At 38.2% G+C, this 70,988-nt stretch overlaps 4 protein-coding genes and 1 non-coding gene across 11 annotated transcripts; 4 read left to right on the forward strand and 1 right to left on the reverse strand.

The window, feature by feature from the left end:
- The first annotated feature begins 1,723 nt into the window (after nt 1-1,723).
- Nucleotides 1,724-6,445, forward strand: LOC137956367 (uncharacterized). Of its 4 annotated transcripts, none has more exons than XM_068803840.1 (8): nt 1,724-1,787; nt 3,121-3,400; nt 3,747-3,802; nt 3,912-3,990; nt 4,084-4,264; nt 4,365-4,478; nt 5,637-5,728; nt 5,998-6,115. In XM_068803840.1, exons 2-8 carry the CDS (start codon nt 3,171-3,173, stop codon nt 6,023-6,025), a joined length of 780 nt encoding a protein of 259 aa, XP_068659941.1. In that variant the 5' UTR covers nt 1,724-1,787; nt 3,121-3,170; the 3' UTR covers nt 6,026-6,115. The 4 variants fall into 4 exon arrangements, with proteins under 4 accessions (XP_068659941.1, XP_068659942.1, XP_068659939.1 ...); XM_068803841.1 differs by having other exon boundaries at nt 5,673-5,728; XM_068803838.1 differs by lacking the exon at nt 5,637-5,728 and having other exon boundaries at nt 1,726-1,787; nt 5,998-6,445.
- A 15,821-nt stretch (nt 6,446-22,266) lies between these two features.
- Nucleotides 22,267-22,338, forward strand: TRNAM-CAU (transfer RNA methionine (anticodon CAU)). The gene has a single exon. It is a non-coding gene; the product is annotated as a tRNA-Met (tRNA).
- A 6,030-nt stretch (nt 22,339-28,368) lies between these two features.
- Nucleotides 28,369-50,824, forward strand: LOC137956818 (phytochromobilin:ferredoxin oxidoreductase, chloroplastic). Its single transcript, XM_068804453.1, has 8 exons — nt 28,369-28,489; nt 29,340-29,459; nt 43,172-43,266; nt 47,454-47,547; nt 47,611-47,742; nt 48,688-48,792; nt 50,333-50,383; nt 50,494-50,824. Exons 1-8 carry the CDS (start codon nt 28,397-28,399, stop codon nt 50,677-50,679), a joined length of 876 nt encoding a protein of 291 aa, XP_068660554.1. The 5' UTR covers nt 28,369-28,396; the 3' UTR covers nt 50,680-50,824.
- A 2,664-nt stretch (nt 50,825-53,488) lies between these two features.
- Nucleotides 53,489-56,784, reverse strand: LOC137956823 (triacylglycerol lipase SDP1-like). 2 transcript variants are annotated; one of them, XM_068804459.1, is made up of 4 exons: nt 55,358-56,784; nt 54,625-54,768; nt 53,992-54,512; nt 53,489-53,940 (listed from the first exon to the last, which is right to left on the reverse strand). In XM_068804459.1, the coding sequence occupies exons 1-4, from the start codon at nt 56,774-56,776 to the stop codon at nt 53,502-53,504; spliced, it is 2,523 nt and encodes an 840-aa protein (XP_068660560.1). In that variant the 5' UTR covers nt 56,777-56,784; the 3' UTR covers nt 53,489-53,501. The 2 variants fall into 2 exon arrangements, with proteins under 2 accessions (XP_068660560.1, XP_068660561.1); XM_068804460.1 differs by having other exon boundaries at nt 53,489-53,829; nt 53,971-54,512.
- A 3,161-nt stretch (nt 56,785-59,945) lies between these two features.
- LOC137956969 (uncharacterized) lies at nt 59,946-69,984 on the forward strand. Of its 3 annotated transcripts, none has more exons than XM_068804652.1 (7): nt 59,946-60,716; nt 61,745-62,079; nt 62,312-62,464; nt 65,914-66,006; nt 67,841-67,899; nt 69,448-69,541; nt 69,650-69,979. In XM_068804652.1, exons 1-7 carry the CDS (start codon nt 60,248-60,250, stop codon nt 69,869-69,871), a joined length of 1,425 nt encoding a protein of 474 aa, XP_068660753.1. In that variant the 5' UTR covers nt 59,946-60,247; the 3' UTR covers nt 69,872-69,979. The 3 variants fall into 3 exon arrangements, with proteins under 3 accessions (XP_068660753.1, XP_068660754.1, XP_068660755.1); XM_068804653.1 differs by having other exon boundaries at nt 59,946-60,712; nt 61,753-62,079; XM_068804654.1 differs by having other exon boundaries at nt 60,626-60,712; nt 69,650-69,984.
- The last annotated feature ends 1,004 nt before the right edge of the window (nt 69,985-70,988 follow it).

A 70,988-nucleotide genomic window follows, 5' to 3' on the forward strand; every position in this document is an offset into this window, starting at 1 on the left:
ACATGCACAAATTAGAAATACAAAAATAAAGCTACAAGGAAACAAAAGGACAAGTTACACAACTTTTACAACACCCCCTCAATCTAATGCATATTAGTTTTAAACTTTTATTTTAGAACAACCATCAAAGAGAATTGCCTTTGTAAAAATGTGAGCAACTATGTTCGTTGAACTTATTTCAAGCTAAAGACGCCAATTTGCAAGTTCTCTTGAAATAAGTGGCAATCAATTTCAATACGTTTGGTACACTCTTAAAAGACTGGACTATTATTAATATGAATGGTTATTTGATTATCATAATGCAGTTGCATGAAGCTTAACATATGAAACTTGATCTCAGACAATATTGATTTAATGAAAGCATCTCACTTACTATATAAGTCATAGTGCGATATTCAACTTTAACATTTGAACTTGATTAATGGTTGGGAAAAATACGTTTCTAAAGACTATTAATGGTTTTTTCAATAAATATTGAAAAGACATTTTTAGTAGAAATATAGGGACTATTAGTGCATCGTTTTTTTGGAAACATTTTTCTAATTAGCAATTTTTATTAAAAAATCATATAATTTTCTAAATAAGATTTTATTGCCAAGATGGGCTAGAAAACCGTATAGAAAAATTTTGAATAAGTATTTGACAGTTGATGCTATAATACTTTTAATATGAGGCAATTTTCATAACAGTTTTGTATTTGACATTTTATTTGATTAAAAATTTATCGATAAGTATAGTAATATATTAGATTGATTATTAATTTTTATTTATTTCCCTAGAAGAGGTAATAAGATGTCCATTTAACTTTCCGAAGAAAATTTTAAAATATTTTTTGTAATTTTCTAGTAAGCCTCTAGTAGTAATAGGATTTTATTTAAAGTTGTTTTTGGAAATATGTATCCTAGGAAAAACATTTTTAGTTTTTCCTAGAATATAAATTTTCAATCAGGGGCAGTAAAGAGGCCATAGTAAATTTATCGTCAGATTAAAAAATTTCAAAATAAGCTAGACAATATTTGGGCAAAAAAAGATTAATATTGGTGGGTTCTAATCCGTTATTGAGATTCAATCCGAACCTCCCCAATCATTCTTTTTTTAAAAATGTATGCATAATTTTATAGATAATTTATTTGTCATATATTTTATGTAGAGTATTAAATGTAGGTTAACCTTGAACTCAGCTAGAGCTCGAGCTCGAACTCGATTAAAATTATTAGACTTGAGCTTGATTACAATTTTAGGCTTGAGGCTAGGTCGGCTTGAGCTCGAGTTCAAAATTTTTAAATCAAGCTCGGCTCAAACATAGAAAGGTTCACACTCAGCTAGATTCAGTGGTACCTTATGCTCAATTTTTAGTAAAATGTATGCCCAATATTATGTAAAATATATGTATAATTTTATATATAATTTATTTGATATATATTTTTTAAAAAGTTTAAATATATATTGGAGTTCGAATTTGAGACTTATAATTTTTGAAAAGTTTTAAATGAAAGTTAAAACTTGAGCTAGATTAAATCTCAGTTAAAATTATTGAACTCAGTTAATTCTTCCGGCGCGAATCCTGACTGCGGACCACTCTTTTTGGAATCTGGATGGTGCCGCGACTCGAACGACGAATATGCCGAACGCGTCAGCTCGAAGATTCCCGGGTATCCGCATCTTTCCTCCCGGCATTCCCCCCCGGTATTTAGAAATTTTGGATCAGGTGCTTGCTCTGTGCTTGCTCTCTTTTTTCAATGGGAGCAGCACAGCGTCCGTGGCCATCCTCGAGCACACTCTAGCAGGTAACTGTCCTCATCCTCTCCTTCCCCAACAGTTCCTTTTATCATTTCCTTGCGTCCTTTTTTTTTTTTTTTTGTGTGTGTGTATGTGTGTGTAGATGACATTGAGATCGGGCATAACTAAACTCACCTGTTAATCTGGCGAAACATTTCTCCATCTGTTTTTGGCTGAATTGCCGAGTTTTTAATTATTTAATGTTGTAGCTACCTGATTAGAGACTAGAATTTTGTTGCATTTTTTTTAGGCGATTAAAGCAGAATTGATTCCGAAACTTACGTTGTTCTCCTCTTAATACGCAAGTTGAAGTATAAATTCCTTTAAATATGATTTCAGATATTAAATGCTTACGTACATTAACTATATGCTTTCACGGTGAAATGTCTTGTGCACCAGTTTTTTTTCTTTTTTGTTCTTTTAGTTCATCGTCAAGCTAACAAACAGTTAGCCGAAGCCCTCTTGCCTCTGCGACTCACAGTTAAACGCCGTAAAGATGTCTCTGATACGAATTAAACTACTCTGAGTGAGACATTATAGTTCCTTGATCATGGTGAAAATGAAATAAATGGTTTTCTCTCTGTCTCTGTCTCTGTCTCTCTTTATCTATCTATCGGAATGTTGAATACACGCACACTATATGCCTTTCCCCATCAAGATTTTAACACAATACACCGCCCCATGTGGCCACCGAGCCAAGGTTTCAATCCACTAAATGATCGTTTCTTTATCTAAAGAAAATTTTACTTATCTAGTTGTATACAGGTATAATCAGAGATAAGACTTAGACTTTGTTATTTTTTTCATGATTGTTAACAATACGTATTAGTAGTCATGCATCCAAATCATTGATTCTATATCTTTCCAACAGTAAAAGGTTATTAAGGATTAAATTTCTGTTTTGCAAGATGCATGGGTTGGCTTCTGTATGATGTAGCCGAAAGTTGTTGCCGTGAGGACTTTTTTCCTTAGAACGTAATTGTTTGATACTTCTAATTTTCTGGTGATTTCCTGCAAGAATGTGAGAGAGATATTAACAAGAAGGGATTATAACTTCTTTTCTTTTTGAACTTATGGGAATTTGGCATTTGCCAGTGAAAGAATTCAGTTCACTCATTCTCTCGTTACAACCTTGAAACAGACTTGGTAGGTTTTCTTTCTTTCCACATCCACATCTTGAACCCCACAACCTTGTGTCTCGATGTTCAAAATCACCATCCTTGCCCTACTGGATTTGCAGAATGTTAAGATTTTTCCTGTGATAATTTTCCAGTTTCTGCAAATTTTTTATACATGCCTAATTGTTCATATGTGTCCTTTCTTATTTCATGTTGGTTGTAGTTGTAGTCCAGTAGATTTGGTTGCAAGGTGCTGAATACTTCATCAACTTGATGCCCAAGTGCTCCTCTGCAATCAATCTACTCCAAACAATTGCCAGAGACTTTGACATGGCTGCACAGACTACAGCAAGCTCTCGGACAGTCCTTGAGGGTATCTGTGGAGTCCAATTGATTCCTCATTTGCCATTCTCAGTAAAAGAGGTTCCTCTGCATGGGGATTGCCATCCTTCAAAGCCTGAAGGGGCAGAAGCTAATGGAGCAAACCAGACCTTGATAGTGCGGTATGTCAAAACATTAGTTCAGATCATGGCCTACCTTGAGTTTTGAACTTGAAGTTACTGCACCATATGGATGTCAAGCCTTTAACAAACTATTGTCCCTATTTTCAATATAAAGCCTCAAATTGTTCATGCATATATGTTTGTAAGTTATGCCTTGAAGGATATTGAGTAGCCAATGGATCTACTTGTGAGAACTTAAAATTTGTGTTTGACTCCATGATGGGGCATCGATATAATAAAGAAACTACCTTTTGGAAATCAGGATGGAGAAAATGATAAAATAAAATATGTGTTTTACTTTTTCCTTTGTCAGTATCAACTTTCAGTGATTGTCTGCTTCTTTCAGGAGAATATGGCAACAGAGACCACCATGTTTGAGAACCGTCCATTGTAACATTCAAGGTCTTTGGGAACTGCTTTATTTATGTTTTGATTATTTATAACTTCTTTATGACTTCAATATTGTAATCTAATTGGTCCTTGTTCTAATGTTCTTATCTGTTCACTTTAGGGGATCACAGCTTTGCAGAGACAATTGCTAATGTGCTAACATCACTACCTTTTATTGCACTTGGCATCCAAGCCCCAAGGTATACTTGTTTTTTAGCTGTCTCAAAATGGATCAAAGCTCATCCGCCCCTACCATGATTTCATCCTACAATTTGTATATATTGTGGCTGCAGGAAGACTTTGAATTCTGGAATATATGCTAATTCTTTGATAGGGGTTGGAGTTGCCTCAAGTTTATACCATATCTCCAGGGGAGAAGTAAGGAAGTATCTTCGATGGGCTGATTACACGATGATAGCCACAACTACTGTTGTAAGAGATTTTTTAAGAATTCCAGTGTTCCAGAATTCTGGGGTTATTATTTTCCTGTTCTTCAAATCTCTGTTTCTGGATAACCTTATTAGTTTTCTTTTGTTTGATTGCTTTGGTGTGCATACAAATGGTATTCCTGCAGTGTCTCTCAAGAGCTCTGAGGAATGAGAATCCAAAGTTGCTGATGGCTGCCTCTGCACTGTTTCTACCGTTCCAACCTTTAATGGTTTCAGTTGTTCACACAGGCTTAATGGAGGTAAAATTAATCTCAATCTTTACTCTCTTTTTGTATGCTTTTTTTTAGATAGTTTTTTTTTTAGGTACATAGGGTTATTTGGTGTTTTTTATTCTTTTCTGAAAACTATGTTCAGTCCTTTCATGTTGCTGCTTTATTACTTGTCTCTGATTTTGTATCCTATAAGTGATAGCCTTTTCTATTGTCTGCTCTGTCTACCAAATGTTCCAAGGAATGACCATTTACCTTGATAATGCTAACTCATAGTCATGCTCTGTGGTGGGTTTGGGGGGGAGGGCGGTGCAGGCTGGATAGTTTTAGGTGTGTAGGCCCTCTTTTGTGGCTCTATAAGTAGATAGTTTTTAGGTGTAGGCTCACATATGAGTACCTACTCTGATACCATGATAAATTGGGTCCAAGGCCCTATCCCAAAATGACTAGTCAACTTAGGAAACCTCTTTCCCAACTAATAAACTCAAGATCTTTGTACTCACTAATCAATGTGGGACTATTCCTTAACAGATCCGAAAGGATTGGAGAACTGTTTCTTCCTTCAGAAGTCTCCACCCTCTAGTGGCAGCTCCTTGGGTAACCCTAGGCCTTGTAGAGTGGGCGGAGTTTTGAGAGACTCTGGGCTCGATTGTACTGACATTTGCAGGACCAGTTGGTCATTAAGATTCTAATGAAGCAGAAATGAAAGCTCTAAATCAAGGGGTGAAAGGGAAAGTTAAGCCTCTATGAAGGTTTAGGTGTACCTTTGAGAAAAGACTTTATGTAGTTCTTTTGATATTTCATGGCGGCATGTGCTCAGAGAGGCCAACTCTTTGGCAGAATCTCTTGCCAAAGATGGGTCTCCTGAGCTTCTCCTGTGACAGTGGTCTGCTTCCTGATTGCATGAGGGGCTTCTCTTAGTGTATTCATTATAGCTGATTAATGAGATTTCACCATTTCAAAAAAATAAATAAATTAAAGCTTACTAGCTTCAGACTTTCTAAGAAAAGATTAACCATTATTAAAGGTAAAAGAAGACTTGCTAAAAGACACCACCGAAAAACATCTCTCTTAACAGGAGTCTATTGGTAAACTAAGCAACTACTAAAAGGTCTTCTTCTTTACTATCTTCTTATTTCATATATTTTGAATTGTTTTAGATACCTTTTTCTTGCCTCTTATTTTCAGAGGTTTCTCCCACATCTGAGCCATTTACTACTTCAGGCAGTGAATCATACAACAAAGACCTTTCAAGCAGCTATGTCAAGATGTTCAATCCAGTTATGGGACATTTCTATACACAGATCTGAGACCTGCTTTAGTACAATGAACTGAACAAAATTGCCTGATTCCACAATTCGTTTGAGTTGGATGGCCCTTGCTTATTTGGATAAGTGCTTAGTGACTTTTGGGGGTTTTTAACATGCTCGAGTTTCTTGAACTCATAAATCGTGTGAATTTACATAAGCCTGTTATCAGTGGACTGGCTATTTTGTTCAAGCTTCCTGCTTAGATATTCCTGAGAGTATTTATGGATTGGAATTTTCAGGTGGCGTTTGCAAAGAGAGCATTGGTGAAACCAGAGCTGAGGACGGCCCACAACATGCATAAGATGTCTTCTCTTCTGGGAGGTGCACTTTTTATCGCTGATGATGTCTTCCCTGAGACTCCATACATTCATGCTGCCTGGCATCTTGCCGCTGCAATCGGTATTGGGACTTGTAACAAACTTCTCGAATAACATGAGTTTAATGATCCATGGACTCGACAACTGCGCATGTATAGCCCAATTCTTTGTGATAGAGATTGGGATCAGGATCAAAATATGAGTATCAAATAGGCTCAAACTCAAATTCTGAAGAGTTGTAAATCATATCTACAGCCGCCCGTCGTAGCCGTTGTGTCTTGTATCCCATCGTCGTCTCTGATCTGATTACTCTCCTGTTGGGCCTGTTGATTCTGATCGAATAAATCCCTCGACCTCGTTGTCGCCTGTTGCCACCATCATCGTTGATGTTGTTGTCAGTCTTCGCCCATAGTTTCGTCTCGTGCCATCACCGTCGTTCCGTCTCGATGGTCCCAATGCATAACCTTTGTTCTTCCTTCACTGTTCTCGTTGTCGATTTCCCACAGAAATCCCCGAGCAATCACTGCATAGCCAGTCCCGTCGCCCGACGCCGCACACCTGTGACTTTTCTCTATCTATCTTCGCCAACGTCGCAATCGAGCCGCACCGTCTCCGTCGGCCTTCACCACTCCCGCCTGCCGTCGGCGTTTGCTCTGTCAGCAACCTGGCCGACGCCGCACCAACCACCAACCCCCCCCCCCCCCCCTCATGCTTTTGTCGTCACTGTCGCCTGACGTCGGGGCGCCGGTGCCACACCAAACACCCAAAGAGCGAGACGTAAGTCCAGGGGGAAACTTATTTCCCCCTGGACACGTTGTCCCGCACACGTGTAAAAAACAAAAAACCTTCCCTACAAATCCTCTTCTCACTCACTACTCTGCCTGTCGCTTCACGGGACGATGTGAATCCGTTCGTTCCAGGCATTGCTTTTCCACGGGATGATGCCATTCCATCCGCCTAGTTGCCTATCGTGCTGTTGCTTTTCCACTGGATGATGCAATTCTGCCCTCCCCAACCACTACTAGTGTAGTTGTTCTTCACCGGACGATGCAATTCTATCCGCCCCAGCCGCTAACAGTGTCATTGCTCTTCCTCTAGCGATACAATTTCGTCTGCCCTAGCCGCCTCCAGTCTCACTATTCTTCCACCTCTCTTCATCGGACGATACAATTCTGTCCACTCCAACTGCTACTAGTGCCACTGATCTTTCACCGAGTGATGCGATTCTGTCTGCCCCAACCGTTGCTCTCACTAAACCACTTTTGAGAATATGCTTCATCTTTTTGAAGATCATGATTGGATTTTCCTTTCGAAGCTCCATTTTGCATGAGCATGATAGAGATAAGGATAAAGATCATAATACAAGTACCAAATAGACTCAAACTCAAACTCTAAAAAGTTGTAATCATCTACAATCTCTGTTGTAATTCTATAAATAGTGTAAATCTGATCAATGATAATCACGACAAATATTATTCTACATACCTAAATTTAATATTTTGTTGGATTCAATCCCTAAGGGTCTCTTTGGAACCTTTAGAAAAGAAAAGAAAAGAAAAAAAAATGAGAAATTGACCATTATTATTCCCAAAAATAGTTAGTGAAAATGAGATAATGATCAAATTTTCTTTTTTACTAACTATTTTTTGGAATAATAATGGTCAAAATTTTATTTTATTTTCTTATCTTTTTTCATGGGGTTCCAAACAGACCCTAAATTAGTCGTAAAAACATTAGTTGACCTCACATGTCCATGCTAAAGCAATTATCTATATGGCCAGGGAAAATTCAGTTGCAAGAAATAACTCTTAGAGGAAAAATTCCTGTGCAAAATACGACGTCCTTCCCACCGGCCTACGTTTCTGTTCTCATCTCCTTGTCATTCTCTATCTTCAGTCTCTCTCTCTCTTTCTTGGTTTGAGTCAAAGGGGGTGCCAATTTTAATCTTAGTACATGCAAAGTCAAACTCAATTTGGTATACTGTAAGTATGCAATTGATTCAAAGCAACTGCACTAAATCAATAGTAAAATATTAAGTGTGCTTAGCTATGTTTTGAAAAAATGAAAAATTGGGTTCTTTTTGACCCAAACCTACACCTAAAGATGATCTCAAAAGTCTTGGGTTGCTTTGGATAACTTCGCTGTCACAATGACATGCTATTTCTCTTAATTGCAGGTGGAAAATCAACTTGTAAAACCAATATTTAACATTGGATTTTGAATAGAATACAAATGAGTTGAGTCTAGTAACATTTCGTGCCTAGCAACTGATACCAATTGATTCTGATTATGAACCCACTCTGACGCGTGACACCTATCAATTTTACCAACCATACTCGTTATGAATCTAATTTGGTTAATGACACCTAATCAATTTTACCAATCAGACCATTTAACTTTGTAAGCATGTTTTATTCAACCATTTATATTTCGTGCTAACTTATGTTTCCATTCATTCTATTTGAGGGTTGTGGAATGATTATGAGAAAAAAAAAATGAAACATGGGAGTAACATTTGGCTACTAAAATTTCCCAATATAGCCATTTCTCAATTTTTCAAGTCGATAAGTCAAATATTAGTTTACAAAACTTTCGATCTAATTTAATTTGACACACTTAATATCATCCAACCCTAGCAAAAAAAAAAAAACACCATAAGAATCCAAAATAATTTTTTGTAGCGTTTCTGTCAATATTTTACTACTTAAGACCAATTAAATACTCAAGGTAAAGAGTTTTATCACTTTTAACTCAAAGACTACTGTAGAATGCTTGTAGAGAGTCCAAATTCCTTCTCGAAGCATTGACTTCGATTTCTAATGAAAAATGTAATGTTTGAGTTCTAATAATGAATTAGTATATGCATAAAAAATTGAAAAAATTCAGCTTGGTTGAAGCACAACATGATTTATAATTAATCCTTGGCCTATATTTATAAATAAAAAATTTATCATATAACCCAAAACCTATGTACTTTATGAAGCTATTTTTTTTTCATTTTTGTAAACTTTATCCCTTCAAGATCTTCACTTCTACAAGAAGGGTGCATACTAACTTCTAATGTTGTATAGGAAGGCATCTACAAATCACACAAAACAAATTCAAATATCTCTTTTGTTGATTTCTAGGGCCTACATATAAACCCAATAGATATTAAAGGAAGGAGAGAAGAGAGGAACTCTAGCTCTTGGGAGAGAGGAAGGAAGAAACAAAGGGAGAGAAAGACGAGGAAAAGAGAGAGAGGTGTATGAACGATTTTGAGCCAAGAGGTAGAGGCTTCGATGCTTTACCCTATGCCTTGAGGTTATATTTATAGTTATGCGAAAGTATTTACAATGTCCTTAAGACTACATGCTTCAAAAGGAAAAAAGACATTAGAGGACATACACCGGCTTGTATAATCACAACTCTATGTCATTTCTATGGAAGTTCTCCTTATTTACTAACCATACTACCCCTACACACGTGGGTGTCTCTTAGCATCTTTAAAATACCATAGCCCACGAGCAAGTTGATTACTTATGCCTAGGTCTTGACAAAAAAATGAGAACCATTTTAACATATGGCTCATGCATAAAATCAAACCAAACAATGAATGCTAACACTAGACTTGATGATTTATAGTTATAAGAATAGCATCCCAAGATTTTGAAAGAGATTCAAAACACAATGACCTTGATTCAAAGTATAGGCTACCTAAATATGAATATATGTGATACATTTAACTAAGTTTTAGTTAGGGGTGGCATCGAGCTGAGTAGAGCCCGAACCTGCCTATGTTCGAGTCGAGCTTGATTTAAATATTTCGAGCTCGAGCTCGAGCCGAGCCTAGCCTCAAGACTAAAATTTTTTATCGAGCTCGGGCCCAATAATTTTAACTGAGTTCGAGCCGAGCTCGAGCTTCAACATTCATTTAAAACTTTTAAAAAATTACATGTCTAGAGTTCGAGTTCCAACATATATTTAAAACTTTCCAAAAAATACAAGTCAAATAAATTATAAATAAAATTATATATACATTTTACATAAAATTGGGCATGGCCTCTACTTAAAATTGGGCATAAGGATGACATCGAATCTAGTTGAGTCTGAACCTTCCTATGTTCGAGCCGAGCTTGATTTAAAGATTTCGAACTCAATTTGAGCCGACCTAGCCTCAAGCCTAAAATTGTAATCGAGCTCGAGCCTAATAATTTTAACCGAGTTCGAGCTCTAGCTCTAGCTCTAGCTGAGTTCGAGGTTAACCTACATTTAATACTCTACATAAAATATATGTCAAATAAATTATCTATAAAATTATGCATACATTTTTAAAAAAAGAATGATAGGGGAGGTTCGGGATTGAATCAAGATAATGGATTAGAACCCACCAATATTTATCTTTTTTACCCCAAATGTTGTGTAGGTTATTTTGTAATTTTTGAATCTGGCCATAAATTTACTATGGCCTCCTTACTGCCCTTGATTAAAAATTTATATTCTAGGAAAAACTAGAAATGTTTTTCCTAGGATATATATTTCCAAAAAAAACTTTAAATAAAATCCTATTACTATTAGAGACTTACTAGAAAATTACTAGAAATATTTTAAAATTTTCTTAGGAAAGTTAAATGGACCTCTTATTGCCTCTTTTAGGAAAATAAATAAAAATTAATAATCAATCTAATATACTACTATACTTATTGATAAATTTTTAATCAAATAAAATGTCAAACACAAAATTGCTATGAAAATTGCCTCATGCTAAAAGTATTATATCATCAACTGTCAAATACTTATTCAAAATTTTCTATACGGGTTTCTAGCCCATCTTGGCAAGAAAATCTTACTTAAAAAATTATATAATTTTTTAATAAGAATTTCTAATTAGAAAAATTGCTTCCAAAAAACATGAGGCACTAATAGTCCTTATATTTCTACTAAAAAAGTCTTTTCAATATTTATTGAAAAAACCACTAATAGTCTCTAGAAAAGTATTTATACTAAAATGCCTTTTCAATTTCTTCAAGAGCAATGAGGGAGGGACAAATAGTTTTATTTTTTTTACTTGTTTATGATTTCGCACATGTAACTTTCACACATGTGACGCTCAAGCCGCCCGCGAGCTGGCTCGGTTTGAAGCCACCTAAAACTATGATTATTTATTTATTTATTTATTCCAAGTCCTTATGAATTGTACTTATCTTGATTAAGTGACAAACATCGAACCTCCAGAATTGTTTTTATAAAAAATTGTGGCTACCAATGTCCCTCTCTCGGTCTCTCTCATCTTCTCTGTCAAAATCAGCCATGTCACAGGGGAGGGGTGGAGAGATTTTTCTACTAAATTTGACTCATTTTTAGTTTGTGTCTTAATCTTATGTGTGTTCGCAATCTTAATTACAATTCAATGTGCAAATCAATTTTACAACCAAAGGTGCTTTAATAAGCATTAAAATCCACAAAGAAGACAAACTTTATTGTGGTTCCCAATCCTATCTTTGATTGCTCCACTCCCAAGGTGCCTTGTACCTTGAAGTTCATCTATATTTAGGTTGCTAAGTGACGCTTACAATGAAATGCCTCTAAGATCAATTATAATGTTGCCATTACAAGCACTTATGCCACTCAATTGACCGCAATAACTGACTTATATAAGTTCAACCTCACATAGATTGATAGCAATAAACTAGGTTATCCAATATAGATCCAAAAAAGGAATTTTCAGCAACTAACTATTCTACATAAGCCTACATAGGGAATTTTAGCACTGCTTGCCCACACAAGGATTTATGGCTCACAACAACAACAAACAAGGATTATCAATCTTTTTCCAAGCTTTTCCGTCAGGGAATACAATAGTCAACTAAGGAATAGCTTAGATCCATGACATAATTTTGCAATAATAATCCTCAACCACACATGCTCCTTTTAATCAAATTGAGATGAAGGTGACTTGCCTTTGCCATACTTGGCCTGGATTGCAAGGGCTACTTGCTTACGGTTAAGCTCAATACAAATGCCTTTCAATAGGTAAATTTTACAATTCTAGCACATATAGATACGAACGCCAATCCTAAGTACTTCATTAATGTAATAGTAGCTCAACAAGTCTTTGATTGACTAGATTTTAAAATTAAAGGTCAAGATAACTTTTGGATTGGTTTTAAAATAAGGGACAACACTTAAAGTAACTCGAATTAGTTTTTTTCACAATATAGGTTCACAAGCAGTCATCTGAACAAATTATCTTTGATGTCAAAGATTAAAAACTTAAGTTCATATTTTCTTGATCAAAATATTTCTAAGTATAAGCTCGATACTGCTTGGATTTTGAAGAATTGGCCCAAATAATCAATACTTTGTAAAAAAACTCTTTACTTTCGAAAGCTAAAATGAATAATGTGATTTTAAAGTATAACAATTCTAGTAAAAAAGATGCTAAGTGAGGATTTCAAAGTACAAGCTCTAAGTACTTAACTCTTAGGCAACTAAGTTTTTTAAAAACTCATCCAATCACCAAATTTAGTTTCAAAGTACGAGTGCACTTTGGAGTGGTTGTAGAAGCCTTATGAGTCGACAGAGACAATTCTTGTGGTAAAATCAACTTAAATAAACCACGTATCAATGTTGAAAAATTAAACCATTGAGTTGGAAAAAGGGATGTTTTATCCCTTAGAAAATTTTGACGAAATCTCAACTAAATATCAGGAGTATATACTTAAAATTTTTGTAATAAGCCACTAGTCATTTAGATAAGGCGCCTATAGATTTTAGAGACCTATCCTAGCTGAATCAAAATTTTCAATCTTATTTGATAATTTTTTTGTACCACATTAGTCAGACAATTGTGGACTATTTGGACCGTCTTCATTAGATGCCTTTTTTTTTTTGGATGTTTGACTTTATTTTAACTGGTCATCAGGTCGTTCAAGTGTATGATTCCAAAAAAAACATGTTCTATCTCTTGTCGGTCACATGATGGTAGTTTAGTCAATTGACCTTCACAAATTGCTTCTTCTCTCTTCTTTAGTGCAGTTGGTCAGATGATTGAACGTATGCTGACAATAGTTGAGAATAATTAATTATAACACAAGCCCAACAGTTGGGACTTATAGTCAACAACAATTACGTACAAGCACTTAGACCCACGAAGCTAGGAATTTTCAACAGCTACACATCAACATATCCAAACATTTGATTGGTTTACAAATTATAAGGACAACTTTCTTTGTAATTTAAACACAAAAGCTTCTTAAATAGGCATATACTAAAAAACTTAAAGTATAAAAGCATTAATCTAATCTTAAGTGATTCAGCCACAACAATAGTAGCTCAATTTAATCTCAAATGAATGATTTTAAAGTATATGCATATATGGGATTTGAAAATTCAGTCCATCAAACTTTTGAAAAGTTGTTGAAAGGTTCCAAATACGAGTATAGTATGATAAACATATAGCCAAAACTAAACTCAACTCAATTGATTTCAAAATATGTTTACATAATTTTAGCACGAAATAGAAAAATACAATCAAACAAATTTCAAAATAACAGCATGAGCACTTAGCACTTTTCAAAAGACCTCCTTGTTTTGGCTTTATTTCTTTAACTAGAAAATCTCATATTATCTAGAAGGCTAGGGAAGATCGAATTTTGTTTTGGTTCATTATAACAATGTTGGTTGTGATTTTATTTGAATAAGACTCAATTGACTCGACTACCATAATATTCAATTTCTTGATTCTATGTTCCCCAAAGTCATCCCTCATTGGTAGGAGTGTCAATATTACCCATTTACCCAATATTTTATTCACTATTTATTAAGTAGAGTGAAATAAGAATAAAAATTCTTGCCTATTTAAGCCTTTAGGTATTTTATTTGATTACCCATGTACCATTTATTAGATTGAACATAAATGAGAATGACCCATTTTATACTCAATTTACTATTTATTGGATTATATATAAGAGTAATTGTGTAAATTTTTATTTGTGAGAATATATGTTTGAGATAATACATAATGCATATCTTTTTTTAAGGATTATGTAATTTTTTAAATATTTTTTTATACACTATGTTTTTTATACACTTTTTATACTATTATGGTTTTATAAAATTTAAGTTTATTTACTTGATTACCTATTTTATTGTTTGATAAATAACTAAGTAAATGGCATTTGGAGCAACTTCTTTGATACACCTATAGTACCACGTACCAATATATCATATCTAAATGGAACGGTACATTGAATAGCTAATTTCTTTCCATTTATATAAACACAAACTCCATTTTTTATGTTTAAAGTTTTTAAAAAATAATTTTCTTAATATTCAATTATTTTTTGTGAAGCTTATGGGGGTTAGTCCACAATGAATTGGAATGAATTCCCCCCACACTACCTAGTTCATAAAAAAACTGGCGTTAGTGTAAAAAGATTTGAATTGAAGTGAGATTACACCATTTCATCTGCTTAGGCAATAACAGAAGAAAGTTGATTCCTACTTTTTTTCCGATTCATCAACTTTCCACGCGCGATCTCGTTGCCCCTCCCCCCACTCCGAAAGGAAAAATTTCTCCTCAATTGCTATTCTTCTCTCCCTCTACGTCGGCCTTCGTCTCCCGAAGATTTTTTTGGCCCCATCTTCTTCCTCTCGTCTTCGCTCTCTCTGCTTCGTCTGCTTTCTCTCATCAACTCTGATTTTCGCTCCCAGTTTTTTCTCGTCATCGTTTGATTTTGTTCGCCCCATCTTCTTCTTCTCTTCTACGCGTCTCCTCCCCGTTTCTCTCTCCGCCTTATTCTTCCTTCTCCCTCTCTCGTCTCCCTCTCTCTTGTCCCTCTTGGCCTCCCTCTCTTCTCACTATCGCTCTCCCTCTCCCTTCTCGTTCTCGCTCTTCTCTTTCCTCCTCCCCCGATTTCCTTCGATTTAACCTATTCCGGTTTCGATATCTTTCAAATTTGTTCGATCTTCTTCGATTTTCAACAGTTAGGCGTCGATTTCTTCGATTGGGCTTAGATTTCCCCATTCGGCGGTGGTTTTCCCAAAATTTTAGAAGGTAAGCTGAAACCCTAATTTTTTTTCAACTAATTTAGTGTTGTATTTGATTTAATTTTAATTTTGTGCGTAATTTATCTTGATTGTGGCATAATTGTGGAATTTAGGGTTAGGGTTTATGGGATTTAGGGTTCAATTTCGTCTTGATAGGGTTTAATTACGGGATTAGAGTTGGGGTTTGGGACTTTTAGGGTTTTAAGGTCTGGGGTTTAGTCGTTAGGTCTGGAATTAGGGTTTATGTTTTTTTTTAAAAAAATAGGGTTCTCGATTTTGGGGGTGATAGTGTTTTAAGTGCTTAGGGTTTAGTGTTTGGGGCTTTTAGGGGTTTTAAGGTCTAGGGTTTAGGGTTTGGGACTTTTAGGGGTTTTAAGGACTAGCGTTTACGGTTTGGGGCTAGGGGATTTAAGGACTAGGGTTTAGGGTTTATTTTAATTTGTTAAGGTTTAGGGTTTAGGGTTTGGGGTTTATTTTAATTTGTTAGGGTTCTTGGTTAGGGTATAGGATTTAGGGGGTTTAGTCTAGTTCAAACGAGGCTGATGATGTACGGTTCGTAGTGCCTGTGAAGTCATATGGGGCTCTACCAAGGGTGTGCGGTGAATTTGGACTTGATGAGTTGATTTTTGCATTGTCTAGTAATCTACAATGAAATTAGTTTGATTAATTTTGAAATGTTTTAGAATGTTGTTGAATATGTTTGAAGTGCTATGAAATGCTTTTTCTATGTGGTGAGGAGATTTTGGAGTTATAAATATCCACCACATGGTCCAATTCAAACAAGGTTGAGTCGCCTACATGGGCGTCCATTAGCCAACGAAACCCGACCCCTATCAATGACGATGTGTGGTTTGTAGTGACTGTGAAGTCATATGGGGCTCTACAAAGGCTGTTCGGTGAATTTGGGCTTGATGAGTTAGTTTTTTTATTGTTCTAGTAATCTACAATGAAATTAGTTCGATTAATTTTTAAAGGTTTTAGAATGTTGTTGAATATGTTTGAAGTGTTACAGAATATTTTTGTCATGTGGTGAGGAGATTTTGGAGTTATAAATATCCAACACATGGTCCAATTCAAACAAGACTGAGTCGCCTACACGGACGTCCATTAGCCAACGAAACTCAACCCCCATCAATGACGATGTACGGTTCGTAGTGACTGCGAAGTCATATGGGGCTCTACCAGGGGTGTTTGATGAATTTGGACTTCATGTGTTTGTTTTTGCATTGTTCTAGTCTTCTCCAATGAAATTAATTCGATTAATTTTGAAATGTTTTAGAATATTGTTGAATATGTTTGAAGTGGTATGGAATGCTCTTGCCATGTGGTGAGGAGATTTTGGTGTTATAAATATCCACCACATGGTATTTTGTTATTTGTTAGTTGTGTTTCTGTGTGTCTCTAGTTACTATGACGGGTAATGGTTGTCTGATAAAAAAAATTTCCATGAGGACCATCTCGGATTTAGATTATAAATGGCTGGAAGAAGACAACAAACTCCTTGATCATATGAGATTTGGACCTTCGATGATAACAACAAAATGCTCGATCTCTTGGTTGAGCAAGTCAATATGGGGAACAGGATGCCCAATGGGGTTTGGAAGCATGAAGTGTATTTGGACTGTGTCAATAGGTTCAATGAAGACGTAGCTATTAAAAAAACTGTTGAACACCTCAAGAATCGAACAAGATCATGGAAGAAAACTTACCAAGCAGTAACGAGCTGTCTCAACACTAGTGGGTTTGGTTGGGATGCAACCACACATCGAGTTACTGCATGTCATTCTGTATGACAAGACTATATCAAGGTCATTAAATTATGATTGATTGTAAAATATTTTGTATGTTTTCCGCATTACTAGAACTCTATTCCAAGTCGTCTAAATGATGTTTTATCCTTGTAGAAGTATAAAAAATCTGAAAAGTATAGACAACAATGCTGCCCTCTTTATGACAAATTGGCTTTGGTAGTGGGAAACTCAATAGCCATGGGGAGAGAAAGTCAAAATGACAAAGACATGTGCAATGATGTCCAGCATGAGGAAAAAAATTCACGCTTGGACATGCTCGAGGATGTCGATTTAGGTAGAGATACTCATTCGCCATTCTTTATAGAAAATGAGTTGGCATCTGATCAGTCTCCATGTACTAACCCGTCAACTTCAAGTTGTTGTAAAAAGAAACCGCAAATGGCCACCGATGATAGTATTATGTTCATTGATACAATGATAAGAATTGTCACCCTATTGCAATCTTTACAGCCTAAAGATGATAAAACCGCCGGAGAGAATTGGTATGAAGCCCTCACAGAAATCCCGGACCTGTCGATAGAGGTGAAGTTTCTCGCTCCTCTATTGTTAGATACACCAATGAAGAAGGACATGTTTAAGAAGCTGCCAGTGGAAGAGCGACTTAATTGTCTTAAATATTGTATTGGTGAAATGTAGTCAATAGTTTTAAGTACACTGTATTTTGGGACGATTATTTTGAAGTTTAATTATGTTTTTTTTAATTTTGACTTTATAAGACATATCATTGATAGATTATGAAGTTATTATGGTTAAGATTTGGGTTTTCATGATTGTTGTGTTCTTATTGTATGGATGAATACTGTGGGTGTGTGATTGGAGATAGTTTTATATAGGTGTGATTGAAAATAGGTTATGATTGAAGATAAGGGTATGTTTTTCTGTTTATGACATTTAAGAAGAAACAAGAATTATTGTTGTAGTCGTCATTGTATTTGCAGGTTTCCATGGAAGACAAAAATAGGAATGCAAGAGCCGTCGTGCATTAGAATCCACTAGAGCTGCACAATTTCTGAGATGCTATAGCAACTAGCATGTGGAGTGATTATTAGTGGTTGTAATTTATTGCATTTGAACATGTATGTTGTCGTTCGTATGTACTAAACTAATAAGTTGATGATGTTAAACGCACGAACTCGTTGTTAAAAATAATTTACGTTAATTATATTTTTTTTTGTTATTTTTTTACTTTTTCTTCACTTGTTTACAATTTATTCTAGTCACATGTAATTAGTATATTAATTTATAATAAAATGTAATAATTAATTGGTTTAATTATCCATATAATTTAACCATTAGTTTTTCATTTTGTGTGAATATATTATTAATTAATAATATTTAAAATATATATTATGTTATTAATAAATTAATATATTTATTTATTTATTATGTATTTTTTTATTTTGTATTAAAATAGTGAGTTTTATTTTTAAACTATATCTTATGTTATTAAAAAATAATTTATTTTTTATTATATTCACTTATGTTATTTTAAATTTTTTATTTATTTTAAATAATTTATTCTAGTCACACGTAATTAATAAATTGTAATCATTAATTGGTTAAATTATCCTATTGCTATAATTAATTAAACCATTAGGTTTATTTATTATATTCTCTTAAGTTATTTTTTAATTTTTTAATTAATTTTGTATAATTTATTCTAAGCACACGTAATTATTGTTTTAATTTATAATAAACTATAATCATTAAGTAATATAATATAATTTTTCAGTAATTAGGATATTAATATATTGTGGACTACACGTTAAATTACTTATAAGTGTAGTAACCAGGTTTATTTTAGTTAATTATATATTTAGGTATATGTTCTGTTTAGGTTATTATAAAAGGTTACTCATTCTCTTATTTATATCATACTTTTCATTAGGAGGCACTAACAATAAAATTTGTTTTTCAGCCATTTGAACTAGTCTAAACTAACACCCAAAGATGAGTTGAATTTGAATCAATTCATTTCACTTTAATTCAAATTTATTGTGGACTAACCCCCCATTAATGACAATATTAAGCTAATTGATACGGTAATCTTGAAGAAATGCTATTGAGGTAGGCTGGAGAGAGATACCCCAGACACCAATATCATCGGACGTCAACAGGGAGTACTCCAAATGATTCTCGTCAGCTACGTGTACCCTAACTCAAACGATGGAAAGAGACAAGACAAATGGTAGTTTCGTCATTTAACCTCGTGCAGCCGATCCCCGTATCTTGCGCTCAGAGATCTCAATTGAGTAATAACCATGGCGATTCCTTATAAGATAAAATAAGCGCTGCAACAAGCAAAACACGTACGATTCCCAATTCCTAATCCTTTTTCTCAATTCTCAGTTTTTTTTTTAATCTCCGGAGACAGCGGCTATAAATACTCATTGCCCAGTTGCCCACCATCTCTATGTTCAAGCCACAGCAGCGAGCAGAAGCAGAAGCAACAAAAAGAAAAAAAGAAAAAAAAATCACACAGTGGAAAGGTCCGGAGTTCGAAGATTCAGACACGGAGAGAGAGAAGAAAAAAATACATAAGAAGGTTCCAGGAATCAAGGGTCTGGTCATGTGACTTGACCCATGGGATTCGGGCATCGAAACTTCTTGCCATTCTTTAGAGTTTGAAAATCAGAGAGCCGTGGAGCATCAGAGATCCATTTGCACGAGCGAAGAAGACTTCTGTTAGATCCCATCTTGCAAGGAAGCGAGGAGAAGGCCTCCTGGTAGTTGGCAAATAGAAGCAAGGTCATTTATTTCCAGTCTGTTCTCCCTTGTCCCCTCCTTTGACGCTCTCTCTTCTGTACTCCTCACAACGCATGTTTGCGAAACTGGGTTGCTCGGTTTTCATCGACATGGACGAGTCCAGTGCCTACTACAGCAGAAGAATAGCGAGGATAGAGGTCACCAAATGTAGAAGTGCAGTTTTATGCTTGTGGGTACTGTTGATTCTAGCTCAGTCTTGTTGTTTGTCTTCCGCTGGAGCAGCTGGGTCTCCTTCTTTGCGGCCTAGATCAGGCTTCCTCAACTTGGCGCCTCTTCCTGTCGTGTTGCCGCCGAGCACGGAATTTGGAGACGACGGTGAAAGAGATCCGGATCTGTTGATAGGAGACGAGAAGAGGAAAGTTCATACTGGCCCAAACCCACTTCACAACAAGTAAGATTAGAGACACATGAAGGAATCCAGCTCGGCAGCCGATTTCACTGTTTGTTACACTTTCAGAACTGGAGCGAGTATTAGGTGTTCAGAATTGAATGAAAAAACCATGTAAGCTGTCTGTTGTTAATTTTTCTTTCTTTCGAAAGGTAGTAAAATGATAACCATTTCGTGTCGAGTTGAAGATGGTAGTTGATGAGTTCTTGTCTCCAATGGAGCAGAGAGAGAGAGAGAGGAATAATCATGATAACGAGGCACAGTTGAAGGCCTGTACATGTGAATGCTCTTGTATATCTTCACCTTCTTCTGATAATATTCATGAATGAGTTGAGTTAATGCTAGTAATGGCTCCCTTGCTGTCTTTATTTTCTTCGTCTCTTCCGTTCACTCATTTCAGTACTGCCAACTTAAGCATCTCTGCTACAATGGAATGGCCAGCTCCATGTAGCTATAGCTTCTGGCAATCGAAGCTATTACAGTTGGATTTTCTCTATTTCATTTCCATCGGAAATTGTTCAAATCTGTAAAAAGTACTGGCTAACACGGTGATGGTGGAAAAGGTACCGGATTTTTAAAGACAGGTGGGTGATGTAATTAGTTTATTCCTAGTTTAGCTGAAAGGGCTGCAGCTCCATCTGTTTGACTTAAATGTCCCATCTCTCTCCATGTCATGGGACCCCAGTACGTTTTCCGCAGTCACAGCTTGACCTGCACCCCTCTTAACCTAAACACACACGTACTGTTGCTTCTTCTTCTCCATTTTCTTCTTCACAGCTGTGTATCTTCGTATTAATGAGACCACTGCTGTGCTGGTCTTCCATACCCTTTTATACGTCTGGGTTCATGGCTTGACAACCCATACCTCTCTCATCATATCTCCCTCCCATTTTTTATCCCGTCTCCACATTTACTTCTCCATTACTAATTAACCCTTTCACCTACAGCTTTCATTTGTCTGCCAATTACAGTGAATTAACATCCTATTTAAAAGAAGCCATAGCCTGTAGAAATCTCAGTTCATGTGTTTATATGAATAGAAAACTGCGGAAATTTAAGGTGTCTGCAACAGCTATGGACAAGAATTTCCCAGAGATTTAATTTCACCTTCTTTAATATAAAATAGAAGCCTTGATGACTAGGACTTTTGACTGAAACTACTGTTCCCCCAAAAAAAAAACAGTGTTCAGGTTCTCAAGGTGACACATAGTCGTAGGTTATAATAGATTATAAACCTACCCTAACATTTCTGTCTTCCAACGTTTGCAAACTTCTAAAGATTCTTGGTAACTTTTAAGGTAAAGTCTCCCGAGTTCAATTCATGTTTTTGCATGTTTTTTTTTTTTTTTTTTTTGGTTCTTTTTTATTGAATTGAATGTTGCTTCCTGGCTTCGTTTTGAAGAAAGAGCATCGGCATTGGTAGGACATGTGATGATTCAATGTTTTTTATTGCTTCCACCCACCCACTGTAAATTTCCGCCATTATTGTTATTCCTCCCTTTTTCGTTTCTCCATTATCATCCCTCTTCATTAAAACAAAGTAATCATTCTTGATATTTTTCTCTTCAGAAACTCGACAGGGATCGGAAACAGAGAAATAGAGAAAAAAGGTCATCTGTTTCCATCCGTTGAAAAAGAAAATAACCAATTTTTGCCTCGGGATGTATGGCCATTCCGGAATGGTGAATGGCAGTAATGGGATTAAAGTAGAGCTCGGTAGAGCTGTGTCTCTTTCTCGACTGAAAAGAATGGGCAATTACCGAGTCGCCGTGACCGGAAAATTTTGTGGGGATTAACTCTTCTAAAAATAAATGCGATAAAGAAGTATAGTTTCTATGGAATTGATGGAATAAACCTGAATTAAAGTCATCTGCGTCTGAAAGTAGACATGCGTTTAGATTTCGCAAGAATCGAAGTTTTAGTTAGCAGAAGAAACGGAAAAAGAAAAGAGGACATACATGCTGCAATGAAACGGGAAAAAGCCATTAATGTACACGGAAAAGCATGTATCTGGAACCGCAGTGTACAACCTTAAATGGATCAAAAACTTTTACTCTCCGTCTTGAAAAACTGTGCGAGGAACAAGGAAACGAAGTGTCCGTCGGTTCGAGACGGTAAGAAGAGAGCCGGCGGAAGCGTCGCCGGGGGGATTTATTATTAGATATATATATATAGGAATAAGTTCAAAATGTATAAATCAGAGTGGCGCAGCGGAAGCGTGGTGGGCCCATAACCCACAGGTCCCAGGATCGAAACCTGGCTCTGATATAAAGTGTTTTTGAATTTTTTTGCTTTAAATTCTGATTTTTTTTTCACTTTTTTTAAATGGATATGCCACACCATGAAAATTAATCACAAATTATTTTTAAATAATTTTGTGTGGATTTTATTGTGGTGTCACAATGTAGCAAGCTAGCCCCGATTAGCCCTACTGCTTTGGGTAAAAATAATAATTAAAGATAAAATAGATAAAATATGACTGCATAAAATATATTATTTACCTTCAGGTACAAATAGTCTATTTCGGCGAGTCAATGTGTCCTTCAGTACACGAGAATCAGCTGCTGATCCCTCGCATCCAGCTAATACATAAGTGAATTGCATGTCGAATGTATATGTTGCCATCACATTTTGTGAGAGATAACCCTTTCTGTTCCAGAACCTTGGTTGTTCTTCAAGCGGGATATTTGCTTTGATATGCGTTCCATCAATAGCCCCAATACAATCCTAATTATATTAGCGGGGCCATTAGTATTGACTAAATTTGTATAGTAACCTAAATAGAGGGCAAGTGATGTTACCTTGAAGTATGGATAAAACATTGAATTGTTTAAAATCCTTGAGTGTGTGCGTTCTGAAGGTTGTTTGATATAATCAGCGTGAAGTTTGAGGATAGCATCCAACTCCTTGTTGAAATATTTACTTATGGACCAGTTCGATCTATCAAACATCTCTGCTGTGACACTATAGGCTTGTTGTTGACCAACAGTTAGGAGGAAATAGGCAAGTTGTTCTTCCACTGAGATGGTCTTTGTCGCTGATAAAAACCCTCTGGTATTAAGTATTGTTGCCAATTTGTGAAATACAATTTGATTCATCCTGTAAACTTTTCGAAATTTAACAGGAGATTTGTCTAAGGCCTTTTGCAAATACAAACGAACCATTCATCCCATAAGAACGTGGTACACCTCTGTTGCCAGGGCATAGATAGTATCTTACTATGACGACAATAATACATGCCAATCCAATCATAATTACATCCATATCTTCTTCTGTCATAATATCCATGAGAATCTGCAAATTTAAACTTCTAAATAGTCATAAACAAAAATAATGGCTAATCTTCAATCATAACCTATTCATCCAAACTCAATAATCATATTCACATCAATACTCATCCACCATATTATCCACATAATATATTAAGACAACAAACGTATAAAATAGAAACCTTAACCATACTGATAAATCTAGCAACGTTATAATTCAAATATCGTCTTTAATACATAACAATCTTCTCAAAAAAGATATTATACTTAAGACGCATTACAATTACTTGTTTGCACAATAATTAAGCCATTGAACCCACTCTGCCACTGTTATTTTTAAAAACAAGGTCTTCTTACTTGGCGTATTTATCCATTCAGGAGCGCCATACTTCAGTGCATTTGACAGGTCCGGAATTTCCATGAGGGCATTGACCCAAGGTTCTTCGACATCGCGTTCCTTATAATTCATAACACATTTCATAGCTTCAGTGATTTGGCCAACTACATCAATTAATTGTCTATTGTCTTCAGTGGGCTATTCGCTTCTCTTTCTACGACGACGTGAAGATGGCCCTTTACTTCCACGAGATTGATCCGCTGTCGAATCATTTCCACTATTGAATTGCGGTGGAGTTCCCATAACTATTTTAACATTGTCGAGCTCCTCCATCGGGATAGGAGCCGACTCATCATGGATAATTTCATCACACAGATCTATAGGAGTTGTACTACTATTTCCTACGGCTATTGTGTTTCCGACTACCATAGCCAATTTGTCGTACAGGGGGCAACCTTGTTGTCTATACTTCTCAGCCTCTTTATGCTCCTACAAGAATAAACCATCATTCTTAGTAATGCGAAACAATACAAACTGTTTTACAATATATCATGATTTACTGACCTTAATGTAGTCTTGCCATATAGAATAACATGCAGTAACTCGTTGTGTGGTTGCATCCCAAACGAACCCACTAGTGTTGAGACAGCTCGTTACCGTTTGGTATGTTTTCTTCCATGATCTTGTTCGATTCTTAAGCTGCACAATAGTTTTTTTATTGACTGCGTCTTCATTGAACTTACTGACACATTCCGTATATACCTCGTGCTTCCAAACACCATTGGGCAACTTGTTCCCTATATATACCTGCTCGACTAAAAGATCGAGCATTTTGTTGTCTTCTTCAAAGCTCCAAAAGTCATATGGTCGACCACATGGTTGTTTTCTTGCAGCCATTTTCAATCTAAATCCGAGATTGTCCTCATGGAAAAAACTTTATCAGACAACCATTACCCGTCACGAAGCAAAAACCACAAATAAGAAAATACCATGTGGTGGATATTCATAACACCCGAATCTTCTCACCACATGGAAAAAACATTCCATCGCACTTCAAAATTTTTAAAGAACATTCTAAAACATTCCAAAATTAATCAACTATTTCCATTGGAGATGCAAAACAATGCAAACACACACACACAACAAGTCCAAATTCACCGAACACCCCTGGTAGAGCCCCATATGACTTCACAGTTACTACGAACTCTACCTCGTAAGTGATGGGGGTCGGGTTTCGTTGGCTAATGGACGCCCGTGTAGGCGACTCAACCTTATTTGAATTGGACTAAACACCGCAAACCGTAATTGAGAACCTTAAAAACCTTAGACCCTAAACCCTAACCCTAGACCCCATACCTCCAAAACCTCCTAAACCCTAACCCTAGACCCTAGACCCATACCTCCAAAACCTCCTAAACCCTAACCCTAGACCCCATACCTCCAATACCTCCTAAACCCTAACCCTAGACCCCATACCTCCAAAACCTCCTAAAACCTAACCCTAGACCCCATAACTCCAAAACCTCCTAAACCCTATACCCCAAACCCTAATTCCAGAAGTTAAACAAAAACCCTAGATCTTAACAACCCTAAAAGCCCCAAACCCTAAACCCTAAACCCTATCACCCATTAAACCTTAGCTGAAAAAAATTGAAAAAAAAACCTAAACCCTAATTCCAGAACCTAAACCCTAACAATACCATAAATCCTTAACCCTAAAAACTTAACCCCTAAATACAAAGCACCAAACCCTAAAAACACTAAACGCTAACCCTAATAAAAATTTTAGACCCTAATCCGTAACACTAAATCCCACAATTATGCACAAATAACCCCAAATTAGACACTAGAACTAAAATTAAATCAAATACAACACTCATTTAATCAGAAAAAAATTAGGGTTTAGTCATACCTTCTGAAATTTGGAGAAAACCGAAGTCGACGGCTGAAATCAAAGCCGAAATGGGAAAATCGATGCTGAATCGAAGTAGAAATTAAGAAATCGAAGTCCAATGTCAAAATCGAAGAAAAACAAAACTGAAATAGGGGAAATCGCAGGAAATCGGAGGGAATTTAGGGGGAAAAGATATGAGCGAGAGGGAAGGGAATGAGATGCCGCAAGGAAGAAAAGATGGAGAAGAGACAGAGAGAAGAGAGGGAGGCCGAGAGGGATAAGAGAGAGGGAGAAACGAGCGGGAGGTTCAGAGGGAGAACAAGTTCGAGATGGAGAAGGACGCCGGAAGGACGTTCGCAGCGAGAGACGGAGGCAGTAGAGAGGGAGACCGGAGAGTGGGAGACCGGAGAGGGACAGCGGAGACGAGAGAGGGAGCAGAGAGCTCGGGCTTCAGGGAGACGACAGAGGGCTGCGGGAACGAGAGTGTCTGTGCGGGAACGAAACGAGCGAAATGAAAAAAAAATGAGCGAGACGGTCGAGACAGAGAGAGCCCGCGCGAGAGTCATGTGGATGATTCTCAAAATCGGGTGGAAAACACTTTCCGCCCGTTACTCTTTAGACATGAACTCTTGAGTCATGTATATTCATGTACAAGACATGAATTTCGGCGCTCCCTAACAACATCAGGACATGAACTGCGTAATGCATATGAAGATCATGTCCTGAGTCATGTGCACTAACGCCCCCCCCCCCCCCTTATTTTTTTTTTCACTTTTTTTAAAATGGATATGCCACACCATGAAAATTAATCAGAAATTATTTTTAAATAATTTTGTGTGGATTTTATTGTGGTGTCACAATGTAGCAAGCTAGCCCCAATTAACCCTACTACTTTGGGTAAAAATGGGATTTTCATGCCAAAACCATTAGCCATGTTTCGTCCCCCCTTCCTATGGTGTGCTTGTGTGGGTTCTATGGAGCAAGTGATTGGGTTTGAACCTATTGCTTTACCAATGAGCTAACTAGTAATGGTTGTTGGTCTCAACTACTACCAAAAAGCTATAATAAGGATTTTTCATGGTGTGTGCATCTTCATGTTGAATGTTATTTTGTCCTTCGACCTTGTGACTCATGTGTGACCTGTGACCCATGCTTCCCGCCACTGAGATGCTTAGTTGACTCCTCAACCTTGATTGAAAGATTGTTTATTCCTAAATTTGAGCAGAAGGTAGGGAACTAATGCAAATAGGTGTATGCTTCACAGCCCAGAAACACCCTATGCTTATCACAATGAGAGAAGAAAGTGTAGGTAATGCCAATTAGAGAAGCCATTAAGCATCCCTAGCAGTACGAAAAAAGAGGTTGTGATGACATCTTCTACATTTGTACCTCTCATTGTTGAGTATATCTTGCATATGTTGAAGAGTAGGTATGGAAGAGTCTTACATGACTCTCACAGTAAGAAGTCTCATAGGGTTAAAATTAATATGGTGCAGTCTAAGAAGAGTCTCATGGGAAGGAGGTCTCATAAAAAAAGTTTAGTTTAAAGATGTTTTAGCTATGTAAGTCTTTTATTCGTGTTCAGTTGTTTAATTGTTCTGGGACTTATCTTTTAGTTCTTTACTTTGGGTGTAACCAGGACAAGGGTAGTTTAATTGTTTTCAAAATTTGCTTGTTTTCTCTATTTATTAGTAGAACCTCATTGTACTCAAATTACAATAAGTTAGTGAAATACTTATCTTTTCTAAAATTTCAACATAGTATCAGAGCGGGTTCTATGAGGTTACTTGGTCAGCCCATAGAGATAATGTGATCCTTTTTCTAATTTATCATCTCTAGTAGTTTAACTTCATATTCTACCTTTTTTTTCCTTTCATGTCCCAATACCTGTTGTTTTCTTTGGCATTTATACCTCCATACTGAACTATTCATATTTTAAATTATATACTTTAGGAGAGATATTTGTCTACTTTTTAACACAAAAATAATATTGTCAATCAGAGTTTTCTACAAAGAGAAATATACATTTTTTTCCTTGTATACTAAAGTTATAAACTTCAGGTTGACGGAGAGTGTTGAAGAGTAGGTATGGAAGCGTCTTACATGACTCTCACAACAATAAGTCTCACAAGGTCAAAATTAATATGGAGTCAAATAAAAGTGTCATGGGAAGGAGGTCTCACAGAAGAGGTTCATTCAATAGTACTTGTAGCTAAATTAGTCTTATCTTCATGTTCAGTTGTTTAATTGTTTTATGACTTATTTTTTAGTATTTGACTTTGGGTATAACTAAGATATGGGTAGTTTAATTATAATCGAATTCTACTTGTTTTCTTTATTATAAATAGAGGACTTATCTTTTACATATTGTCTCGAACGGAACATTAGTAGGCTTTTACACACGCGCACACACACACACATACACACACACACATATATATATATATATATATATATAATTTATGTAAATATTTTCTTATAAATAATTTTCAAAAGAAGATCAAGCCTTAAAGAAGAAGATAGAGAGAATGTGGTAATTTTAGATAGACATTGAGTTCATCAAGGAGAGCTTGTGAGGTTGTTGATATTGTAAACCTTCCTTTCATATCCTACATAAAGAAAGCGAATTAGTGATTATCATCCAAATGATAAAAAATAAATTAGATTAATGAGTTAGCAAGAAGGGAATTTTCAACTTATAAACAAGGATTTCCCTCAAATCATGTATTCCCCTTTGGGTAAATAGTATGTAAACAAAGCGAAATTAAATATTTCGAGGGGTTTATCTTTGGCTCAACTTCGAAGCAACAATCGAAGAGGCCCCCAATGGAAGTCTCCTCCTTTTCGTATCACAAATTCGTTAGCTTAGCTTTGGAAGTGGCACAAAGGCGTACGGAGTTGATCCCTCTGCCTCTGCAGGTTGGTTGGGCTTGTTCTCCTCAAACTTTTCTTCCATTTGAGCCAACTGTACTTTCGTTTGTAGCTTTTTATGGATGAATAAAAAAAAAAAACAGTCTGGACTTTTCTGTAGCTTCCAGATATAGTTTGTATAATTTACCTTCCAGTCGTTTCTGTCTGGATCATTTCAGTGGAAGCTCTGCATAATCTCACCTCGGAAATGACTTTTTGGTGTGTAAAAAACTGTCTCTCATACATCTTGCCGTTACCTCCAACAGTATGTTAGTCTCTGTTCGCTAAACTTCTCTCTTTTGCTTTTGTCTGTCATATAATTTAGGTGTAAAATCCTCTTTTCTTAGCGGCCTTCTGGTGAGAAAAGTTTAAGGTTTGAACTTTTTTTATTAATGCACTTCCAACTCTGGACACCTTTATTATGGTACCTACTTCCGTCTACACATTGTTACTGAACTTTCGTAGCTTTTCTCCCATAAACTGATACATGGTATCTTCAATCTTGTGTGAGTTCCTCTCTCTCTCTCTCTCTCTCTTGTTGAGTTCTACATTTCCTTTGGGTTATGGATTTTAGAAGTTAGTTCAATGAGTATGTGGAAGTTTTCCAGATATGTGAGGCTGTTTGATTCATTTTATTTTTTCCTCAAGATTTACTCATCTGACAAATTAGCCTTCTCCCCAGCAGGCTGCTAGTTTTTATAGGAATGTATTGCAGATCAGTTTTGGTTTCATATTCGACCAAAAAATTTACACCATACTATAGCATATCATTTTGTCTTGAATTTCGAGGTATGTAGATGGACTTTGGTTTCAGGGCTTGGTAAGTATGCATATTTAACCAATTCATATTACTTCATAGGAACAATATAAATGCATCAAAGCTGCGGATGGCAAAACATTGCTTCGAGCTCTTTCGTTTAGGGCTCCCAAAGTTAGACTTCAACGCAGTTTGACCATTGATGGGGGTCAAGCCATGCAGGTTAGTGTTCTGCAGTCTTGTTTCTCTTCTTGTTTGCTCTTTCTATGTCATGATTGTATTATGTCCTCTACTCTATGTCATCTGCACTTTCTATTTCATGATTATACGAATGTATCACCAGCTTGGGCTGGAAAGAAACCAGATTTGGACGGGATATAGCGATACCTGGATCCCATCCATTTACAAAAAATTTATAGAAAAAGTGCTAAATATTCCAAAGCCGAAAGTCAAACAGAATACAATCAAGGGAGGGAGCCCCTTACAACAAGGGAGTGGAGGAAAAAACTCCTCTTTAGCTAACTGATTGGCTATACCATTAGCAGATCTCAAAATGTGAGACCGATTAGAAACATAATTAAGATTAAGATCTTGAATTTCAAGAAATGTCTGCCAGTGCTGCCAAGGAAGGGCTTTTTTCTGTGAGCACCAGCTAATGACTTTTAGAATCCCCTTCAACATGCAGAGAACCCTGATATTTAGGGTGAAAAATGCAAAGGTCATTGAGAATAGCAAGAAACTCAGCAATGATGGAATCTGTGTGGCCAACAGACCAGCAAAGGAGGACAGTTTCACCATTTGCATTTCTGAAAATGCACCAAACTCAGCATGAGCCAAGTTCCCCATGGAAGAGCCATCAACACTTAGCTTTAGTACTCTAGGAAGCAGAGGGGACCACTCTATGACCAACAGTTTTTTTTTTTTTTTTTTCGAATAAACTGGCAACATAACTCCAGTTTGAAAGGATAAAATCCTCACTAATCTCAGCGAATTGGACCAAGGAACAGAGCCAATGAACCAAATGAAATTTGATAGAGCTTCCGATTGATTGCCTTGACGAGGAAGATTGTCGGAAGCAACACTGGTTCCTCTCCCACTAAATGCCCCAAGAGAAGATTGGAGAGCAAGCGGGAGTGGAGGGAATGACCATGTGCGGAACAGAAAGCTGAGTTCGAGAGATAGCGAATGGGGGGGAGGCGAGCAACTGAAGATGTAGCGAAAAGAGTGACGATAGACCGCATACTGAAACATTTGATGGACCTCTGGTGGACAATAGTGCAGCTACTGGACAATAGTGCAGCTACTGTGACTACGGTTAATCCGGCCGCCCTCTTACCTGGCAATCCCTTCGCTCTGACTGATGGCTGGCACATTGTTTAGACTCGACGATCTCACCTGAGGAGCAGGCTTGGAGCAACACATACTTCTTCATTCCAATCTGGGAAGACTACCTTTTCACCTTCACTAGGATGACCAACCAATCTGGTCCAGTAATCCGTGTGACTGCTGCTACTGGAAATAAAAAGTCCTTCATTTCCATTCCACTTAACTTTTGTCCTACCTTCGTCCATCAATTCCTTGCTACCATTGCTGCCTCTGGGGGGATTGGTAGATCCAAGGAACTCTGGTCTGAGAGACTGATTTTTTAGTTTTCAGTATTTTAGTATAAGGGTATCAATGAATGCAAAATCACCCAATACCAAGAAGGAATTATTATGGCTCAAATTTACATTCCTGAGCTCACGAGCAATGGCTTTGGGTGGAACAACTTCATTGAAGAAATCCAAAAGCTCAGCCCACACTACCCTCCTCCCCAACCAACCACTTGTGCCAATCATTTTCCTAAGCTTCTGCAAACCTCTGAACACCCCTCTCCCACAAACAACTCATACTCTGCAAACCACCAAGACACCCTGACAGCAAAAACTCCTCCCACCTTGACTAGAACCCCCAACATTCTTCACTCCCTTTTGCTCCTACTGATAACACCTTGGATCCTCAGCTCCTATATACGGGTACTGAGATGTTCTCCAAATCTTTGGTACTGATGACCCACCTACAGGTCGATGCAACCCCAATCTCCATCTGGTTCGTCTACTCCGTCAAGTGAGATTATCTCTCTGCTTTCTCCTTCTTTGGACACAAGGATTGGCTCTTCCACTTCTAGACTGTTGAGGATAAAGACTCTGCTCGCCGCCTCCCCCCTGGCGCTGATCTCGGTATCAAATTGATCATTAACTAGGAATGCCCCTCTCTCACCAGAAACCTGGGCTAATGGATCTCCTTTTGGGGTATTCCACCTAAGCTCTAGCAAGATCAAGTGTTCACTGAAATCGCCACCAGGTTTGGTTCCCTTATCCAACTGGCTGATAGCACCTCAATGATGTCCCGACTGATGTTGCTGAACTCTTCATCATCCCACACATTATCCGGCATGAACCTGTTAGCTTCAAATTCATGTTGGAATTTTTTTTTTTTCTGGATCGCTGTTGATTTCCAGCTGATGTTTATTGGAGTCGCCAGAAGCCCTGGAAGTTGCTCCCTCCTGGTGAGCACCACAGACCACCCCGCCCCGGAACCAAGTCATGACCGAGCCATGTCAAACCAGCAACTTGACTCAGTTTGTCAATTGATTTCCGGCTCTGGGTACCCCCACTCCAGCATTCTCGAATTTGAATTTGAATTCCACTAGGTTGTTACCTACCCCAAACCGTACGATGCGATGGCTAAAGCAACCTCTGTATCTCTGACAACCTGAGAAAGTTGTTTGACATCTGCTTTTCACCCTCTGACCAGTCCACTTTAACTTATCCCAACCTTGACCGTATCCCGCATCCCAAAACTATGCCTTCAGCTTTTCAACCAACACCTGACAACTCAGCAGACGCCTGCACCTGCAGCTCAACTCCCTCCACCAAGGAAATCCCCCCTGAACAGTCGTGTTGTGCCCCCCAGAACAGCCCACCGAAACCGACCACTCCCTTAAGGATCTTTCCTTCAACATATGGCAAACTAACTAACCACTCCTAGTCATTGAAAATTGTCTGACATCTGCTTCTCACCCTCTGACTGGGCCACTTTAACTTATCCCAACCTTGACCGTGTCCCGCATCCCAAAACTATGCCTTCAACTTTTCAACAACACCTGACAACTTGGCAGATGCCTGCAGGTCATCTCCCTCCACCAATGAAATTCCCCCTAAACAATCGTGTTGTGCCCCTAGAACAGCCCACCCGAAACCAACCACTCCCATGAGGATCTTTCCTTCAACAAATGGCAAAATAACTTACCACTCCTAGTCATTGAAAATCAGCACCTCTCTCCTAGTAGCATCGAGAAACCTCTGTCATTCTTTGCTACCCTCCATTCAGCCACCCCAGCTTCTCTCGCCAGGTATGCCTTCTCCCTCACCATCTCCACCCCCTCAGTCCCCAAACCTTTCACCAAAAGTCATCTCTCTGATTCAGATCGGGAATCCTCCTTCAGCTCCTCCTGGCCAGCCAATGACTTTGAATCTAGTGCCTCATCCTCACACACCCTAAGTCAGGACCCTTTGAATTCAAATCCCAACCCACAATTTGTGAGCCCTGTTGGTCTTACCAATGGAAAAAAAAGAAAAACCAAGCCTGGCCTCTACTTCCTAGCGAATCCAGCAAACCACTGACCCAATGTCCAGCTGATCCTCACATAGGTCGGCTAATCTTCCCCCTAACTAGCGAGAATTCTCATCAGTTGGTGAATGCCCTTCAATTCGAGTGTCATAAGTTTGATGATGAAACATGGAATCAGATGATGCGTCTAGCCGAATTAATGGGAGTTGTCTACCAGGGCCAATTTCCAGGAGTGACACAAAATTCAAAACAAAAAAAAGAAGAAATGATCATGCTTTCCTGAAATGCTCATGGAATTGGATCCGTTCAAAAGCGTTCAGCCATCCGATACCTCCTCTCTTCATCCAAACCCTCCATTATCTTTATTCAAGAGACCAAGACCCAAACTATGGATGTTTAGCTTGTTCGAGAGCTCTGGAATTGCTCCTCCCTTGCATGGGCTGCTATTGGGAACTTTGGTGGTATTCTGGCGATGTGGAACAACACCTTGCTTCTATGATCCAATTTGCTAAACGCTCGGGTTTGCTTAATCCTATCTTTGATGACCCGAACCAAGATATCCTGATCTTATAGTATGCTGATGACACTATTCTTTGTGGAGAAGGTTCTATGAGACAGATTTCCCACATGAAAGCTTTGCTCAACATTTTCGAATTGTCTATTGGTCAGAAGTAAGTTGGGCTAAAACTTCTATTATTGGATTTAATATCGATCCCTCTGTATTAAACTCAATGGCGAGTTTTTTGGGGTGTAAAGTTGCGTCTCTCCCCGACACTTACTTGGGTCTTCCACTGACCCCTTCCCTACCAACAAAAAGCGCCTGACACCCTATCGTTGAACTCCTCGAAGGCCGTCTTGCATCATGGAAAGAAAGATTTTTGTCCAAACTGGTTCTCATTAAATCCTGTTTACATGGCGTACCCTCTTATTTTATTTCCTTGTATCATTGTCCTGCTTTTGTTTGGAATAGAATAGAACTCCTTAAAAGGAGACTTTTATGGGATGGACCAAATGGGGAAAGAAAATATAGTCTTGTAAAATGGGATGATGTTTGTAAACCCATTGTAATGGGTGGTCTCGGGGTCCGGGATATTGCAACAACCAACTCTGCTTTATTGTTGAAGTGGATCTGGAAATTTAATGTGCAACCAACTCTGTTATGGCAGAAAATTGTTGAAGCCAAATCTGGGAAAGTTTCTGGTTGGTGGATTGATAGCGGAAAATATTACAAATTATCCTCCGCGTGGAAGAAGATTGCCCAGCTGCAGCCTGTCTTTAAAACTGTTGTCAAATGCTACATTGGTTCTGGTAGCCAAACAAAATTCTGGACAGATTGGTGGGTTGGCCTAAGCAGTTTTCATGGATGTATTTACCGCTTGGCAAGAGAACAAGATGCGACCTTTTTGCGCAAAGGCTTACCTCCGGTGAGTGGAACTTAGATCTCAGAAGAGCCTTGACAGACAATGCAGCACTTGAAACTGCAGACCTTGTTTCAAGTCTCTCAATGGTAAGAATCAAAAACTCATCAAACACACTCATTTGGACACCATGCAGGCAAGGTACGTTCTCTACTGCGTCTGCCTACCACTTCTTGATCTTTCTCCAAGCAAATCAATCAGTCCATCCAGTTGCTTTTGTGTGGCCTCTACACATTCCACCTCGTGCGAAGTTTTTTATTTGGACCGCATGCCGAAAAAAAATCTTAACCTCCGACGCATTAATTCGACGTGGGAATAGTGTCTCGAACTTCTTGTGCCCATTCTGTCATTCCTCTCCTCTCCTCAAACCGCTGATCATACCCTTTTGCACTGTGAATATGCCCATTTGGTCTAGTTCGAACTCATGAACAAAATTGGGTTACATTCCACAATATTCACTATTACAAGTACTCGTCTTCCCAAACTTGGGAAAATATTAATTTCTTGTTGTGTTGGGTACATGGTTTGGAATCTATGGAAAGAGAGAAACAACATAAAATTTAATAAAAAATCTCTTCCCTGGAAAATTTTGTGCCATAGAATCATAGGTCAAGTGTCCTCGTGGGTACTCATGCGGAAGGAATATTGTAACTTACAAGGATCAAATTTGCGTAGAAACTGGCATCTTATTGCGGAAATGTCTTTTCCATCACGATCTCCTATTATGAAAATTTGGTCTCCACCACCAGTGGGACATTTCAAATTAAATTTTGATGGAAGTGCATTTGGCTGCCCCGAGCCTGCTGGATTTGGCGGGGTGATTCACGACGAAAGTGAGAACCTTCTTTTATCATATGTTGGTGCGATTGGAATATCAGATTCAACCAGTGCTGAGTTATGCGAGCTGTATATTGGGTTAAAAATCTTCAAGCAAAAGATGGAGGGCCCACTTTGTGTTGAAGGCGATTCAAAGGTTGTTATCAATTGGTGTACGAAGCCTTCAAAACCTCTTTGGCGGCATTGGGAGTTATACGAGGATATATGTACTTTAATTTCCCAAATGCATTGTAAGTGGAATTATATTCCTAGACCTGCTAATCATTTGGCAGATAAACAAGCTAAACAGGGCGTTTCCCTCCAACAGCTTGTTGTGGAGGAAGGCCACTTTAGCTAGGTATGTATTTTCTTCATCTTGCAATATATATTCACACCCTATTTTCAAAAATAAAAAAACTTCATCAAGGTCCTCATTGAGCACCTTGGCTCATTTTCTATCAGTCTTCACATCCGTGATTGAACTACTGGCTCTGAAAAATAGGTGATTTGGAGAGAAAATAGAAGAGGAAAATGATTTCTGGAAGAGGGGCAACTTTGCTGCCTTGGAATCCGAGCTAGAAAGGCTCTTTCTGCTTCTTTATAATCAAGGTTTAAGTGAAAATTTACAAAAGGATGAAAATGCTCTTCAATACTCAAAATTACATATCTCCTAAAATACATGTCTAAATTGAATGAAAATTTAACTAGAGATAAAATAAGACATTCTCTATCTAATAACCATACTATAAGAGAAAAATGTAATATGGAAGATATATGAAATGACCAAAATATCTCTAAACTTGTATTTTAACACTCCCCCTCAAGCTAAAGAGTAGATATCAAACAATCCCAGCTTATCACTAAAGGATACATGTTCACGTCTCCCCAAATGCTTAGTAAATATATCTCCCAACTGGTTTGAAGACTTTACATTAGGAGTTATCACCTTCCCCTGCATAACTGTATCTCAAATGAAGTGGCAGTCAACCTCTATATGTTTCTTTCTCTCATGGAATACAGGGTTGCTGACAATAAAAATGGCTGCCTAATTATTACAATTCATAACCATAGGGTCAGGTATAGTAAAATCAAACTCAAGAAGCACAAACTTAATCCACATAAGCTCACTAACTGTATGAGCCATTGCTCGATACTCGGCCTCTACACTGGACCTAGCCACAACCGTCTGTTTCTTACTTTTCCAGCTTACCATGTTGCCTCCAACAAAACAACAGTAGCCTGATGTAGAATGTCTATCCATCTTACACCTAGCATAATCGACACCAGAATACCCAAGTACATCAACTTTCCCATTCTGAGTATATAGAAGACCTTTTCCAGGTGCACCCTTCAAGTACTTCAAGATCCTCTGAGCAGCTTCTAAATGGACTTTTTGAGGATATTCCATGAATTGGCTCACAACTCCCACAACAAATGAGATATTGGGCCTGGTAACTGTAGCATAGATCACTTTGCCTACTAACTGTCGGTATTGAGTTTTATCCTTGAGTGTAGGACCCTGGGTGTCATGTAGATTATGATTAACTTCCATGGGGGTATCTATGGGTTCAACACCTAATAAATCATACTCTTGGAACATATCCAATATATATTTTCTCTGAGAAAGAACAATACCTCGCTTGCTACGAGCAACTTCAATGCCAAAGAAGTACTTGAGAGAGCCCAAATTCTTTGTCTAAAAATGTGTGGCCAGATATTATTTAACTTCTGTAATACCATCAAAATCATCACCATATAACACAATGTCATCTACATAGACAACCAAAACCACCATACCAATCTTCCTTTTTCAGTAGGAATATAGAATGATCACCATGACTCCTATATAACCCAAACTGTAGTACCACATCACTAAACATTTCAAGCCAAGCCCGTGGACTCTGTTTAAGTCCATAAATAACCTTATGTAGCTTACACACCCTTCTTGTTTCCCCCTGAGCAACATACCCAGGAGGTTGCTCCATATACACTTCCTCATGTAGATCACCATATAGAAATGCATTCTTCACATCGAGTTGAACGAGAGGCCAACCCTTATTAACAACCACAAATATTAAGATACGCACCGAAGTAAGTCGGGCCGCAGGAGAGAATGTCTCAAAGACATCAACTCCAAAAGTCAGTGCAATCACACCTAAACTATCCACTTGTAGAGCCACAAAAGAGGCCCTACACCTAAAGCTATCCACTTTGTAGAGCCACAAAGAGGGCCTACACTTAAAATTATCCACCTGTAGAGCCACAAAAGATGGCCTACACGTAAACTATCCACTTGTAGAGCCACTAAAGAGGGCCTACACGTGAGGGGGAGTGTTAAGGAATAGTCTCACATGGATTAGTGAGTACAAAGATATCGAATTTATTAGTTGGGAAAGAGGTTTCCTAAGTTGGCTAGTCATTTTGGGATGGGCCTTGGACCCAACTTAACAGGCTAAATGTGGGGGATTACTGGGGTTTATGGGCTGACCCGATACCGAGAGTGCCACAATTTCGGGGATGAACTTGATTCCACTTCCCAACTTTGGCAGTAGGCATGGCTAATAACTGGTGACTTTAACACCATTTGCTTTTGTGATGATAAATCTCCCCTTCGTAGACGTATCACCGCGTCCATGAGGATGTTTGCCGACTTCATTGGTGGGAGTGGGTTGGAGGAAAGTCCCCCTCTCTGGTAACAATTTCACCTGGATCAATGGGCATCAACAGGATCCTGTTCTCTCCAAATTGGATCGGTGTTTCGCCAAGGCTCCAGCTCTATCAGCAGTCCTCTGGTCGGATCCTTAATAGGGTCTACTCTGATCATTGGCCCATCCTGTTAGATACTAAGCTCAGGGAATGGGGTCCTCAACCTTTTAGATTTGAGAATTCTTGGCTTTGTCAGGCTGATTTTGATCAACTCGTCTCTGACTTCTGGTCTAATATTGTGACAGTGGGTCCCTCAGCTTGGAATCTCCACCAAGAACTCAAACTCATCAAACCTCATATGAAGGCCTGGGCTTCTAACAATCGAACCATTGCTGCTGCAGCAAAGACCTCCATCCTCACGGACCTTTCATCCCTTGACAACGCCGAGGAAACCCGTCCTCTCACCACTGATGAATCACTCCTCACTCCAATATTGTCTTCTGCAACTCACTCATTTGGAGCTCACCCGTTGGAAACAGCGGATCCAATTCAAATGGCTCTCTGATGGAGACGGGAATATTGGATTTTTTCAAGCCATCGCATCTGCCAGGTGTAGGAGTAATTGAGTCATCTCCCTTTTTCTCAATGGGGAAGTGACCTTGGATCAATCTGCCATTTCTAACGCCTTTATTAGCTTTTTTGTACATCTCTACAAGGTGGAGTGCCCCCAGCGTCCAAAAATCAGTTGTCTCCAATTCTCCCGTATCCCTTCCGCTATGGCGTCCCTGATTGAATTACCTTTCTCAACTTTGGAGACTGCAAAAAAGCTACTCTAGGGATTGCCGCAGATGGTGAATTCTATCACCGCTGTTGGCCTTATCTCAATTTGGATATTCAAGTGTTGGACCAGGACTCCTACCACAATGACATTACATTTAAAAGCATTGTCTCCTCTTTCATCTCTTTGTGCTCCCTAGGAACACTACCCCTGAGCAGCCTGCGGATTACTGACCTATCAGTCTGTTTTTCAGCCCTTATAAAATCCTGGCACGACTCCTTGCCAGAAGACTAAAAGATGCTCTTCCTCTTGTCAGCAGTCCTGGCCAATGCGCTTTCATCAGAAACCAGTTCATCCTTGACTCCACCATGGCGATGCATGAGCTGCTCCACCACTTTATGGGTGTTGGATGACCCAAGTTCATCCTTAAACTGGATATGGAGAAAGTTTTTGATAGGGTCAATTGGAACCTCCTTGATGAGACTCTTGACAGCATGGGTTTGGGAGCAAATGGAGATTCTGAATCTGTAGCTGTGTCTCCTCCCCTCGATATTCTCTTCCCCTCAATGGTGCTGTAATTAGCTACTTTCAAGGCTCAAGGGGAATACGGCAGGGAGATCCTCTCTCCCCCCTCCTCTTTAACATTGTCGCGGAATACCTATCTTCTCTAACCTGTCCTGCCAAAGACAAAGGCTGGCTGCTCCCCACCTCGCCCCACCAGGAATTTGATATCTCCCTATAGCAGTTCACGGATTACACGATCTTTTTTGGGGTTGGAACACTGGATGAAGTTAAAAAAATCAAAGCCCTCCTAAGCCTCTTTGAAATCACCTCTGGGCTGAAGGTTAACTGGGGGAAAACGTCTATTATAGGCGTCCACATTGATGATAATCAGCTCCGACAGATGGCTTCCTTTCTTGGGGGCGGGATTGGTACTCTTCCCATTATACATCTTTCTTGAGCTGTTCGGCATCGGTTTGCAATCAAATTGCTGCTATTCAGTGGTGTTTTCTTTGGTGAGGAAGTAATGAAGCTTTCAAATACCACTTAGTATCCTGGAAGGATGTCTGCCAGCCAAAACAATCTGGTGGCCTGGGCATACGCATAAGCAGAAGCATGAATATGGCCTTTCTTCTGAAATGGTTTTGGCTCTTTAACTCTAATCTGAACTCTATCTGGAGACCAATGGTGGCCAGCAAACTGAATTTGGATCGCCCCTGGTGGATTTTTGATGGAAGAAGAAAACGACTCTCCCCTCTTTGGTGCTCTTTCCCCTATTCCACCATTGGGCGAATGGTGTCAGATTTCACGCGGGTAATAGTGCTTCTCTTTGTTTTTGGTATGACTGGTGGGTCAGGTCGGCTCCTCTCTGTGAAGACTATGCTCCCCTTCTACAGATCAGTGTGAGAAAAAATGCCTCCATCACTGAGATGTGGACTGCTGCTGGGAACTGGAACATGCATTTCTGGAGGGGTCTCTCTGATGATGAATCTTGCCTCATGATCAGCCTCCTCCAACTCCTTCAATAGGTCAGAATTAGGGAGCATACTCAGGAAAGAATCCTATGGCTCCTTGAAAGTAGTGGATCATTCTTGGTCTCCTCGGCTTACCACATGATTGGTGGCTTGTCCACAAGCTCAGCTCCCCATGTGACCACCATGGCTTGGTCCCTCTTTGCTCCCTCGAAGATAAAAAATTTCACCTGGTGCGCTATAAGGGACAACATTCTCTCGGTTGACATTTTGAGAAGAAGAGGGAACTTTCATGCCACCCAGCAATGCGTTCTCTATAACACTGATGATGAAACCATTTCTCATCTTCTACTGCATTGCTGCTATGCTTGGTATGTCTGGTCTAACATCTTGAACAAAGTCAACATCTAGTTCTGCCTTCCAATTAACCTCACTGCCATGGGTCAACTCATCCTCGGTATTCGGTTTCCCAAGCTGGGAAAACTTCTTCTTTTGGCATGTCTTGCCTACATTCCTTGGGCCATTTGGAAGGAACAAAACCAGATACGTTTTGCACATAAATCCCGATCCACTGAAGAACTTTGCATCTCCCTCACTGGTCTGATATCCACCTGGCTTCACTCCAAGAAGGAATTTGCTTGTTTAATGGGCACATCCCTCTGCACAATTGGTACATCCTTGCCAACCTCTCGGCCCCCGCCCGTGGCAGCCCCTTCCCGGCTACATCAAACTCAACTTTGATGGATGCACCCACGGTTGCCCGGGTATTTCTGGAGTTGGAGGTGTCTTCAGAGATTCTCAGGGAATTATCCTTTTATCATATGTGGGTCCATTGGGATTGGCCAACTCCACTAAGGTGGAGCTCTCCGCTCTTCTCCAGGGACTCGACCTCTTCACTGCCTACCTCAACGGTCCCCTTATCATTGAAGGTGACTCCCAGACTGTGATCAGATGGTTCTCCTCTGCTATGGAGCCACCATGGCGACATTGACCAACTTATGACCTGATTAAGGATATTATATCTCCTCTTTTTTGTACTTGGATTCATGTTTATCGTTCAGCCAACTCACTGGTTGACTCCTTGGCTAAACAGGGTGCCTCCCTCCAAGCTCTCCTTGTTGAGAGTGCGCCCCCCTTTAACCTTTTGTTTCCCTCCCCTCAATAAAATTCTCATTTTCATATAAAAAAAATAAAAAAATCCTAGCTGTTAGACTAGAGAAAGAATTGGGCTTGCAACAGGAAAGACCAAACAAGCCAAAAAAGAAACTCTAAGACTTTCCAAGAGAAGTCTCAATGAATCAGCAGGTGATCTACACTCTCATCAACCTGGCCAAGTAGTAGGCATTCCGAACTTGAAAGATTGGAACCCCTCTTTATAATGTTGCCACTAGTTAGATTCTTGCCATGAAGGGCACTCCAGACAAAAAACTTTATCGTAGGAGCCCTAGATAGCTTCCAACCAGAAGGTGCTACATGACTCTCCGGAGTTCCCAGAATTTTTGCATAACACGTAGCAACATAAAGAAAAAAGCTACCTGTAGAAGGGCATCACAAAGGTCTATCCGAATGTGAGGATTTGATATAAATCTGCTCAAGCTTAGCTATCATTTGGTAGACGTCAATAGCTTCAAGATGATTCAGTTAATGTCTAAATACAAGACTCCAATCAACATTTCTGAAGGACCTAGCCACCATTAAATCAGCAATGCAGATACGCTGATTTCTGGCCAAGGAAAATAGGCGAGGAACGCGCCTGGCAAGAGTAACATCCCTATGCCAGAGATCCAACCAAAACTGAATCTTATACCTTTACCCACCAAGAGTCTTATGTGAGGAGTCCAGTGCTGGAACTTATGGTGAATGACTGAAAGACACCGAGAAAAGCCATCTCCCATCCACAATGAAGTATTTAGAAGCGCTCAATTTTCTTCCATTTACAAGTATTTGGATATCTGAAATGCGACAACTAAGTGTCCAACTCCATCGGATAGTATCCACATCCTATCTGAATCCAGAAACCTGGAACGAGAGTAGATAAAACAGTTAAAAAAATGTTAAGTAAAACCTAATTAAAGACTCATATACATAAAATATTAAATTTTCAATTGTTATTAAGAGTAATATTCTTTAATATTACAATATTATCACATATTTCTTCTTTGTCCATTCTTGTAAAAATATTGAACATAAAGAGCATAATAGTTCAAATTTGAAGAGATTCCAGATTTGGCTACTTATTTTAGTCTAGCTCGATTTAGATTTCATATATTATCCAAAATTTTGGATTTGTATTCTGATTATCTGGATCTGTTCATAGTCCTATCACCAACTGAGTTTCCACTTGTTTGTTTTAAATAAAAGTTACTGCTTTTGGGCCCAATGCTAATCCATTTTATTAAATTTTGAACTTTGCAGTTTAGTAGTCTATGCGAAATAAAATGTTGTGGTAGTATGAATAAGAGTAATAACTAGTTCTGCTGCCATCAGTCGCCCTCTTTCAACCCAATAATGCTTTGTTTAAGGAGGTGCTTTTAGAAGGATTAGGATAGCAAATATAGTTTACTCAGGGCTAATAGGGTTTTTGTCTTTTGGAAGTTACATGTTTGGAGAAATTTTGGGCTACATTAAACACTTGATATTTGTCTGGCAGTACATTCTGAATAACTGTTCAGTTATGGCTGTCATTTGAATTGATCAGTGGACATGGGGCTTCTTGTGCTACATCAGAGCTGATTTGTTAAGATCATGATGACAGTATCAGGGCCATGAAATGTAAAATGATCTTTTGGAATTGTCTAGTTAATTTAGCATATAAGAATGTTGATGAAAGTAATGCAAGTAAACATGTAAAGGGAATGAAGTAAAAGTATGATTTTGACTATCAACTTCAGAGAAGAATTCCCTCTAAACTGGCAATGACAAAATCATCTTTTAAAACCTTAAGAATCAGTTATTAATGATTGATGTGATTCCAATTTCATTCATCTTTCTAGTCGATCATATAGGAAGTAGCACATGAAAGATTTTTAACAATTCCTTAAGAAAGAATACTTAAGTATAGAACCAGCCTATGTGAGTGTCGTCAAGACGTCTTTTATTTCTCTTTTTACTTCTTCTCGATTTAAAAAAATATAAACATGACAAATGTATCTGCCTCTAAGTGATTATTTATTTATTTATATTTTATTGCAGGTTTTAGATTTTGCTGCATTCCCAGAACCAGAATTCAATCTTCCAATATTCTGCGCCAATTTCTTTACTGCCTCCGGCATGAATATAGTAGTTCTGTGAGAAGTTGATCTTGATCTCATAGTGTACTGAGGATCTCATTTCTCATTATCATTCTTATGTGCTAATTAGTGGTAGATATAACTTCTCACTTTGTAGATAAACTTAACTATTGCAAACAACTTCTCACTTTCTCATAACCTTCCTTACTTTTTTTTTTTTGAAGAAGATGTATTAATAAAACGAAAGAGAATTACAAAATTTGAGGGAGCACGTCCCTTACAACCAGTGATTGTAGGGTAGCTCCCTGCCTGGCAACCACATCATCCGCCGAATTTGCGGATCTCGGAATGTGAGACCAAATACAAGGAATAATTGAGGTAATATCTAAAATTTCTTTAAATGTATCCCAATGCCTCCATGGAGGAGAAGATGCGTTCTCACACCAACCTATCACCACTTTGGAGTCACCTTCAATGTGGAGAGGTCCCCTACATTTATCTCTGAAGATACGAAGACCGGAGAGGAGACCATGTAATTCAGGAGACGTAGAGTCTGATATACCAAGGGGTCCAACATAAGTGAAGAGCTGATTACCGGAATGATTTGAAATAACTCCTCCGAAACCAGAAATACCAGGGTTGCCAACAGACGAACCATCAAAATTTTAACTTTAGGAAATCAGGATCAGGAGGAGACCATTCTTTCATAACCGGAGGCTTTTTCCCAATGTGCATAAATGCCAAGTTTCTCCAATTTTTACGAATGGAGGAACCCAAATAAGGAGAGAAAGCTTTCTTAGTTAATAGCCAAGTTGATATTTGCCCAACCACTCTGTCCGCAACTCGGTCTAAAGATTCACTTTTAGCATCAAAACGTCTTCTATTTCGCTCATTCCAAAGACCCCACGGGATAAAACTAGCACATGCAGAGAGCATCATCTTTCCAAGACTTGGCATAGGGATACCCATGAGGGATTTACTGAACGAAAGCATATCAACCGCCATATAGAACCGAAAACCAAACTTTCCAAGAATGCTGATCCACACCTTCCAAGAAAAGCTACAATGGAGAAGAATATGGCTAGTAGTTTCATTTTCAGAGTTGCAGAGAGGACATATGGGATCCACTGAGGGATGACCTCTTCTTCTCAATACGGCTGTCGAGAGAATTTTACCTTGATAGGCACTCCACATGAAGAACTTTACCTTTGGAGGGGCACATAGATGCCATACAAATTTGATTTCATTCACCCTCCAAGCTGAGTTACCGTTGTTTAAAAAGCCATATGCTGATGAGACCATGAAGGAGCCTTTTTTGTCTGGCCACCAAATGAGCTTGTCAGCCTCCAAAGGACGAATTTTAAATGAAGCAACAAGGTCCATCAATCGACTGGCCTCCAGAGCCTCACTATCTGAGAGACCTCTTCTAGGATGTAGATTCATATCCCCCCCCCCCTCAAAAGCTTCTGCTACTGATATCTCTCTATGAGTGGTGAGAAGATAAAGACTCCTGAATGCAACCTGCAGGGGTTCTTGCCCAATCCACAAATCATCCCAAAACTTGAGCGAGCTACCATTGCCTGCATAGAATCTGCTAGCCGAATGAAATTTAGGAAGCAGAAGATATAATGTCCTTCATATTGGGGAGAGGGCTCTACGATTCCCACCAGACATCCACCAGTGAAGGTCCCCACCCACTTTTCCTTTCAGATATTTGAGGAGTGAGTATTAAATTTCCATAGCCATTTCAGCAACAAAGCTTGATTCATTTCTCTAGTTTTCTGGATTCGCAGGCCACCCATATTGTTTGGCATGCATACTTCATCCCAGCTAACCAGATGGTACTTGAATGCATCGCTCGATCCTCTCCATAGGAAACGCCTTTTTAACCTATCCATAATCTTACAAATTGCAACAGGGCAAGACATGAAAGATAGGGCATAATTGGGAATACCGGCTATGCAGGATTTGAGAAGGATGAGTCTCCCCGCTTTCCTAAGAAGACGTCCCTTCCATGATGCCAGGCGAGATTCCATTTTTTCCACCACTGGATTCCAAAGCCTCTTGCAAATACGACCATTGAAAAGAGGCAAACCAAGATTTGTTCCAGGTAAGTGACTTATTGTGCATCCGAATATACTTGCCATCTCACTGAGTAGCTCAGGGTTAACATTGAAGCCCATTAAAGAAGTCTTTCCCCAATTTACTTTTTGACCAGAGGCTACCTCAAAAAGACCCAACACAACTTTAATCTTTCGAGCACAATCAGTGGTGCTGACTCCGAAAATTATGGTATCATCTGCATACTGAAGAATGGGAATATTATAAGCTGAACTGGAGCTAGTAGGGGGGAGCCACCCAAGATTACCTGCCAAGTAGAACATAGCAGATAGAAATTTACCAATCATATTGAATAAGAGCGGGGATAGGGGATCTCCTTGTCTAATACCTCTGGTCCCTTTGAAATAACCACATACAGTGCCATTGATGAGGAGCGAGTATGAAGCCGAGCCCACTCAACTTCTTATCCAGAATCTCCATCTATTGCCAAAACCCATTTTTTCCATGATCTCATCTAATAGGATCCAATTAACTCTGTCAAAAGCCTTTTCAAGATCTAACTTTAGGGTAATTCTAGGATCCTTGTTGCGCTGAAAATGATCATAAGTTCGTGAGCAGCCATAGTAGAGTCCAGAATCTCCCTTCCCTTCAAAAAAGCCCCTTGCCCTTTGTGAATAACCGATGGAAGGAGAGCTTTGAGACGGTGCGCCAAGATTCTGGCAATTATCTTATAAGCACTAGAGATGAGACTGATAGGCCTGAAATCCTCTGGTTTCTCCACACTTTGCTTCTTCGGGACCAATGCAATAAAAGAAGCACCAATACTATGGAACCTAATCCCATTGTTGTAAAATCCATTAACCATGGCAATGATATCCCCTTTGAGATGAGGCCAAAACCTTTTTAAGAAAACCTTCCTTACTTCCAATCATGAAACTGGGAATTCTGAGTGTTAAACAACATTCCCAATCAAAGATCCCATCCTGGAGATTGGGCAGTTCCAAATTAGTCAATGATGTACATTGGTCTTAGGAACCAAGTCAAAACTCTTCTTTGATCTTTATTTTGGTTTTGCTTCTTACCTTTTTAACTACCCTGTAATGTTGTCAATATTTTTGTTTGGAAGACGAATTCATCTGATGCTGTCTGAATTGATGTGGTAAAGATTATCCCAACTTGGTTATAATGTTGACAAGTCACTTCAGATGTAAAACAACCACCCTCTTGTCCTAAAATTGCTTGTTTCTTGTAGGCTTATAATTATTTGCTGGATTGGAGGTTAATTTCTAGAATAGCAGTGAATGATACTCCTCGATGGGACCCTGCGCTTGACACTCAATTACATGGAGCCTTATCCAACATTGAGATTGAACCAACCTGATGTTGATGTGGAATCAAAAGACACCTGAAGAATGAGTTTGGACTTCAGATTTTGGGAAACAGAAATTCAGGAAGTTTTGTACTTCAACTGGAATCTGACCTAAAAAACTTAAAAGGAATCGAGATTGGAGAAAAAAAATCCACTCTTTTTTTTCAAAAATCATAAATGAGGTGAGGGGGAGGTTTAAGATTAGGGAGTTTAATCCAACAACCTCCTATTCCTTTGCAAAATGTCACTTTGCCTGCCACTTAAGTATCTCCCCTGAAAATTACAGACATTCCCTATTTGACTTAATAACCAATGCACATATTTGCTAATCTAAAAACAGAAGGAAAGACAAAAATAACCCTGCTAAATGAAGACGAGACCAAAATACCCTTTTGTGCAGGAAAGTAACTCCTTGCATTGTTGCAGTTATTGGCCAAGTATAAAAATTAAAAGATTCAAAATGTTCTTCAATTGAGAAGATGTCTTCTGATAGGATCTTCTTGGCTTTACTCATCTTCTTAAAATTTTCTTTCTAGTGTTGCAAGAAAATGTCGTCTCTTTCCGTTTAAAAAGTTTTAGGCCCCATCTCTTACTCCTTTACTAAACTTGGGAGCACAGCACAATTCTCAAATATTTACTTTTTTTTTCACATCAACTTTCTATCACCTCCATGGAGTTTCCCTTTTCAGAGTCTTAGTTGCTTTCCACTCATTCCTTGACGCATGTTTCTGAAGAAGGGTGCTATTTCTTAACATTCCTTGCCCATACTGTGCATTGATGCTGTTGTAACTTATTTTTGGCTGGTCATATCTAGGGACCTCAATCCTTTGCATGATGTCATCTCCAAAAGAGATTACAAGGACAAGTACTACAAAAACTTACTACCTCTTGGACAAAAATATGCTGAGGTGAGAAAACGTCTGTGTTAGGAAATTGCTGATGGACATTGTTAACACTGGGATGTTGTACAGCTTTTACCATGGGGAGACAAGATAACAAGCGAGTCTTTAAGATTTTTCTCTCCAATTGTAATATGGAGCAAGTTTACTTCTACCCAAGTCAAGCATGAAATTTTATATGAAGCATTCATGGATTACTTTGAGGTAGGTTAATGTCTGGGCTTTTTCATTTTGATTCATGTATTTCAGCAATAATACATGGATATAGTTTTAAATATGCAAAGTGGTTACTGTTTAAATGGAGAAGTAACAGCTTATGTTGTGAAAATAATTATAGCTTTCATGTGTTTAATCATTGTGCTACTTTTTTAAGAGTCCAATTATCCAACCAGGCCAGTGGAGCAGAACTTGTAAACTTTGCTGTTCAAAAAATCAGAAATAACCCAGTCCTTTTAGTTTGTTCATACTAATAAAAGCACTGCAGATCAATTTGATTTTTGGATTATTACATGTCGTGAACAAGGCTATGCTGTCAGGTGATTGAACAAATGCTCTTTTACCATTTTAGTTATTGATGGATATAGCTTTGCAAGGAATTTTATACCCTCACTCACGAGGAAGGGCTTCTCCTGTCAAAGTTCCAGTCAAGTGATTCCAGACAAGAAGATTGGACTTTTCTTGAAAGAGATCTATAGTTCAGTTCCTTAAACTCCTGTAACGGATCCTCCAAAGAATCACTAGGAAAAGGGGAGCAATCCTATAGGTTTAATTAATTTTGTGACTTTAGTCTATGTAAACTTAAAATTAACATAGAAGGTTAATAATGTTCCAAGTAAATCTATTTCATCTTTTTATGGAGTATTATTTCTGTTATGTTTTTGTGTAACGATACTTGAAGCCCTGGAACTCATGTTTGATGTTCTTCCGAGCATTATATTAAAAAAATCTTTTTCTTTGATATGTTAGGAAATCTTTATTTGCCTCTTATGGTATGAAATTTAGACAATAAATCTCTTTCTTGATATGTTAAGAAATCTGAGAGCTACCTCATGTGGTATGAAATTTAAGCATTCCAAATGCATTAAGTATCTGACTACATGTACTTTTAAATTCTTCAGGTATTACACCTTTTATTACTAAACATGACAGGCATGGCTTGACTTGATGGATGAAGCACATGCTGAGAAAGATGAGTCTCAGATTATCCGAAACTGTGAAGCACAACATAGATATCTGACATGGAGAGCAGAAAAGGTATGTTAATATATTTTTTATACATTAACTACCAAACATGGGCTGATTTTTTGCCTATTTCAAAACATGGCCTTAGTAGGCTATCTTTGTCTAATTCACGTGGCACTAAGAGAGGACAGGGAGAGACCTGGGAAGACAGGATAGGTGAGCCCCTTATCCATTCTTCCTCTTTGTGTGGGAGAGAGAAAAGGGCGAGGAAGTTGGCCCCCATATCCCTTCTTTTTCTCTTAGCACAGGCAACCTCAAAGCTGATGCTCAGCATGAGCCTGGCATAAGACCTTAAGATTCACTGTACCAAACTGAAACCGATCCTGGTTCTCATTCTAAGGCTAAAGACATATTTAAGGTGTTTGGGCGGTGAATCTTGACATAATACACATTAAAGAGTTTAGCAATTACTTGCTAACTTGATGGTTAACAAGCCATGCCAGTGGCCTTTATGGTGAAGTCTTAAGAACTAAAACAAACTTAAATTTGAATATCATTGATGCAAACTAACGACTGAAACTGAGTCAAATTTCCAGTGGAGAGCAAAAAACAATTTCTCGAACTGCAGATATATTAAATAAAACACACGAAATTCTACATCATTCTATATGGAAGAGAAAAGTCAGGACCCTCAATTAAAGGTTATATACATTATGATTTATGGGAGTTTTGTTCTCCTAAAGGATTTAACTGAGGGAGTTTACTATAGTGGCCTCTGTTTGAACTTTTTGATAACGGTTCCCATAGATGGAACCCTAGTCTGGCTATATTTGGAAATTAAGCAAAGATGTAGGACCTTCTTTGAAAATTACTCTGTTATTACAATAATTATTCTTTTAGAGAGGCCAGAGATGAAATGGAAGGTGCTCTACCCCAGTGATGAGAGGTACGGATCCATGGCAGAGGATCATCTATCTGGATTATTTTTCTTTTACATGAAAAGAGGAAATCAGAGTGACATGAAAAGTAGATTACATCTTCTAGGAACACATGATTAGATTATGCATAACTATTTCAAACTGCCTTTTTTTTAGTGATGAGCTGTATAAGAAAGTGGTGTTGAGCTTTGTTACTGATTGACATTCCAAGATCTGTTAATGATTGGAATTGGACCATGTTGTTTAAAGAAGATCTAATTCTTTGGCCTTTGGATTAGTGAGACTTGGCTTGGTCAATGTTAGCCCATTATGTGTAAATACTGCAGACCTACTCTAAACCTTGAGAAGAGTTGGTTACTGCAAACAAGACAGGTTGGCTCAGTAGGCGTTGGTACTGTGCTTCAGGCCTTGGAACCGACCCTGAGGTTTTGGGCTGACTTGCTACATTTCAGACCGAAGTAATGTCACTCAGTGTTTTTCATTCATGTAGGGAACAAAACTATCACCGTTTTTTAGAATGTGGAGTTATGGAGGTCATAAAACTAAACAGGACCCTTTTCTAGTTTTTATCCAATTAATCTATTTTGCTCCTTATACTTGGTAATCTATTTTTCTCAAATCTCAAAAGATTTTAGCCATCTCAAGCTGAATGATTCATTGTACTTCTTCATTAGGACCCTGGTCATCAACTACTAAAGAAGTTGGTTGGTGGGACGCTGGCTAAGGTATTTATTCCTTGCACTTGTTTTTCTTCAAGTGCTCAACTTAGATAGTTGGTACTTGATACCGAGTTTCGTCCTTTTTTCTTTTTACCTATTTCCTCTCTCATTTATAGGACATAGTAAGGAACTTTCTCTTCAATGGGGTTGACACAATTGGAACCAAAACCTTTCTGGATTATTTTCCGGAATACCAATGTGCTGATGGGACCATAAATAAGAAGCGAAGTATCATAGGGAAATCTTTTGGTACTCGTCCGTGGGATGCCCACGGAGAATTCATCGGCACTAATGTTAGATGACTGTACAGAAGAAGAATTACAGTTGTATCAGCACCTCGTGTACTAACTATAAAGAAGGGGCATTGTAATTTCAGTGTGTTACATGAAATGTCTAGCTTTTTGGTTATGCATTTTAATTAATGTTACGGATACTTGCTTTTTGTTCTTTATCTCCTTTTCATCGTCTACCTTTAATCCATTCAGTGGATGTCATTGTACAGTTATCTAGTTTCTGGGTAGGTGATGAAATTTAGAAAATGATGTTGGGTTTTGAAAAACAAAAATACTTCACTGACTTGATATAATTTGAATATAATGAGTCTTTATTTATAATAGAAGAAACAAGTAGAATCAATTACAATTAAGTCCCTGTTACTTGTGAGACTTTGAGAGTGGCAGTGATGGTCAACTAAAATTCTCTATCTGAGAAGAACCAGAGCAACCAGCGACCAGATGTATAACCTGGTTGTAGCCCAACCAGTAACTATGCGAACCCACATGGCTGATCAACCTTTGCATGTGAGACAGGACATGCTGGCTTCTTTGCGATGACATCCTTCATCTATAAAAACCCAGCCAAACGAGCCATGGTTTAATATGATTCCCCCCTCTGAGTTTAGAAGCAGAGGAGCAGTAGCGATAAGAAGATCCGAGAGCTGTTTCCGATAAGAGTTTTCAACCAAGAGGAATGGCCATCCTTCCTCGATTTGAATCCTTCACCACAAAGGATCTGGAGTCGTCGCTTGCTCCTTGCATTATCGTCAAGGATCCCTTGGGCCCATGAATAGTCAAGGTAATAGAATCAAAACTTGATTCAAGGAGGAACTCGAATAGGAGAAACTGGACCGAAGCTTTCGCCCCTGTGTCAAAAAATCCTCTCGAGATGTTGTCCTTCTATGAAGGTAGTAGCTGAATAGAACTCTGAGAAGCAGAAATATCGTCCTCGTTCTTCTTACTAAAATAGAACCTTCAAACCTCCATCAGTCATCTCTTGCTGCAAATCTTTAGGATCCTTCCCATCTACGGTACTTCCCATCTACGGTACTTCCAACAGATATGCAAGTACCAAGAATTCTCTTATATCTGAAGAAGAAAGAAACCCCTTTGAAGTAGAAGGTAAAGTACAGATTCAAGTATTCTAGATGAAGTAGGATTCTTCCACAAATCGACGCCGAGAATTTCAGGTTATGGGTTTCTACTGTTATGCACTTCTCTTGCTTCTGCAAGTGTAATGATGCGACTGCAGCAAAGCTCTGATTTGTAGAACCAAGCTCTGAATTTCTTTCAGCAATCGCCTATCAGGACTGAAACTAATCAGACACAGCAGTAGCTCCATCAACTGTTCTTTAATTAATGAGAAACAAATCACACAATAGCAGCAGGGAGAGTCGTCATAGTTTCCAAGCCTTAGATCCAGCAAAGACAAGCCTGCAGTCATGGGACAGGGGCTTGACTCCAAGACAGGAGACAGAGATATCATGAAATGCAATTATTCATCCGAATCTGATGAACTTAACGGCGAGGATTTATCTCTACCTGATGTTGAAGGACATGGAACACCCACTCCATCAACTGCCCCGGGGTCTCCATCAAAGGAGCAATTCTCTACGGTCTTGTTGTAATTTGATTATAATGAAACTCTATTTATAGTAGAGGAAACAAGTAGAATCAATTACAATTAAGCTACATTTGTCTCAATTATATCCAAAGTCTAACTCTTAAAATATATCTTTTAACACAATTAAACAACTGAACATAAATATCCTTCTAGTTGAGACTTTTTTGTAAGACATCTTTCTATGAGAATCTTCTTAGATTCTACCATATTAATTCTAACTTCGTGTGATTTATTGTTATGACAGTCATGTAAGATTTTTTCATACTTTGTTCTTTAACAAGTTCCTTAAAGTCATATTTGGTGAGAATGATTTTAAAATCACCACACTAATGGATGTCATGCTTTCGTTAATTTATAGGAGTGAAATCCCTGTATTTTTTTTTTCTTTTCTCTCCATGATTCTCTGCTGCCCAACAACAGAAAAACACTTTATCTCCCTTTTTTCTTTTCTTTTCCCTGGTCTCTAAACAGACCCAAAATGTTTAACCAAAAAATGGTAAAATGAACTCCTTGTAAAATCACAGCCAGATTTGGCAAATTGTTCTTCTCAAAGGAAGATCATTGCTTAAAAAGGAAAAAAAATGAGGGTGTTCTTCATCTCATTGGACGGAAATCGTTTAGAAACTTACACCCACTCAAATGTCTGACATATTATTCTGATAAAAGATTTGCTTTTCACTAATAGAGTTTAAAGTTTCAGTTCTTCAGTTGAAACAAGAGAAATAGCATTCGGATACAAATATTTAAAAGAAGTAGAGGTAGTAGCATATGCCAAGATCAATCCTACTATCTGGAATTGGGTCAGCAGTACTTTTACTTTTAGACTTTACTATTCCTGAAATATGTCAAATTGAGCCATTACTGAAAGTGCAATTGCCTCACCGCCTGGATAGGCAAGTCGAACAGGAGCAACTTTCAAGTTTTAACTACTAGAACTTTACCGTGGCTTCTCAAAGAGGCAAAGCTTGAGCTCGCCTTTTCCATAATCCTTAATTTGACGGGAAATGTATCAGCCAGTGCGTTACAACTTCAAAATGTTACCTGAACAAAATAGATTGCTAGAGAGTATGTACATAGGTTCTTTTTCCGGCTTCTCAACACGTTTGAGGGGCACTAACAAGTAACAGCCCCCATCATGTCCTTCCTGTATGTCAGTCACTTAGAATGGAGTATGACCCATTCAAATATTTTGAGGGAACCAAAAGAATAAGGTACAGATCAATTTTCAAGCCTGTGTGGCACATTCACGGTCATCTGCTACAGTATTTCCAGAGCAGTTGGAATCAGGTCCATCATCATCTTCCCCACAATCTGTGGTATAACTTGCATCGTATACCTCTGCCTCTTTACCTAAGGATTCTAGTTGCAGACAGTCGGCTGTGGGGCTTTGGGAAGAGCTATGAAATTGGTCCGACTCCAAGCCCCTATGACTATGGGAACCCAAATTTTTATCTTCCTTCTTCACAACATTAAACACAATCCCATTATAAATCCTTTCAGGCTGCAGAAGGTCACCTTCCGATACCAAAATACTCGAGGAAGCAACCGGCATTCTATGACCAACTTCCCGAATATCATAATCTGTGCCTTCTGAACTTCTCGAGGAGGGCACGGAGTCCTTCCCAACCATTTGAATCATTGGTGAGTAGCCAGGTCCAGTTAAGCTTTCAGCATCATCCGAACAAACATGTTGCATAGCATCCTCTCTTGCCCACTGCCTATTGATTTCACTATCCAGATCTAAACTCTGAACAAAATGAATAAACTTATTTGCTGAAGTAGTTCTCATCAAAGGTCCTCCAGATCTAGTCCATGAATTAAGGTCAACACTCTCAGATTCACTATCACTTCCATCATGCATATTACGATAGAACCGTGCAGTTCGTCCAGATGTGCTGGCATGACCAATACCCCCTTGATGAAATGAAGCAGCAGCATCAGAAAGGTCTTCCAGCGAGCCCGATGAATTTTCTCGTGCAATGCAATTCCATGAAGGAATTCTTCTAGATGCACTAAACCAGACAGTTGATGCTAGCCCATGGGAAGAAGCAGCAGCTCTCTCGGCACTTCTCTTCAGCCTACGCATATGATTGAGAAGAGCAACACATTCATCTAGTGCAAGCTCAATGCTACAGTTGGCTTTTATTGCAGAGAGCTTTTCCCAGGTGCATCTCCGGCCCTGGTTTGCAGCTTTCTGAAGCTCCCCATGTGAAGGATTCTGTATAAGTTTTGAGTACTGCAAAATAAAGAAAAAAAGGAAGACAGATATTTTAATGACAGTCTACTTAAAAATTAAATAGAGCACAGTTGTAGATGGGCATATTTATAGATAAAAAATGCATAGTTACCTGAGCGAGTGTGGCAGGCATAACAACAGTCACATCTCCCTCCCATTCTTGAGCAAACAGCTTAGCAAGCCCCCCAAGTGGAAACCCAAGTTCTAGTACCTGACTGCATCTATGCTTTACTTCCATTTCCACAAGATGAGCAAGCTGCAAAAAAGAAATGTTTCTCTGGTTATAAACTCATAATTAGTCAACCTGTGCATTTTTTCTTCTCCTTTAAGCCATTCTTCCAAACTTATCACCAAATTTTATTAAGGGTCGTGAAACTAATGAATTAACAATTATGAATGAAATCAATCACACTACAACAAAATGAAAACAACAAAACAGAAAAGGCCATTATTCCACTAATCATTTTTCTGGGGGTCAGGGGGGTAATAGCTTTAGCATAAACAACTAGGGTTCTTCTTGAGGAGTAGCTCAGATGAGACTAAGACAAAATTTATAAGTACTTGCATGGGTTTCAGCCACTAAACTAGACAATAAACGTCTGTTTTTCTTTCCCTTTTTTTAAAAAAGAGTGTTAGCTACCGACCCACCCATATATAAGGCATCAACCCACCCTGATTGGCCCTTGACCAAAGGTCCAATCTATCTATGATCTTTTACTGTCCTATGTTGAAAAGAAGGTTTCCAGTAGGGCTGACAAATCAAAAGTAGCATTGACCAGGAGATATATTATGACTGGAAAACAAAATTAGGGGATGCTGAACTGCAAGTACATGAAAAGCAATACCTTTGCAGCGAAGTTGCCACCATAAGCTCTGACAAGGTCCTTCAACCGCAATAGCGGTGCAATGTGAGGGTTTGCTTGGCTAACAATAAAATGGTTTACATTAAACAATTCCTTCAGCTGCATCATAGGCAGGTCAATCTCCAGACTCCCATCCCTCCACCTCCGCAAAGAAGTGTCAGACCCATCATCAGGACCCACGAGAAAGGGAGGATGATATGGAACAAGTTCTCCACTTCTATCCTTTGCCATGAGCTCCTGAGCCTCAAAGAGACCAGGAAAAGCACATGAGGCTGTTACAGCACTCCATATAACAACATGAGGTGATGTTAAGTAATTAAGACATCTTGGAGGTTCATGCTTTCTTGAAGAACAAACTGTGATCCCCAAAATCCGCCCAGTCATATCATAAGCCTCTTGAAATGTTAAATTACTGGTGAGATGCCTCAAAAGCCTCTGTAGTTGTCTGATATCATGAAGTGCCCCATGCGTCAAAATTCTCTTAACAGCAGTAAAAATCCCACCAAGCTGATCAAAGATTTGCAAAGAATGCCAATTATCCTCAAAGAAGGTTTCAAGTTCAGGCCATGACCTAGTTGCAACAACGGCACACATGATAGATCCCACACTGGAACCTGCAATTATCCGGGGCAAGAGCTTGTTCTCCACCAATGTTTTCACTACACCAACATGGAAAGCACCCAATGATGCACCCCCGCTTAAGAGTAAGGCAGTTCTACCAAATGCATGCCTAGTTTCATGCATAAATGCATGTTTCTCTTCCAAAAGCAACTCCTCTGAATCTGAATCACAAACCATTCTTAATTGGGTGGATGCCTCATCTATATATTCCTTTATAAGCCTGGGCACTTGAAGTCTTCCCTTATGAAGCATCGGGTTGCACATATTCCCCAGATTTCTAACTAAATCAGCTCGCATGCAGAAAATGATATCCCTCAAGGAGCCTTCTTGCCGCCGCTGTCGAAGCTCTTGCAACTTATTCCTGACCAATTCCACGTCATAGAGATCGACCTCGTTCATCTTCGGCGTCTCCTTATCAAGCATTTTGGCCGCATGGGACCACTCTTCATAAGAGACAGCAATCCGCATCATGTTTCGCCAGAATTTGCGGCGGTAGGCGGATTCAGCTTTGGATCGAACATTTGTATAACGTTTCAATAGGAAAGCGATGATGGTGACCATGGCGAGAATGCCTTGAGGGTTTCGAGGGTGGAACCAGGAAAGGAGGGGGATCAAAGAATCTCGGAAACGGGACAGCAAATCCCAGATGAATTGAATAAGTTGGTGCTGGAAATGCAACATGGATTTGCAGAACAGGATCCGGAATGCAATAGTTCGGCCAACGATTGAAGAAGGCCCGATGGAGAAGGGTGTAACGCTGGCTTCACTACTGATTTCCATTTTCTACAAATCGAGATCTGGGGCTTTCAATATAACCAGACACGATCAATAGTCTAAAAAAAGTGCCACAACTGATGAGCTGGTCGAGAGATGAATGAAGGATATAGTTACAAGTTGGAACAACAACAAATGAAAGAAGGAAATGAATTGGGCTATTGATTCTGTTTCACAGTCTGTTGTCTTAACAAATCGAACCTCAATCCTATAAGTCTGCTTCTCGATCAATTAAACAAAACTTCTACAGTTCCTAGATAAAGAAAAGGAACGGAGAAAAAAGCGAAAATCAGAATGGACGATGCGAAAATAAAGAGAAAGACTCTCGATAATGATACAAACTTAAGAGAGCCTAACTCACCAGGAGAAGAACCTCATGTGGTCAAACTCCAAACAACAAGACAAGGAGCAGCAGTTTCTGCAAGAAAATGAAAACTGGTACCGAAAACGAGCAAAGAGGATAACGGACCTGAATTCCTCTAGCCGGGAAGAGGGTATCGACTAACCAGAAGAATGATTTCACCGACTCCACGATAACTTGTATACTGCGCGCCGTTACTTCAACGTACAACGGAAGAAACAGAATCAAGACACGCAATCGAAAGAGAGAACCGAGAGGAGCTTTTAAATGCGAGGGATTTTGGAATTCAATTCAAACTGTACTAAGGGACCACGTTGAAATGGATAAGGACCCGGAAGTTTCCAAAGGATAGACTGAACAGAAAAAAAGCCATGACATTTGTCAGCGACGATTCGATGACACGGCGGTACTCGTCGCGTTCGATCAGGCTATTAATAGAAAGATATGGGGAGGATTCCGTAAGCGAAGCCGATAGGATTAGACGAGAGAGTTGAGAGGAGACCACTCGCTCCCTCCAACCAATATCGGACAACGCCAGAAAATCCCAATTCTGATTCTCGAACGAGTCAAGGAGGGTTTGCTTAGAATGAGTAAAAGCTGCTGAAAGTCGGATAATTATAGAGACCCATCACGATTCGTAAGTACAAAAGGGCCTTCGTTGGTGCTTCGACCGCCATATTCAAAGCAAGTGATCTTCATTTTCTTCTTCTGCTAGCGGTGGTTGATAAGAGCGAACTCCAACCAGGCGGAGTGAGCACGAAAAGTTGAACGCGACGAGTAATTTTCAATGTCGGGCATTGCCCGGAAGTGCACGTGCTAAGAATCAAATTTGCCCACAGGCCAGCGGCCAAACTTAGTAATGATTAATAAATCCTAGTTACATGAGTTACACGTGACAATTAATGAGTTAGTAATGATTAATTAATTATCCTAGTAATGTAATGCGATTATTTGATAATAAAAAAAATATTTTATTTCTTTTGCTTTTAAAGTGTTTTTACTCCCTCCACCCCCTGCCTTGGGAAGAAATGAGATTTTTACCGGAAAAAAATGTCAAAAATTTATTAAATTTTCCCAAATGATTAATCAAAATTTAAATAATTTTTCATTGTAAATTATTTTTAATTAAATTAATTATCGACAACAAATTCCATTGCCTAATATTTTTTAATTTTTTGTGTAAATATTAGAATAAGTATTTTATCGAAAATATTCTGTCAGAAGTTTTTTATTTTGACAAAAAATATTTTGCAGCAAAAAATGCATGACGACTACTATTATTTTTTATTTTATAAATGGAAAGTTTCACCAGTAAATATTTTTAGGTTTAGGGTGAAAATATGCCAATAGTTTACTTTATTTTAATTTTTTTGGCAAAAATAACACAATTAATTAAAATGATTAGGTTGGTTATTAAATGAAACACAATACAAATATTCTAATTTTCGTGATATTAAAATTAATTATTGTGATGGTGCGTTTTATCTATTATAGGTCATCCTCAAATTCATCCTCGTCTTCCTCATCCTCCTCTTATTTTCCATCTTCACCTTCTTCTTCTTTGTCCTTGTCTTCCTCTTATTCATATTCATGGTTTTCTTCCTCTTCATCTTCCTAACCAATTAAATCATGGTTTGGTTATTTTGCTTGCAGTTGCGCAATTACCCCTTAAAGTGGCATTGATGTATAGTCATGTGGAATGTCGGTCCTAACTAACATCACTTGAGGTCGAGAAGAGGTAGGAAGAAGAAGAAGGAAAGAGAAGGGAGAAGGGTCAGAGAAGAAGGCAAAGGGAACTAACTACCGGTGAAAACAAGGGGAGCTCGAGGTGAGCCTCCCATCTCAAATATGACTTGTTTATAATTAGGGGTGGAAACCCTAATATTTGGTAAAGATGAAAAATAACTTAAAACACTTCGACCCTATTAGTGTTTTTTCTTTAAAATGCTAAAAAAAAAATTAGGTAGAAATATGTTTCCTAGGATAATTATTGCCTCATATTTTCAAAAAACACATATTTGCCTAGAAATTCTTACTTGGAAAATTTAATCATTTTCGAGGTAAGGTTTTCCGACCATAATAGGCTGGAAAATCACCAATGGGAAAACATCGGGTTGACCTCATTCTTACTTGACCGGATTCTTTTGTGACAATACTACATTGGTCTTCCTCTCCATACGCTGCAATGTTGTCTTCTTCCGAGGCTCTCCTCCTCTCAATGTTGTCTCTTCCCATCCTCTATATACCTAATAGTCCTTTCTCCTTCTCCTCCCTTCCTTCCCTCTCTGTCTCCTCTACCTCTTTGTTTTCTCTCTCGATAAGGTTGCTAATAATATCCAAACATTTAGAAACTATACAGATGGTACCAATTGCAAAAACATTCTTTTTTGGGAGATAGAAAATACTATAGGGTTGGTGAATGCAAAAAAATGACTTTTTTTGCTAAAATATTTCTTCTCTATCGATTTTTAAAATTCTATGTAATTTCTAGTAAGGTACTAATAAGATTTTATACTAAAGGTTTCTTAGAAATGTATATCCTATGAAAAGCTACAAAAGTTTTTCCTGGGATATAAATTTTCAACCAGGGGCATTAACGGGGCCTTAGTAATTATAATGTATGCCACTTTATCCTTTGATTACAAGGTGTACCATTGGAGCTTCTTCAACACATGACATCTCATTTGAGAAAAAGAAAGACATGAAAAAATAAATAAATAAATAAAATGAAAAAAATATTATAAAATAAGTAATTTGGAAGCATTTTGCAATTTTTTCCGTATCCTCCTCTTGTAAATAGCCGACACTGGTCAGGGCTAGAAATCTTCGCCGTCATATATGTCCACGTTCTTGGTCGAGGAAGCGTGTACAAATGCCTGCAAGCCAATCGTTAGCACAAGATAAAGACGGTCAAAATTGTTATCTCCCGAAGCGTGTACAAATGCCTGCAAGCCAATCGTTAGCACAAGATAAAGACGGTCAAAATTGTTATCTCCCGCTCTGGCTGTAAAATCACAAGGAAAAAAAAAAAAAAAAAAAGGAAGCCGAAGCTCATTCTGTAGTTCCGAGGCTTCGTCCATCCTGGCGAATTAGCAAAATCCAATTTGGTCAAGGAAATGGTCTCAATTCCCCAATCACCGTATAGTTTCTCCTCCACCACCATTAAGACGGGTATCTCATCCAAACCCTCTCTCTTCTCCACAGTTAAACTCAATATTAAACCCCCCAAAACACTCAAACTCTCTTCTTTGAGCGATTCCAACTCTGAACCTTTTCTATCCAAACCGCATGATGATTCCTCCCCAGAAAATCCTCAGGCGGAGCCGGTGATTTCTGATCCAGTGAAGCGCGCTTTTGAGAAAGCAAAGGCGTATAAGAAGTCGAAACAAGTTATCTCTAGTCCAGTGCTAGTACCAGTCTTGGAATCTCCTGGGGTTGATAACGAAAGTGTGAATGAGAACGCTTTAGTTTCTGAAGTTGTTGAAAGTGGCGCTAGCGACGTTCCGGATGCGCTTAAACTCGCTATGGAGAAGGCTAAAGATTACAAGAAGAAGAAAGGAACTGCTGTTAGTGAAAAAAATGTGGGTAAGAAGGTGGACAAATTTCGTGAGTGTTCAAAAAACTATTTTTTAATGATACTGGATAGAGGAAAATGTGAACCATTATTCTCGTATCTCTAGCATTTTTGTTATTTGATTTAGGAAGATAGGGTTGAGGCTATCTTTTTCACGATTTAGGTGTTCATTTTTTGTACAATTATGCAAAAAAAAAAAAATCTATTATTTAATTCTTTGTACTTTTCTGATAGAATGCAATAAGTATGTAACGCTTACAGCATACTCATGTTAGAAGTGAGACGCCGCTTTCTTGAAGACAGAGATCTGGCCCCTTGTCATGGGGATAAGCTGTTGGGGGAATACAAATTGAAATAGGCTGCCTTTTTCATTCTTCTTCTCGTTGTTCTTGTTATTGCTATCGTTGATATAATTTTTATCATAAAATAACTATTGCCATTACTATTTCCGTACTACTCCAAGTGCTGCTGCTGTTGTTTATATTATTTTCTGATTTTTGGTGCAGTAGAAGTGGGGAGAATGCAGCATTTTGGTCACTTACGTATACTTATTTTTTATAGGATTTATAGAAATTAGAATGAGAAAATCATATCTCAATATTGGTTGGATAAAGTACCAGTAAATTGCTGATGTTGATATCAGTTGTTTATTCAATTAAAAGAGAATACCTTATTTTCTTTGTTTTCCTACACTAAAGAAAAATCTGAGGTATCATCTCATCCTAGAGCTCTCATGATTTTATGGTTCAATTTGGCATATGAAGTGTTGATTATGCACATCCTCGGTGTTAAAGTTGGATTCAAAGTCATCCCAAAATGAATAGCCAAGTCAGGGAACCTCTTTCCTAACTAGTTAACCTAAATTGTTTTTACTCATTGATCTATGTGGGACTATTCTTTAACACTTTCCCTCTTGTGTGGGCCATATTTGTTGTTCTTAGACATGGATAATTTGGGTGAAGGCTCACATAGGTACACTTGCTCTTACATCTGTCATCATATACTTCAGGCGAAAATGCTAATTATTTTTCACACACAGGAAAACAGGAGATGGAGATGGATGACATGAAAGATGAGATTGTTGAGGATAGAACTCGGGAGAAGGGTGGATCCTCAATCTCCAAAATTGACTTTTTAGGGTTCGATTTCTCAGATAAGAAGTCAAATAGAGGAATTCCTCCAGGATTGGTGCCAATTGTGGACCCAATTGTTGATGGGGATATGCCAGAAGTTGAGTTGATTGTTGGGGACACAAGCAGGTTTGGAGTTGTACAGCCACCAAAGCTAGTCAATGAAGATGACAACGTAGACTTATACATGCCTAAGGTTTCCACATGGGGAGTTTTTCCAAGACCTGGCAATATTTCAAAAACGGTACAGTGACTATTATTGTTTTCTGCTCGTTAAAAAATGTTATTATTTTTCATCTAAAGAACTTTTTGTTCAGTACTTAGTTGTTTAAGGTAAATCTTCGTATTATTTCTGGTTTTAACTATTTTGTGGGGATCAGTTACCTAAAGTTCTTCCTTAAGTTGCTGAAAATTAGCTGGATCTTGTTTCACATACGACACCTTAATATTCTATATTTTTTCTTTGTGGACTTCAGTTTGGCGGAGGAAAAATAATTCGGCCCGGTGAGGTTCTCGAAACTGCAGAAGATAAAGCTGCCAAACAAGCCCGTACAAAACAGTTAATTGCATCTTATAAGAGTAAGATGGGCTTAAATATTGATGCCAAAGTAAAGGCAGAGTGTGAAAAGGTACTTTTTGAGCCACAATTTTGCCCAGGTCTACCTGGCATATGCTTATCAAGTTTGTTTTTATTTCTTTTCATATCTTGGATCGTCTTAAGATATATTAAAGAAAGAAGAAGCTATTCTAGTGTTCCTCAATTCTAATGTGTAGTATTTTCTTATTAGAGATTAGTCTTTGTAAATGTTTAAGTCAGGAGTTCATTTTCTCTAGTTTCAATGAAATGGACAAGAAAATTACTCACCTTTCCATCTCTTTGTGACTGTAAAAATGTTAGGATCATTGGAGTAAAATACTCTATATAATTTTAAATTAGGGGCAGTGGAGTATTTTAATATAATCAAAAGGGTTAAATTGTAATTAGGAGAGAAAATAAGTGTTGATATAGATGTGGATACACCTTTGTCTTTGTAAAAGTCATAATAGCTAGAGTTAGAAGGAAAGTAGGAGTTAGAATTAGAGTAAAAGTAGAACTTAGAGTTAGAAATTAGACACCCTAATTCAATACTATCGAGAGCAATAATAATCGCAGAAGAAGAAACAATCAAAGCACGAACACACAATATTTATACAGGTTTGCCTCAAGGTGAGACTAGGTTCTATCCTTCCGCCGCTGCTATCATTCACTATGATGAAGAAGAAGTTTATAAGAGAAAATCGTACACACCATTCTCTCTGTGTTTTTCTCTAACCTCTCTCACACAACTCATGATCATCAATCACTCTAATAACGGCGCCCCCAAATGCTAGGAGAAAACTAGAGCAACTGAAATGCAAGTGTGAAATCCCCAAACTACCTTTAACGAAACATCAGTCAATATATCGTGTGCTGACTCTGCATAAGGTGTTAATGACTCCACAACTTAACAAGGATTAGATTTCTCTCTAGGTATTCTTATGAATACAAGAGTTTATTCATAGATTGAAGAGATTACAAGGGTAAGGATGTGTTTAGACCCAAATCCCGTTTTTCATTTTTTTTTTTTTTTTTTTGTGTGTTTGCTCATTAAAATGCTATTTTTATAGTACATATTTTACATTTCTAGAAGTCAATTTTTCAACGCAATAAACATTTTATCAAATCCATTGTTCTGCAAGGAGAAATTGACATTGGAAGTAGTGAAGGTCAGCCTGAAAGAAGGTTGTGTGTGGTAGAATCAAGTTTCAAATCAATTGAGGATCTGTGCCATTAAGAACATAAATACCTTGAAAGAGAGTTAGTTTACTTTCTAATGTAAGAAATGGTTTCTCTATTTCAAAAACAAAAAAATTTAAGAAATGGCTTCTCAATTTGAATTTTCTATAGGAAGACATCAACATTAGGAGGAGGAAGTTCATGTAAAAAGCTGGGTGTGTGAGAACATGGGTTGCCCAAATTAGTGTTGTTTTCAGAGTTCTCTCATGGCACATTAAATGCATTCACAAGGTCAAGTAGAGTTTTGGTCTGCCAGATTCGATGAGGTCATAGTGCATGGATGGATTTACAGCTTGAGTCAATCACATTTAAGCTAGCCTTGTAAAGCTTTGAACTTTATCTCTGACTACGAGATGGCCATCCAAGAAAGTGACCAATGGACCAGTCAAGACATAGTCCAACTGTGATAGATTTTCCTTCAATGAACAAAAATTCACTCCAAGCCCTAGCCATTTGGTTGCATCCATAGAAAAGACTCCCTGCCAAATCCTAACCTGATCACTTCAGATACAACCTTTCAGCCTGATCCAAGCCTTATAAACCTGCCCCTCTTTATAAGACCTAAGAGGGTCAATTATCTGCCATCTCCTCCATTGGAAAAATATCCATGCCAATAACCCAACCTCATCCCAACCTTCCAATCAGAGTTTCCACTAGTCTGTGCGTGACTCATGCCACAAATTGAATGTTTTATTGTTGGCTTGAAGGCAGAGATTTAACAACCAGCCAACAATCACAAGTTATTTCTCATCTATGTGAAACCACATCCCACCAGATGGAGTGACCATGATGGTTTAGTAGCATTTCTTTTCATGGCTCACATCACCATCAACATCACTATCATTGCCAGTAACTGCTCGCCAAGGATGAATGGTCAATTTGACCCTCAGTTGGGTGCAGACATTGACAAAATTGCAGGACCATGGTCAAAACCAAAAACCTTTGCTTCATTATTTCATTGCACTTGCCACCAAAATCCTAACCTATCTCACAACAAACCAACCCACAGTTCAACCCAGGTTCGAGCCTAAGTTAGGTTCCTAACAATTTGATATCAATGTTGTTCGATCAAGATGTAGGGCAGAGAAGGGCAAAATTCGTCTTTTTCTGTGTTTTGGAAGATGGGTTAGAAACACCTACCTGGAAGTTCTCATTCTGTTTGTCTTGCTTGCATCATGGATTTATTTATTTATTTTTCTTTTTTTCCCTCATTGGAGTGGAAGATGGAGCCCTTGCGTTTTCTAATGTGGTGAGTAGCTTCATCTCCAAAACATTTCTAAAGTTTGGTTAAGGTCAAGTTATGGTTAATGCTTTTGTAGAAGCCTCGAGACAACTAGATCCACTATTATCGTCAATGCTGGATCTCTAAATCAGTTTTCAATGTATGGTAAGCATCTTTGAAAAGTAGTTAAGTCATTACATCATGATAATTTCAACTTTCATATTCAATTTAGATGTGTTTTGAGATGCTTCTGTTGGAGTATGGTATTTTATTCTTGTGCAAAGTTGAGTTTCTTCGCTTTCCTTCTTTCCTATTTAGGGATGTGGGACATGGCTGGATATTTTTACTTGTGCTTGATGTTGTTATTTTTACTTGGCATAAGGTCAAAAGTAGTTAGGAAATTTCTGGGCAGTGTCCTTGGAGAAGAGGATACGTGCTTGACGTGTCCTAGTCAAAGAGGACCGGAAGTTGGTTAGGGAGGTGCCTAAATGAAAGGCATTTGTTGCTATTATGTTTAACATGGTATAGGCCTAATAGTCCCATAAATGATGAGGAGCGTGTCCACCTCAACATGGTTATTTGATGCAAAAAAATTTCCCTCTTGTGTGGTGTGTTTCTTCTTCTTTCTTTAATTCCTTTTTCTTTTCTCCTTCTTTTCATTGTTACAAGCAGAGTGCTGCTGCTCTCCACTTTATAGAAGGCAGATTTCTGCATATCCTATGGGAGAACCTAACTCACACTTACACAGTTTCTCAGCATTCCTGGAGCTCTCCTGGGTTCACCACTTTAACAACTAATCCAAATACAATTATCTCAAATTTCTCCATGCAGCATTTACCCAAACAACTTACCGTGGCAGTCCTTTGCACGTCTTAATGAAAACTTTATGGAGCCAACTGATTCATGTGCTGTATAATTGTCAGTTGTTTCTATAGAACTTACATAGCATCTGTTTCATGTTCAGTATTGTAAGCTTCAAACATTGGCCAGCTTTTATGGCATTAAATTGGGCTAGTGAAGCTTTTCTTTATTGATAATAGGCTCTGAAGGATGGCGATAGCTTGATGGATCGTGGGAAACTTCAAGAAGCACTGCCATATTATGAAAGAGTAATGAAGGCTGTGGTTTTTCAGGTGACTTTTCTCTTGCAAACTCTTTGCAAATTGCCTAGTGAGACTTTGTTCCAGAGGTAATTCATAGAAGCTGTTATATGGTAACTATTGTTTAAGTCTGCAGTAAACTGTTCCAAATTCTTACTCAAAATATGAGCAATTATGAGATTAGTATTCAGCTTGTTCAGTTCTAGACAGAAACTTAACAAAATTATGCTTTTATTTGAGATCAAATTTCAGAGGAAAATCAATGGATACTCTTTGGGTCCCAAAACTAGCACCATTGGAATAAAATATCAAGATAACTGTATAAACAGTTCTTTTCTTACTTTTGAGTGAAAGCGTTATCTACAGTTCCTTACTGTTGCCCAAGTAGAATTTATGGTAGCACCTTCCTGACCTATTGAGTATATATCCAAAGATAAAGTCCTAGTAAGTGAATCAGTAAGCAGATCAGCAGGCGACCAATGTGATGTGTGATTGATCTTCTTTAATGAGGCTACCAAACTCGAAGTGTAAAAGCATTTGATGTCATTGGAAAAGGAAATAGTTTAACTCTATGAAAATTATCTTCAGAAAGTTTGACCAAGTGACTGTGTGGTTGACGCAACATGGGGGATTCAACTTCAAGGAATAACAAAGTTGATTGCTTCCTTTAGAATATGGTGAACCTAGATTTCAGCAACTACTTAGATAACTGCAATCTGAATTCAAATTTGATGGGTAAAACTTGAATAATAGAAAATAGGGTTTCCACTTCTATCAAGAGAATAGCAAACGGAAAAAAACAATACAAAGTATAACATTATCCAAGAGAAAAATTCAATAGCAAAAGACTAATTTCTGGATTACATATGGGGGCTTTTTATAGGTATGCATAAATAAATAGGAAGCTTCTATGTTGTCCACCTAGGACTTTCTAAATCTAGTTCCCCTTGCTGGAAAAGAAACTCAAACAAGAAATTGTTTCTAACTCAAAGACTTCCTAACTTTAGGCTAAATTAATTTGGAAACAAAGACCTAAACTTAAAACAGGAAAGTACCATTAGAAAAGACTTTCTAATAGAATCTTTTAACCGTAATAGCAAGTTGTTAAAAACAACAAGTAATTCTCTAGTTAAAACTTCTAATTTCTGCATGCTTGAAATGGGATATTGCAACTTAGAGAGACCTTTTATTATTGGAACCTGAGTCCAAAATAGGAAATTCAGGCCTCTTTAAATTGAGTCTCCTTCTTTCTTCTTCTTTCATAAACATGAGAGATTTTTGGATGATCTCTTGTCTTTAAATATTCTTCAGCTAGCTCTTCTACATTCTTGTGTACTGCATCATGGTGACCTCATAGATGACATGCACTTGTGGAGGGTGGCAGGTGTGGAGTCTCGACTTTAGTGTGAATACAAGTAAACCCATTGCTCCACCAGTACCTGCCCATAATCCATGTTATGGGTCAGGGAAATCACCTTGGCATTTAATTTTGCATTCATAGGCTATGCATTCTTGTATGAACATATGTTGCTTTGTCTAGGTGGATAGTAATTTTATTATCATGCCATTATTGTCTGCTTGGTTTTCACTTAGAACTTCATGTTCAGCTTTCTTTCATTTTTCTTTTCTTCTTCGAGTAGTTGGGGATAGAGTAAGGATTTGGAAGGACTCAAGTGAGAGAAGGCAGTTGATAGATTCAGGGAAATTGGTTGAGGCCTTTATATTAGAGCATGATAAATTTATAGTTGAGACACCCCTTTTGTAGAAAATTATTGTTTATTCTCACGGAATTGACCATTGTCTAATTCGTTTTCATTTGCTCCTGTTTTCATATTACTACTGACCATGTCAAAGTTATCTCTTGTAGAGTGAACTTCATGGATTGGCTGCTTTGCAGTGGTCTATCTGTCAAGATTCACTTAGCAGGTACTGCCATCTACATTAATATTTACTCATGAAAATTTCAAGCTTCTGATATTTATACTATATTGATAATGACGTTGTCCGTTGTTGGATTGGATGTAGCCTATACATATACAGATAATTGTATTGTCATTCAGAGTTGTTCTTTTGGGAAGATAATATCTTGGTGTCTAGAACCTGTGCAGTTACATCCAGGGTTCTGACATGGATTTTTATACTGTATTGGGGTGAACAAAATCCGAGATCGCTTGGTCAAGATGTTTGGTTAGTGCAACAAAACAATGGTCTCTGACTTCGTCCAAACTATCAATACAAAAGAAAGATTCTTAAAAAAAAAATACTGATCCATTGGTACAATATTTCTACTATTATCATGTGTTAGTAGAATTTCAAGTAGTGTTTCTTCATTAAAAAAATTCTAGTAGTAAAACTTGCATATGTGAGGAGTTGAGAAGCACTTAATAATTTTATGTTGTTACTTCTGTGAGCCCATTAGATTAGAAATATCAAAAGTTTCATTGATCTGAACCTTTGGATCATCTAATTGGAGATAAATTTCAAGGGCATTTATGCGTCAGTATCGCTTGGAAACATCCTTTTAGTAGTTTTAATGCATACTGAGAGTGCATATTTTTAGTGGATTTAAGCATGAACAGTCCATTATGGTATTAAATAGTGTTTCACTAAGTTAAATGATTTAAAATGCATAAGACTCTAGATGTAAATTGTACTGTATAAAACTCATAGTTAACAACAGATGTACTGCTTTGGGACTGAGTGACCTCCCAAAGAGTTAGATATTGTTTTAGGACTGATCTTGAACCTAGCAAATTCAACAAGTTGCTCGAGGCTTGAAGTGGCTAATTGCAGTAAATCAAGGCCTCATCTGTTGAAAACTGAAAGGAGCAACAAATGGTTATTGGTTCAGGTTAGGAACTGGGAGTCTTCTGTGTTAGGTAAGTACAGGGTAATGTGTGATGAGCATTTGGATTTGGCAACAATTGGGTGAATAATCATACATTGATCCCTACAGTTTCAAGTAAAAGAAGGATTCACTTGAAATTTGGTATATTGAAGTTAGTTTTATGTCCATGTACTGAGAGGGTCTGGAAATGTCTATAAAATACTAAAGGTATTTTATGTCTTTCTTGAACTTTATTTGTCAAGATGGCCCATTTAGCACATGCCCTGATAAAATACGGTCAGTTTTCACGAGGTTTAAACTCAAAAGTGAGAGGTTATGCATAGACCATTTAGTAAATACTCTGCCTTACTTTTGACTAACCAAGATGTGGACTAGAGAAGGAATTGCTCAACTCTACCCTACTTACAAAGTTAGCACTTTGAACAGCTAACTACTGTTACTTTACATTGGAAATCTCATGTATCCATCCATTTACTATTGGAGATCAGATGAGGCTTGAGTCGTGTATGACAATGCCTTCTCAAAACGAACCTTCCTGGAATCACAGGTTGGGAATTTGAATCCATCCATTTGGTTAACTAGTGAAGGGGTATAATTGAAATGTTCACATGCATTTATTATTGTAGACCAGATGAGGCTCGAGTCATGTACGAGAAGCTTCAGTCTCATCCAAACTCCCAAGTGAGCAAGAAAGCAAGACAGTTCATGTTTAGCTTCCAGGTACTTTTTTCTAATTCATTTATTTTTAATGTTAGCCAGGACCATATTTCATATATAGCTTTCATAAAGCTTGTGTCTTGATCAAATGGTACTTCGTATCTGTTGTAGGCAATGGACAAGATGAAGGTCACACGTTCATCATATAAGTCCAAAGCAACTGGCTACCAGGGATACTTTGAAGCATTCATCAAAGATAGTGACAGGACTAATTATGTTGTGGAAAAGGAGAAAGAAGATGAAGGTGCATTGAGACAGGTGCTGCCATATATCCTGTTTCTTTTTTCTCCCTTATTTATTATGCTAATTATAGCTGTAAAAAGAGGTGTCTAGTTCATATCTGTAAAATCTCATTCAGCAGGTCAATATAAATCATCCTTTCACTTCGTATCTTTTATTGTCTTCTATTTGAGCACTCAAAACTTTTAATCAATTTATTTGCATTTGCATTTGCATTTGCGATGTTGGAACTGCAAACACTTGATCCAGGAAGCAAATTTTCGCCCACCCTTTGCATTATTATTATCTGAGTCTTTAAAATCTTCAAGAAGAAATTCTGTTTTTTAGTCAGCTTCTTTTAAATCCACTTGAATTGGATTCAATTAGACCCCACTTTTCAGAAAAAAAAACTGGCCAACTTGGTAGGTTTTTACCATTCAACAGATAAACCTAAAAAAATTGGTTAAAAATAATTGGCTCTCCTTCCCCCTTAAAGCTTTTGACGGTGAGCATCTAGATGACAGCAGTTTGAGGAAGGCCTTCTACCCTCTCTGCTGGTGTGATTGGTATATGAGAGGGCTTTACAAACTCTCTCCTATTGGCGCTATGAAGGGGGAGGGTAGGGCAGCACCCTTACCCCCTTAGTTCTGTAGGTGCAGAAGAGGCCATTGGTCTCCCAGCTGGGGTGTGGAGCATCAACAAATTGGTGGGGCGGAGGGTGTCCCTGCTACCATCAGTAATAAGGCCCCCCCACCTCCTAGCATTTGCCATGAGGGGGGCAAGATTCTCTCCCTTATTTCTTAAAAATTAAATATTTTAATTAGTTTTGCATGAGTTGCAAGCTTAGAAGGTTGCCAAGGAAGTTACAAGGCAAAGGAATTTCTTAGTTGTGGTCCATGGCTTTCATCTCCATTTTTTCATCTAAAATGTTCCATCATAGAGGGATTTTTTTTTTTTTTTTTTTTTTTTTTTTTTTTTTGCGTATACGAATTTGAACCTCCTCCTGACCTTTTTTCTGTTCTTTTTACTTTCACCCTTGCAAATCTGTATGCATCCATTAATGTCAAAGTTGAGTCATTTACTGGTATAACCTAGGGAAATGTGTAAAACTGCAAGTTAGTGAGAGAGAAAAATCAGAAAATAGACTTTATATAAGACATTCTCAAATACTCCACCTTAAGTTGGACTATAGACATCAAATAGTCCTAGTTGCTTACAAAATACAATAAAT

The sequence above is a fragment of the Aristolochia californica genome, unplaced genomic scaffold (genome assembly GCF_029961685.1).
Source record: "Aristolochia californica isolate CCGP_79_NKW_82.1479 unplaced genomic scaffold, dmAriCali1.0.hap1 SCAF_2, whole genome shotgun sequence".
NCBI classification, from domain to species: domain Eukaryota; kingdom Viridiplantae; phylum Streptophyta; class Magnoliopsida; order Piperales; family Aristolochiaceae; genus Aristolochia; species Aristolochia californica.

What these genes read in the sequence shown, in the direction of transcription:
- LOC137956367 (XM_068803838.1), top strand. Translation starts at nt 3,171, where the DNA reads ATGCCCAAGTGCTCCTCTGCAATCAATCTACTCCAAACAATTGCCAGA. An exon ending in AACCAGACCTTGATAGTGCG is followed by an intron (nt 3,401 to 3,746) that starts GTATGTCAAAAC and finishes TGCTTCTTTCAG; the next exon opens with GAGAATATGGCAACAGAGAC. An exon ending in CTTGGCATCCAAGCCCCAAG is followed by an intron (nt 3,991 to 4,083) that starts GTATACTTGTTT and finishes TTGTGGCTGCAG; the next exon opens with GAAGACTTTGAATTCTGGAA.
- LOC137956969 (XM_068804652.1), top strand. Translation starts at nt 60,248, where the DNA reads ATGGTCTCAATTCCCCAATCACCGTATAGTTTCTCCTCCACCACCATT. An exon ending in TGAAGGCTGTGGTTTTTCAG is followed by an intron (nt 66,007 to 67,840) that starts GTGACTTTTCTC and finishes TATCTCTTGTAG; the next exon opens with AGTGAACTTCATGGATTGGC. An exon ending in TGTCAAGATTCACTTAGCAG is followed by an intron (nt 67,900 to 69,447) that starts GTACTGCCATCT and finishes TTATTATTGTAG; the next exon opens with ACCAGATGAGGCTCGAGTCA.
- LOC137956823 (XM_068804459.1), bottom strand. Translation starts at nt 56,776, where the DNA reads ATGGAAATCAGTAGTGAAGCCAGCGTTACACCCTTCTCCATCGGGCCT. An exon ending in TGCCTGCCACACTCGCTCAG is followed by an intron (nt 54,513 to 54,624) that starts GTAACTATGCAT and finishes TTTATTTTGCAG; the next exon opens with TACTCAAAACTTATACAGAA. An exon ending in GATAGTGAAATCAATAGGCA is followed by an intron (nt 53,941 to 53,991) that starts GTGGGCAAGAGA and finishes TGATGCTGAAAG; the next exon opens with CTTAACTGGACCTGGCTACT.
- LOC137956818 (XM_068804453.1), top strand. Translation starts at nt 28,397, where the DNA reads ATGGAAGTCTCCTCCTTTTCGTATCACAAATTCGTTAGCTTAGCTTTG. An exon ending in ATGGGGGTCAAGCCATGCAG is followed by an intron (nt 29,460 to 43,171) that starts GTTAGTGTTCTG and finishes ATTTTATTGCAG; the next exon opens with GTTTTAGATTTTGCTGCATT. An exon ending in TTGGTGGGACGCTGGCTAAG is followed by an intron (nt 50,384 to 50,493) that starts GTATTTATTCCT and finishes TCTCATTTATAG; the next exon opens with GACATAGTAAGGAACTTTCT.